At 45.0% G+C, this 61,937-nt stretch overlaps 1 protein-coding gene and 1 long non-coding RNA gene across 4 annotated transcripts; both read right to left on the minus strand.

Moving 5' to 3' along the window:
* Positions 1–3,741: 3,741 nt before the first annotated feature.
* On the minus strand, positions 3,742–49,272 carry LOC139059936 (transcriptional regulator ATRX homolog). 3 transcript variants are annotated; one of them, XM_070538565.1, is made up of 8 exons: positions 49,120–49,272; positions 48,972–49,050; positions 44,002–44,657; positions 41,915–42,283; positions 14,754–14,884; positions 8,491–8,532; positions 6,820–6,940; positions 3,742–3,880 (listed from the first exon to the last, which is right to left on the minus strand). In XM_070538565.1, exons 2-8 carry the CDS (start codon positions 48,975–48,977, stop codon positions 3,868–3,870), a joined length of 1,338 nt encoding a protein of 445 aa, XP_070394666.1. In that variant the 5' UTR covers positions 48,978–49,050; positions 49,120–49,272; the 3' UTR covers positions 3,742–3,867. The 3 variants fall into 3 exon arrangements, with proteins under 3 accessions (XP_070394666.1, XP_070394664.1, XP_070394665.1); XM_070538563.1 differs by lacking the exons at positions 3,742–3,880; positions 6,820–6,940; positions 8,491–8,532; positions 14,754–14,884 and adding exons at positions 26,151–26,292; positions 29,427–29,547; positions 31,097–31,138; positions 37,087–37,256; XM_070538564.1 differs by lacking the exons at positions 3,742–3,880; positions 6,820–6,940; positions 8,491–8,532; positions 14,754–14,884 and adding exons at positions 26,151–26,292; positions 29,427–29,547; positions 31,097–31,138; positions 37,087–37,217 and having other exon boundaries at positions 49,120–49,271.
* Positions 49,273–57,507: 8,235 nt separating this feature from the next.
* Positions 57,508–60,631, minus strand: LOC139060530 (uncharacterized). The gene is made up of 3 exons (XR_011514900.1): positions 60,202–60,631; positions 58,583–58,792; positions 57,508–57,748 (listed from the first exon to the last, which is right to left on the minus strand). It is a non-coding gene; the product is annotated as an uncharacterized lncRNA (long non-coding RNA).
* Between the last annotated feature and the right edge of the window lie 1,306 nt (positions 60,632–61,937).

Consider the following 61,937-nt stretch of genomic DNA (forward strand, 5'->3'; position numbering starts at 1 on the left):
CGCAAATGAGGAATTTAACTCACTCTTGGCAGAGGTCGACAAAAGGTTTCTGCCTGAGAAGATACAAGACGGTTTGACACGATAAACAGCAAATATCAAGCACTTTGGAAGCAAAAAATTCAGCTAGACATGCCGCATCCACGCTTCACAAGGAAATGATTGCTTCTATGATGAAAAAGCGGCAGTGCAAGTTTTCACTGCTTAGTAAGTGAGCTCACACTTGATAGAAGTTTACAAAGTGAAACTTGACGCTTGAAGACGTTTTTCCAAGACCGACAACAAATATTTAAAAAATCATGGCAGCAGAAAATTCTGTACGAAGTGCAGCAGCCATACTTCACTTCAAGAATATCTGCATGCAGTACCGTTCTCAGATTTTCCTTCCTTTCTCCAGCTACAGCCTTCAAGTCATGGTTAGTTGGGTGCAGTCCAAGCTCCAACTTGCGACTAGCTTTATTAATGCAATGCTCACATGTGCTCTTTGCGAGGAGCAGGAACATAGCGCCTGAGCGCATCTGAGAAAATAATAAGCTCCTCCTCAAGCGAAAAAGTTTGATGTGGCTGCTGCGATGCCGTGCTGTGTTTCCTCCTGCACCTAAAATTAGAAAACCTGCTTCTTTTGCAAACGAATTCACTCCGCAAGACGCCTCCAACCAAACAGCCATATGCTGTGGAAGAAGAGCAGACGTTTTAATGGAGCTGCGTAGCTGCAGTGTGCTTGTGTCAGTTCTCTCTAATGAACAACGAAGTAATGGGCAGCAGCAGTTCTCGACCACATAGCATTCTCCTCGCCTTCCATGTAACGACACTAGTATAAACAGAGTCCTGGTTGTGATCTTCAAGCGTTTAAATATAGAGCCACCGTGTGGTAATTGCGAAAGCCTAGTTCAATGTCTAGTAACCGTGTGGATAGCCAGGTGGTTCACGTGAAGTGTGACAAATTGGGGAGTATTTGGAAGCGCTCCCTGGAGGTGCCTAGTTACCTGGGTGTTTGGGATGGGTGGCAGCACGAGCAAAATCGGTGTCCACGGCTTCTCTCCGTCGTAACGATAACTTTTAGGCACTGTAGTAATCTGCAACCACTAATGTTCTTTTGCTCGAGCAAAAAATGAGAGAACATTTCCGAAGACGACCACAAACAGACTCGTGGTAGACGAGCAAAAGCAATTGTCACTCCCAGAAGCCATTCTTGCGTGTGAATAGAAGGAAGCAGCGAACGGTTGATACAACTACGCCACGTTCGCAAGTGACGTAACTGAGCTGCCTTCATAGATTTGTAGCTGTCATTGATGTGACCACACCAACAGTCTCCAGCAGAAATACAGCGATAAATACGCCGCACTTCCACTGTAAAATGGCCGTAATAGCACATGACGCGTACTGTGTGAATGTAAATGTGAGTGCACAATCGTATGTCCATCGTTAATGTTGAATGAACTTGATGCCAGTGCAGGGGTCATAATAAAAGCGCCCGCGGCTTGCCAAGATTGCGCGTGCTTTATCCCCCAACGGCTTACTCTCAACGGTTCCTCTGCATTTGTTTAAGTCCAGCAGTGCACTAATGAAATACTGACGAAATCTGTTGTTGCTGCGCAAATCTTGACACGCCTCCGTATACCTCAATCCGCATTAAGCGACTCTTGCTATTTGAAGTCTGTGCCAGATATAACTTGCACCCACCTGAACGAAGATTTCAAGTTCATCAAAATAGATGAAAGCAGCGCGCGCCATCTGCCTTGTTTTGTGGTACCGTTATAGACTGCCCTTTCGTTCACTACATACTACTTGGTAGACAGCCCTGTCCCCTGGGAGAGTCCTCGTGTCCTCATTTGACTCCGCATTATCAAGTGCGCTAAGATTTTTCTATTGCAGACTTCTTGCCTTCTAGTTCTTCTTGTCAGTTCGGGAACTTACCCCAGTAGCACATGGCCATTCTGGGAACTGGCCAGGAATGTTCACGTACATATTACTGCATGTTCGTTGCATATACCCAGTGGTACATGTCCGCTGGTGCACTTCTATAGTCGGCAAGAAGCCAGCAGCCAGCAACCGCAGAGGGGGGAAAGGGCTTCGTTTTAAAAATCTCGAAAAAATAATAGCGCTGAATTTAAGTGTAGCTTTCTTGTAACCATTAAAATGGCATAAGTCACTTTATAGTACGGATAAGAGTGTAAATCTCTGTTAGTTTAGAGGCATCCAACCAGGTTTCATGAGAAGTTCGACATCATGGGTTGCATAACTGCCGTTAGTTTCTTTTTTTTTTCTTTTGCATCAGGAGGCCTTTCACTCTTTGATACTCAGCACATCTACTTCTGCGAGATGTTTCAATCGGTTTAATGATATAACGAGTCCTGAATAAGATGACGATATCAGTAATCAAATGATTTTTCTAAATATAACGTGCGGCCTGATTTGCCCCAAAGCACTTTTATTCCAATGTTTTCAAATGTTTTCCAAGGTTTCAAATGTTTGTGGCGTGTTTTGAGAAAACTCATACAAATTTGGAGTGCGTAAACGCGCTCAGTCATACTGGCTGACTGAAAGGGCTGCGCTGCTATGCCCGTGCGGTTCGACGTAGGGAGCGACACATGAAACTAAAAAGTAGCAGACCTGCGCAGCGTGCATCGGGAGTAGCTTCGCTTTGCATGCTCTTCACTCATAGCCCAAATGCTTTACATGAGATCGCTCGTCAGGGCAGCCGTTCGGAAAGCATGTGGCAGAACACGATACTTGCGCCACTGTGCCCGGGAAAGTACACGATGCCGCAATAAATACACGGAAGAAACGATTTTCCTGTGCTAGTCGCTTCGGGATGCTACATATGACCACCACTCAAAGCACGGCGAATAGAGCAGTTTTCTTTAAGGATTAAGTTAATAGGGAGATAAACCTGCGAAGCGATATCTTGTCAGCGTTATGCACTTGTGAACTATTTTCACGTCCATGTAGCGCTCACGTTTGCTAAAGGCGTGCGACCTACATATAGTTTGATATTCCGATTTGAACACGGGAAGATGCTTCACAATAGGATATCGGTGTGTACTCCTGTTAAAAAGAAACCTTGATTTGTGGGAATAATCTCACATGTTCTTGGTCAACAGATCAATATGAATGATATAAAACGCATGTTCGTCACTTTATTGAACGAACGACATACGCATGTTATATTGACGAACTATTTCATATACAGGATGTTTTTGGCAAAATATAATAGGGGATATACTTTTATCAATTCATCGTAACGATGACTCCTTGCCCTCGCACCGGCATTTGAGCTCTATACTGCAATGGAAAAAAATGAATGCTTATTTACAGTAATTAAACAAAGGTATATAATTGCATTAAATAACCGCAGACACTTATAGTAACGTCTGAAGTGTCCAGTACTTTCCAAACGTGCGGTGTCGTGCTGGTTAATATGATGTAGCCGCTTGTGTTGCCAACAATTGTGGGTACATTACGGCGCAAGTGAGATCAAAAATACGAGTGGTGGCTCACCTGTATCATTACCCTATTATCCTAGGTACGGTCGTATGGAATGCCCGCGTTGAAGTTTGATAATTTAGCACCAATCAATGCAGAAGAGACAATGAGTCGTGTAAGGATGTTTTTTCAAAGCACAATAATAAGAACGGCTGTTTGTACTATATACTCTCGCCAAAATTCTTTCAGCAGTTGCAGCACTGCAATGGCGCCTGTGTACTGCACCGATAGCGATTTCCTCATGAAACTCGCCACATGAAAAAAAAAAAGTTTTTATTACTTGTGGTATTACATACAAGCTCTTTTGACATAAATGTCTCTGAAGTTTTGGAGCAACACGAGGCATACAAGCTTTCCGAATGAACACCCTCGTAGCAGCCGTCGTCACTTGATGTTCCTACAAAAAAAAAATGACAAGAAAACATGCGCAGTGAGTGATTGATACACTCTGTAGAAAAGTTTACAAATAGCGCACCCACGTCTCCTTGCGCACCCAAAGTCAAAGCCTTTGCTTGCGTGATTTCGGGCTACTTTTGCGTTCTCTTGTGCGTCCAGAGGCGTAACGTCTCCTGGGTGCAGAAAGCCTACGGACCCGTATTGCATAATGTTGTCGATGAATGAATTTTGCGACCCACCATGCCATTTGTTTAGAAGGCTTGCAGTCGGTGTCCAAACTTTAAGGTACGCGGGATCTAAATAAAAAAAGAATAGTTTAAACCTGAATATATTTCTCCAGCCTGAGCACCCAGCCTCAATTTCGCAGCTTTCTTTTTTATTCTTAGAGCCGGATTCTCATGACCGCAGAGATTATCGATACGCCCAGAGGATGTGAACATGATGTACCTCAGTGCTGCTTAACTAATCCCGGCGCGCACAGAAACGCCGTACCGTAGACGAGCTGGTAGCGGCGCGATTTGCCGCATATTTGTCACGTGATGGTAGTCTGCAGGCTGAATCATTACTCCATGGTTGCAGCTAGTGATGCTCATCCAGCTTTACTAAAGTGCAGATTTTGTACCTGGCAAATCAGTTCGGTGGACGCCCTCCAGGTAGACAATGGATCATGAAAGGAAGAAAATTTTAATTCACGTGACTGTAGCGCGAATCCTAAAAAAAATAAACCCACACGATTTCTTTTTCGAAACGAGAATTTCGCGCCTCAAGAAAAATGTGCTTTGTTCTGGGGAATGAACCCGGAACCAACGCTTCTCCGGGATGGTCGCTCTACCGTCTGAGCTAACAAGGAGACTACCAGGTTGCAGTGCGAGGCCGACATATTCGACAACTGGATGCTTTGTAGATTCGTGCTTCAATCGGTTGTACCACAAGCGTTTTCCCCATTCATGGAACCTTTCTCCCACTTGCGGCCTTCTGCACAACCGATTTGACATATTCAGTGTCCGTTTGGTTCAAGTTGTTGAATAATTGGGTATCGCGCTGCAGTTTGCTAGCCTCCGGGTCAGCTAAGATGGTAAAGCGACTACCCAAGGAATGCATGCGTCCCGGGATTGATCCCCGGACCAGGAGGAATTTCCTCCAACAGAAAATCTTTCTTACTGAAAAAAAAAATACCACATGTGTTTCCCATGTGGCTTCGCGCTACTGTCCGTTGCGTGATAATTTTTCCCATTCAGAGTTTGTACCTGTACGCGACTGCATATTGCTCTACAGTTTTTCTGGCTGTGAACTAAAAAGCTGTGTGAAATTAGGCTTTTACGCGGTACCCGTGTCCTAGTATCTTTTGATGATGACTGTTCTACAAGGGTCTGCTTTTCGTGATTTATAGAGCAGGACATTCTAGGAAGATAATCGCGTAGATTCTCCACTTTAGAAGAGATGCACCACAGTAACTGTAGTAAAATACCTAATTGGAACAGACTGCTTTAAAAACATTCTGTTCTCTAATAATAGTTTTTTTTTCTTCAAACGTCTTTACATCTCCATTTGATAGGCAAAGCCTTGCGGCAGAAAAAGGGGGCTCTATGGGGCAGGGTGATGGGCACCGGTGCTCTCTTCTTTCTCGAGGTGGTTTGGTCCCAAGGTCGGCTCTGCAAAGAGGCGGTCAGGCCCTTCCTCTTCTCTAAAAAATATTCGTCTATCTGGCGTTGGATTCCTGAGCTAACACTGTGTTGGACTGCAATCACATATTTTGCATGTTTTCTTTTTCTTTTTTTAACGCTAAACTTGCGCACAACCTAGAGAGACTGTGGATTTTACTTTGGCATGGCCGTAACCCTTTAGTTTTATTTTGAGTTCATTGAAGAAAGTTCGCTGTTAATACGCAGAAAGTTTGTCATCTCAATGAAGTTAGCCATCTATTTTTCCCTACCACATACAATGGGACAAGCAGTCCCTGGCATCATATTATAAATCTGTTGGCGTTTACCTTACAACAGGCCTCCCCTGATTTGATCACATTACTGCTGCTTGCATGAAAACCTCAAAAACATTAGGGTATTTACGCCACAACCTCTGTATTGTCCCTCTAATGTTCGCAAATTATCCTAAATTTCGTCCGCCGACAACGTGAATGTGCCTGATCTGTTTGGTCCCCTTACGCTCATTATCAAATTAACATGCTTGAAGCACTTCCGAACTGAGTCGCTCGTTACATTTCAAGGAAGTATGCCAATCAGTCAAGTGTGACTCAGCTTAAACTCGACCATTCCCTTCAATCATTAGTCAATCGCCGTCAACTGTCTCTCACATGTGCCTATTTCACAAGTACGTCTGCAGTAATAATATATTCTCGTTGCACCTTGCACATCACGCAGGGCGCATAATGACCTCAGCTTCACGTGCTTCTTTGGTAACACGAACGCTTTTAGCATATCCGCACTTCCACAAGCCATCCGCATTTGGAATGACCTTGCCGATGATATCGCCTCTGATCATAACCTCAGTACGTTTCGCCATAAGCGTGAGGTACATTTTTTTTTTTTTGCGGTAGCCCTGTAACACAATTTGGTTAAGCTTTTGCTTTGTTAGTTTTGCGACGTTTTCCGTGTTCGTCTTCACTTGCAGTCAAACGCTCTATTAGTGCTTATTTCGCACACGTATTATGTTGAGTTGAGTTTTCTTTTTTTCACAGGCATTGAAACCATCTTTTACATTTTGCAATTTACTTTGTTGCATTCCGTTGTCTTGTTCCCTTTTTTTTGTAACCCTGTTCCGTACGTGTTTGCTTCTACTTTCATTGAATTAACCCCCCTACTCAATTTCCATGCCCTGTAAGAAATTTTTAAATAAATCAATCAGTAAACAAACCAAATAGCTTTTACGTGACGTCATTGGAACACAATTGCGAACTAAGCGCCATTGTAGCGCCAGGCTCACCAGTATGCCTCTGCTGGTTGTTTGAAGCGGCGTAGCGCACCTATGTATCCCTTGTGCGGACGTGGATGTCTGCGAACACTGTGGCGACGTGCTCGAAAGGCTGGTTCAACCGCGCCGGATCCTGTGGTAAGTGGACAAGTGTAGGTTATCCACTGCGACACACTGTAAGCGAATAGTTGCCCGTAGAAATATGCCTTAGAATAATTCGTCTGCAGCATTATTTCTGATGATCGTCTTCACTCTGATGATCGCGTTCACTTGCTTGACCCTTGGACACTGAATTGCTTCGTATATGGAAACCGGTGTCTATGGTTCTCGCCGAATGCATCTAAGTGTTGATTCGCTCTAAAGAATAAGCACCTGTAGTGATTACGGCAAACGTAATTTTTCGTAGATCTCCCAGTGAGTGAATTACATATCGCTCGACATAGTGTCGCTGCTCAAACTCGTAGCTCTGGGATAATATACCATTCCAATTCCATTCTCTATTGCTAACAGTCAGCGCATTAGAAGAACGATCTAGCTTTGTAGGATATTTCTCGTTCGCGAACGGAGGATGATGACGAAATGAAATCGATAGAAATATTCGTCACTACATGCATGCCCCCTGCCGTAGTGGTTGTAGATTTGTATGGGCGAGAAATATAACAAAACGAAACCACAGATATTATCATAAATCGTCAAGAAAACTCAACGAACAGACTGAGAGGAGCACCAAGATATTGAGTGATACATAATTACTAAATAAATAATTATTTACCAATGTACTTTAATTACGCCCTCAAAGTTATTATGCATGTGGTTGAATTGCTTTAAACTCAACACTCCTTTAAACTGAATATTGAAAAATCAAATTCTAAAGGAAAAGCAATTATCGGCAGCAAGCGATAGCCGAACAAGTAACCTCCTATTATTGCCGCGTGAACTGCTCTGCACATTCAAGTGCAGATTGGTTTTCTTTCTCTATCAATTTAGTAAGTGCCGCTCCCACCAATGTCAGCCCATGCGTAATATCCATAAAATTGCACGCCTCCTGTAGAAGCTGACGGCTTCAATCTACTCGCGACCCACAAGTTGAAGCTGTTTCGCATACAACGTGTATATTGTGTGTCACGTGTTGAATGCTGTAAGCCGCGCACTCCTCATACATTTGTACCGTGTGCTTCCAATGAGTTTGTGATTATGTCGCGGCCCGCCAGTTAATCAGTACTGGATGCGATTGTTCTGAAGAGGTTAATTCTTTAAGAGGCAGTGGTAGAGCCTCCGAATAAGACAACACTGCTTGCTATTTGTGTGCCGTTGTGTATTTCGCTGCCTTTTACTCTGAAATTAGACAGTGAGAAATTGGGGAGAGCATGAAACGAAATACACAGAACTGAAGAAAAAAAAATACATGTGACAAATAGAGCCAAACAAACGTAGTCAGACTAAAAATAATTTTGTTCCCAAAGAGGTCCTTAGTTGAGTTGTAAGACTGGCTGGTTCACATGAGTGGTCGCTGCGTTCTGTTTTGGAAAATTATTAATTGCGATAATGCGTAAACGTGCTTATCTGGTTTGCTTGTAAAGTGAAGAGTACTCTGTATATTATGTTGTATAGGCTGCGCAATAGCACTCAGAGGGACATCGTGTTCACTTGGATTCGAATACAAAACGTGCTACGCTGGATTACCGGAGCCATATGCTTCATGGTGTAGCGTTGTGGCTGGCGCACCTGCAAGAAAAAAAGAAGGAAAGAAAGGTTCCTAAGTTACAGCAAGAGAATTTAATTGTTCAAAATAGGGTATACTTAAAACCACGAATGAAGTACTACGTGAAAACTTGAACACTATGACTTTATAGTAGCTGCTAAACAGAGACAAAGTTAAGCACGAATTTTGTCAATCAGAAACCCCTATTTTTAACCACTTATATTGTTGTCCTAGTACATGGCCGCGGAGGCGATTGAAATCATGTGGCTAAAAAAAATCCTTTATGTAATTTGCCAAGAAACAATGGTGACAGGCAGAAAACAGTCAGTCGCAACCAGCCTGTTCGAAATACTTCCTTTAGAATACTTCCTTTAGTTCTAAAAAGAGTATTTGTGTTTTGCTTGTATGAAAAGTATTTGTTAAGAGCATTATTTCACGTTAAAGCGTGCAGTAAAAAAAAAGTCAAACTACAGTCGAGAGTTTGGCGGATTACTATTTAGCTAAGGGATACACAAAGAAGGAAAATGAAAAGTTGCTAACATAATGTATTAAAGAAAAATGAAAGAACATTTATATTATTTTTCTTATTCTCGCCAGCGCTTGTGTAGCTCAATATAATTTCAATATAGCTTGATAAAAGTAGCTGACCAGGCCTTGAAAATTTCCGCAGCAACCTGGCAGCAACAACAGAATCAAATCATGGGGCAGCACGAACGGCTTTTCCTTTGGAGTAACTGTGGCGATGTTGCTCTATATTGCTCTAAGTACATTAGGTTGCAAGAAACCTGTGACTGTGTGGATCTAAGTGCAGACAAAGCCAAAATATTAGTCTGGGTGCTTTTTTCTTTCTTTACAAGTGGTATTCTTGTTATGCAGAAAAGGTCAGTTACAAAGCCTGTGCCGTGTGCAATGCCTCCGTAAGCTAAAATATGCACAATAAAAAGAAAGGATGGTGGTGACACAACACTGAAGTTTCTTCACCGCGTTTCCGTGACTTCATGAATTTTTATAGCGCTTGCTCTGCACTAATAAGTTCTTCATAAGAAAATACCGGTGATATTGCATTTTCAGGTTACAAGACTCATGATAAAATATTTTAAGATTATTAATCGAAAGAAGTCGCGATTTCGCTCGAAAGGCGAAGCATCGATTGTAATAACAAATCGTATAAGTAAGCATAGTAGTTTGATGGCAAGCATAAACTTGTAAACACTCTCTTACCAAGTAAAGTAACAAGCTTTGTGTCAGCGCGCACAGGCAAACATGCACACATCACACTCGATGACCGCGAGCACACGCTGTCAAAACGCCGGAGTGAGGAAGCGTTGCAGTGGCAGCTGGCGAAGTCACCTACGTGCTGTCTATCGCTCCAACGCAATACTGAGCAGTGAGAATACAGTATACGCAAAGCTACGAACCGTCAGCCCACCTGTACTCTGCCCTCAACCCACCTAGACTCTGCCCCCGAAGCAGATTGCTTTCAAGATAAAGCCGGCGCGGGAGCGCGCGACCGCGCCATACGGAGTTGCTGCTAAAGCACTGCGCAGCGAAGCACTGCGGTGCTGAAGCACACAAGTTGCTGCCCCCCCCACACCTCCTCTCCCCCTGGTTCTTTGCGCGCGACGGAAGACGGCGCGCTTCCTCCCGGCTGCCCTCCCTTGCGCACGCGAGTTGGAGCCATGATCGTCAGCTCACTCTCGCAAGCTTTCACTCGCACATACAGCATACGGTGCGCGGCGACGGTGTTACCGCCCTTGGACTTAATGCGGAAGATCGCGGCGACGGAACACACGGAAGATCATGTGCTTGGAGTGTGTTACTCTTTTATTGCTATCGCAATGAAAGAAAAAGACATATGTACCTATTTACGCTTATATTTAAGTGCTTTTGTATATATTTTGTGCAGTTCATAACAGTCATTTAACCATCACGAGGTCTACTCGCCTTAGTCAAATAAAGTTTCTACACAATTTCTAAACTTGCTTACGCAATGAAATAATTATTTTGGCTGTGACATATTTGTTTTTCGAACCAACGTGTCCGCGGCATCCGCTTTCCTGATGATAGACAGAATGTCAGCCGGTTCATGGCCGGCGTGTCACCGCGACAATGAATTGCTGGCACCTTCCTACCGTAGAGCTGCAGTATCTGATTCGTCCTAGTTCCTTGTAATGGTTGTAATCATGTTTGCTGAAACGGTGCATTAGGGCGCGGTTTCGTCCATTACTTCTTTAGTAGTTCCTGTCATCTACAGGTAATCGTTTGACACGTCTCAGAAGAGATGCACTGTTACAACTATTTTCCGTGTAGTTGTTGAATTGCAACAAACGGCGCGACGGGGCTGGCAACGTACTTATATTACATACGATATATTTGTTGCACGGGTATTCGAATGCTGAAAATTCAATCGAATAAGAATAATCGAGCAAGACAGCCACCGATTATGGAATTGGTTATTGGCTATTTTGCCAATTGCAAATAATGTTAACATGAAGTTTAAGCGCAGTTCATTCGGTAAAAAGAAAATAAGCAAGAAAAGTCGGGCTTGCAGAAGCATATTTGATGCGTGCGTGTAATAGAAGTTACAACCAGAGGTCAGGAAAAAATAAGGTAAATTAAACGCAACCCCTTTCAAGTAAAAGGCGAACCACTATAATGACATGGAAACGAGGGAGTCACCGCAAAGCAAGTCACCGCAATACACGTGTAATGCGTGAGTGCTGTCGTGTGGTATTGTGTTCTTTGAAGGAGAGAAGTGTGATGCTACAGCACGGCCCGTTGTACAGAATGAACGAAAACACGGACCGACTGGCCGAATCATCAATCAAAACAAATTTCTATGTAGGCGGCCTAAATGAGAGTCACGCCTAATTGAATTACTCAAAATTATTGAGCGGAAGCAACGTACCCTGTGCGTCCCCTCGGGGGGAACTGGTGCCTCTGCGTCATAACTGCGGAACTTTTCTGAAGCAGAGTAATTCAGGACATTCAGAACATTCATTACTTGCAAAAAAAATTGGTGGAAATAGAACGAGAGTAGTGCATCAGAAATTCATATAATGTTGCAGAAAGCCCGTGCAAACGCGTATGTAAAAGAACGAACTGTGTTCATGTGAGTGCGGCGTTTTCGGGAAGGCCATGAAAAGCCCAAGGACGATGCAAAACCAGGACGTCCCTCAACTACGTTCGAAGACGAAAACATCGGCCATGTGCATTCTGTTGTGCTCAGTGAACATTGTATTAACTTCATAATTGTACCAGAAGCAACTGGTTTGTGAAAGCTGTTCGTTCACCAAACTTTCACTAAAGCTACGAAAATTAAAAAGGGTGTTTGCACCAAGATGGAGCCGAAACTATAAACACCTGAGACAAATGTGTGAGGAGCCGGATGTTGCATTGACTAAAAAACTTGAGAAGGCCGCAATGAATTCTTGAAGTAGGTCGTAATTGGTGATGAACGCTGGATTTTCGAATATGACATCGAACTGAAGTCGCACAGAAGGAATTGGAGAAAATCTGCTAAATCGCTGCTAAAACGCTTAACAGAAGAGGACTTCTAGGAGCGCTTCCAACAAATGAAGAAGAGGTGAAACAAGTAAGTGTACTAACAAGCGTACTAGATTAGTTACTAACATGAAGATATTTGAAGATGACCACATACATGTGTTTGAAAGTTAGCAAAATTATTTTTTAACGTTCTGCACGAACTTTGGAGACAGGCCTGATACATTTATCTAAGACGCGGCTCACATGTAACGGCCGCTTAAAAGCCAACTGCAACGAAATTTCACTCGTGCTAAATTGACTATAAATGCCGTGCGTATACTTTGAAAGTAATCTTGGCAAATCCGCCGGGCTAGTAATTGCCTAATTTTGTTACTGCCGCTATTAAATAGAGCCCATGTAGACGAAGCGTGCACCTGGCAGCAAATCGGTAGCGATGCGGATATGGCGGATAATGAAGAGGCGTACGCAACTGTTGATCTCTCAATTGCGACGCCTAGGCAGCCAGGCGCATTGCTCGTTCATCATTTGCAAGTTTGCGGGCGTCTCTCTCGGCGTGCGTTCGCCTGTTGCGCTCGTGGTTTGAGCTATTGCAAAAATACCGATGCGTTTCTTGGGCGTCGGGTGCTCGAACACGTACTGGAACACGAGCAATAGATGTGCAATGCACAACGCTGAATAGAGGAAGGCCGAACGCACGTTACCAGTCCCAGCTTTCACAGGGAAACCGTGCATAGCGGCACAGCAGGCAATTGCGACGCGGACCAGCCAGCGCGTACAAAGCATGTCGACTACTGCAGCTCACGCAGCTGCAGAAGCTACATTTAAACAGCACAGTCACTCACCATCGAGATCTGCTTGGCAAACGCTTTCTCGCTGTTGACTGAAGGTACTATGTGCCGCGATTGCGCACGAAAACAAAGGTAACGTTCAAAGGACGATATTGTCAAGCCATCATTTCCGGTAGTGCATCATCTTCAAGATCTTTCTTGCGTCTCTACATCGGACGTGTAGATGTAGACGAACGAAATCCTTTCAGCCACAGCGCCAGAAACGAGCAGGAACGGCATGCTGCATTTGTCACGAAGGAGCACGCGAAGCGGTGGCCATGGTGTGATGCGGCTGCAAGCCATGCGAGAATGCAATGCCGCCAGAGCGAAGTACGCGAAGCTTCGTCATGGCCGTAGTCGGGCCTGTCTGGCCGTGCGTTTACGCACACTAAGCACCAAGCCCCTCCAGCCAGGCCGTGCCAAGCCTCAGCTACTCCTTTACTACAGATGGCGGTAGTTGTGCAATCGGTCGACGAGTCCGCCGCTTACAGCGTGCTATCCAGACGCCGGTGAAGTCGGATACGCCATGCCGCGGACGCTGACGCAGCTAAAATTTTACCCTGCGCTTTAAACGTGACCTACAGTAGCGCGGCGATCACTTGTTGCCGCAGCGCTAGCGGACAAGTGCGCGGCGGGCGAGCGAGTGCAACACGCTCGCTTCAGTGAATCCGAACAGCATGCTGCTGGTCAGCCAAGCTAGCGCGCGATGCACCCTGTTCCAGCTGCTCCGGCATGCGACAGGAGATGTTATATTCCCGCGCCAGCCTCACTATAGACTCTGGAGCATCCAATTTTCGCAAATATAACGTAACTAAGCCACGGTTAGATCGCCGTTCGCGTTAAACTGTACCACATCGTTTAGCGTGGTCACCCCAATGCACTCTTGGAGCCGAGGCAAAACGCATGGAGACCCTGCTGTTGAACGTAGACACAACCAGATATGGAAAACCGGCCGGCCTCGGGCAATACTTCGCATTAAAAGAACGTCGCAGGCGCGCTACGGCGTTATGACTGTGCACGGAGCAACTAAGTAAGTATACCATCTCCGTGGCTAGCAGACAGGTGGGACCTGTTCCCTGATACACCGGAACAGAACGCAAGTAAGGAAAGCCATAGATTCCTCTGGAAGATGCCTTGGGAAAGCGGAAAGCGCAGGCACTGCTTTTACACATTCTTGACTGTACATCACATCAGTCGGGCGATACTTGTGGTGTTTTTTACGGTTTCGGTAAAAAAAATATGTATTTTTGAGAGCTCGTTCTGACGCATTGACCTGTATTTCAGGCATAGAAGTTTGCACAAAGGCTGCTGCATGTCTGAATTAATTGAAACTAAGCTTTTTTGCGTGGTCGAAAATGTCGTTACATATGGCCTTTCGTCTATTAGTCTAGGCCCACGTTGGAACCGTCACTCAAGCACGGCGAAATTGCTGAGCGCTTGAGTTAAAAGGGGTGCGACGACGGTGCGTCTTCTTTCAAGCAATCACCCCTCCCGTATATATACTTATATTAATATATATATATATATCTCTCTCTCTCTCTCTCTCTCTCTCTCTCTCTATATATATATATATATATATATATATATATATATATATATATATATATATATATATATATATATATATATATATATATATATATATATATATATATATATATATTCTTGTAAACCCCGATGAAGATCCGTCCACTGGTCGAAACTATTGAAATTAAATACATGTTCTGCTTACCTTGTAGCATGGTTCAAGTTCTATACGTTTAAAAGGTAGCCGGTAGAATTTGTTTGCCTGGATGTATATATATGTGTACAGATAAATAATAAAGCTGTTGTGTTAACGCGACCGCTTTTAATTGTCAATATTCGCTTGAAATGTCTCGACGCGAGAGACCTTCACACGGTACTCTTACTTGTTCCTGACGATGTGCTGGCCGTGGCGACGATGAAGACAATGATCACGATGACGATGATGCCGACGACGGCAGCGAATATGAGCAGCGCCATGGTGTTAGTTTCGTCCTCGCTCGACAAGGTCTTCTTGCTGCAACAATCGCATACCCGGCCTATATGGACATGGACGCTGCAGCACGTTAACGGGTAAAGACTGGTTAATAAAGGTCGCCGCACCTGTGCGACATGTGCGCCACATATCAAAGAAACAATGATTTGGATGGTAATTGGATTTATTTGAGAGCGCCTTTTTTCTTCTTTTTTTTTAGTTTGGAGTGCTGACATAGAAAACCCAGCTACATGTGATTATAAAACGCGAATCGCGCGCGCACTCTGAGTGATCACTCGGTGTTGCTCAATTTGTTGCTAGTACAGTTACATACCCTACACATAGCGGTGGCCACCGGCCAGTTCGTAGTCACTGTCATTCACAAAATATCAGGCTTAGGAACACTTTCGGCTCATGCCGTAATTGTATTCATCAAAACGAAAGCCAAATGGCAGTTATCGCTTCGCCACCTTGGGCTCTGACTCTAAAACAAACGATATGGCACCCAGATGCTTAATCAACAAAATCAGCACCGTGTGCTTGTGTGCTTTAAAAAGTATGACATTTCACAACACAATGAAGAGGCAAAGGCCGACTTGAAGAAAGGGCTGTACTTCGGAATGGCATGATCATGTCAGCGCGGCCTCCCGTGTTGATCTGAAGAAAATGTCGTCCAGCAAGTACGCCAAAATGTAAGCGCGTCATGACGCAGACATGCTAGGATTACTCATTGCTAGGATTACTCGCAGACATGCTAGGATTACTCAAAAGGAAGGTTTTGAAACAACTTTAGTTGACATTACAGCTATTAAATTCTATCGCAAAGGGTGATTTGGTCATTTCTTGCTTTTATTTATTCTAAAATTCTAAACAAAACTTTCTGGTGATCGATATTATTGTGGAACACCAAGGTGGCAACAAATGCGGAGTACGACCGTATTTTTCGGCAGAAACAATCGCTGTGGCACATCTGGGTGTTTTCAAGGGTGATAAATCCGTTACAACAGAGAAAAGTTTTGTAGAGACTACCGAAGATGATCGTCAACTAAGCGAATGTAGTCGTGTTTCTAATTCCGCTGAAGTAACGGTTAACATCCCTGAATCACTGAAAGTTATTGAAAGTACCAACAAGACTTCAAAAGATGCTGTTTTTGATGCTTTACCGACGTTTCAATCTTTGCATGCGTGTCTTCATACAAGCAGATACACATTTTTGCCGAGGCATGTCTTTTTTCTTCTTTCTCGTCTTGGTGACTGAATTTTCGAGGAAGTACTACAGGCGTGTTAGAATAAATGTTTTGCGAAATTCGCACGCTGGTCAATTTTCTGTTATTATTAAATATTTTCGGTTGCCAGTTATATTTTCTTTATTAAAAAAATCACCGCCCAAGCAGCCCAGGCCGATGGTTAACCAGCGAAGCTGAAGCGTCTGGCCTCGGTGTGTATCACTGTTTTATTCCCGACGGTTCGTTAAACGATGGCTTTGGAGGCTGCCGCATCTTCGGTACGGAATTGCTGCTTGTGCTCGGCTGCACAAGCTTGTTCTGGTACCAGGACTGCAACATCGGCACGGCGTAGACGAGCTCGTTCCGGACTCTGCTTGCGGCTTTGCTAATCGAAAGCTGCCTGCTCCACAGGAGTGCGTTTGACGCGTGGCCTACCCGTGTCGGAGCCGGAGAGAAACTGCTGCGTGCGCGCTTAGCGACGACGGAGCAGCAACGACGTCACTACTGTCGAAACGAATCGCACGCCTCTCTCTCTCTCTCTCTCTCTCTTTCGTGCATGTGCTTGCTTCGGCGGAGTTTGCGGTGCGCAGGCGACAGATGGACGGATGAATCGGCTAGCCACATACAGCTTCGCTGTAATCCTTAAATTGAATTTTATTGATTTATTTGCTTTTGTTTAGTTTGCTGAAAAATGCGACGCAGTGCTGCCATCGACAACAGTATCGAAACCTTCAGACATCACAAAGATCTCGCGTGAGAGCACGTGCGTCTCAAACCGCTAGATGGCGTTCGGCCTCGATCACATGGCCGCACAATTTCATCCTCGGCGTCGACGAATGCACCCCGAATTCGTCGCGCGCTCGTTGCCGTCGCTGGCCTTCGACCAGCGCCACCTGAAAGACAACGCGTCTCGTGACTCGGCTGCGTGAGAGTACGTGACCTGCGTGACCTCAGCTCAACTCCGTTCAGCAGCATCCACTGTCCACGAAAACGGCCGAAAGAGCAAAAAAGGAAAGCTATTCCTATTAAAAAGCAGGGATCTTATGAGGCTTCCCTTAAGTACTTACTGCTCCGTGATTTCCGCGGAGGAAGAAAATAAACTCCACACTGATTTGGCTATCTGAGGCTTCGAAGGTGCGTAGAGAATTGTAGCACCATTTCTGCTTTGACGAGGAGTTCTGGCTGGTGCTGGAACTTCGGGTTGTTTGACCTTGTTTGACCAGGTCAGTTGTGGAACCGAGGCCACAGGCTCAGGAACGAGCCGACGAAGCACGAAGAAAGAAGCAATATACTGATCCGCTGTTTAGATGCTCTATTTACGAGGGCGAAGAGCTGGCGAAAGACTGCTAGTCTCAGCGCGCCTAGGTGCGGTCACGGAAGCCTCGGGCACGTCAATAGGAGCGTCGGCCAATTGACGTCAACCACTCCTCACGTGATGATCGCAAGACTACTAGTTCGTTAATTCTACCAAGGACAAAGTGACGTCATCTTGTAGCGCCAGTGAAGCCGACTCCCAGCAAGAAGCGCAGTTTCGCAAGGTTTTGTGGAGGAGCGTTGTTCTGAGGTGCAGAATTTGCAGGGTCCCCTGACTATCTCTCACGCTTTCAATGGCCACTTCCATAGCCTCTTCTCTCCACCGACACCTCATTCAGTCCAAATTTCTCCCTCATCTTCCTCTAACATCAATACATCTCGTCAAGGTGTACTTAACATGTTCCGCACGCTAAAAGTAAAATATTCTAATCGTGCAGATTGCATTCCCAACCCCTTGCTTCAGCGTTACGCTCAACCTCCAAGTAAATTTTGTGGGGTTGTTTTTCACGCTCCTTTTAATTTAGCAGTGCTCTCACATGATTGGAAATTAGCACATGTTGTTCTTATATTGAGAACAGGTGATCCGCATTCAGTCATGAATTATTCTTCAATATCCGTCATACCCTCTTCTTGTAAACGAATTGAACACGCTGTAGCTGACTGCATTAGTGGCTTCTTAAAGGAGCATGACATTTTATCACCTTTCTAACAGGGCTTGAGAAAGCGTTTCTCGTGGTCAGCCAATTAGGCAAAGCAATTCAATCTTTTGCTTCTATTGTTCACAAATCTGGCCAAGTATAAATAAGATTTTTGCATTTTCGAAGGGATTTCCATGTAGTTAGGACCGATAACCTTCAACCTTGAATTCCTTGGTCTTCCTAGCTTCCTGATATTCTGGGATCTTCCTTACTTAACGGACCGCAACAAGTTCGTAGTAAATGATGGGCAGCCGTCTGATCCTCATCCAGTGACCTATGGCGTTCCTGAAGGCAGCGTGCTTCGCCCAGAACTTTTTCTTGCATCATTTTAATTGCACAGTTGACGTAATAGATGCGTAAAGGTTGACATAATTGAGCAACAGAGGGGGATGAAAGTCAACTGCGATAAATCAATGGTTCCACGTATAACTAAGGAAAGAACACCTCTGAAATTGTCTTAATCTACTGGCCCAAACCACCTGACTGAAGTCAACGAATACAAGTATCTCAAAATTACAATTATTAAATGCCTAAACTGGCATAGCCATCATATTAACACCGCCTCTTGTGCTTTTAGAAAAATAGGCCTCCTACGCCATCAGCTTATAGTTGCATCCCCTGAAGTGAAGTCATTAACCTATACAACTGTTGTTTGACTCAAACTGGAATATTCTACCGTTATTTGTGTTTCCGTCACTATAGTTAATTCTTTTGAGAGGACACAGAAGGGCGCGATGCGCATTATAATTTTTTCTAATGCAGCCGAGAAGTGTCTGTAGCCGAGTTATCGTACTCTAATGAATTTCACACCTTTGAAGCGAGGCGAAAAATGCTGCAACTGAAATTCATATACTCCCTGATAAACCAAAAACGTTCTACATTGTAGCCCACACCTCACTCTTTCTGCATCCAGGAAAACCCGTCATTCCCACCCTCTCACTCTCTCTCCTTACACTGCCAGGAGAAATCGTCTTAAATTTTCATTTCTCCCCAGAACAATTGAAAAATGAAATGTCATACCTTTTCATTATCTTAAATATGCAGGCAGCCTCTCTTGAAACTCGCGTTCTCTGTAGTTAATGATACGCGTAACTTTGCTGTTTTGCCGTTTTTTATTTGTTTTCCTGAGGTTTCATTTTTTTCCTGCATTATTATGTTAGCGTTCTAGCTTTTTGTATCGCATATTTATTAGTGCACCTTGCCCCACCTGTTTGGGCCGCAATGCATATAGTACGGTGGAAAAAAACATCTAAAAATCAAGAGAGAAAGAATAGGCTGCAACTTAAGCATCCGAAGCTGATTTAATGCGATTAGGAAGTCTCTAAGTTAGTCCGCTAAATTAAAACTCTACCTTATTTCATATTGCTCTGACTTGTACCAACCTTAATCCACCTTAATCCCTCTTGTTATAATCTGCGTCAACACTAATCCACCTAAATCCACTCTAATGCACCTCAATCCATTTCGGGAGTGGGCCACGGCGTTCGTCCTACACCGACTCTGCTCAGCGTAACTTTTTAGCAGTGCGAGCCGCAGTCAGACACCACTCGGTCGCGCGGGTTTTCTTGCCGTCCGACGTTAACGCTGGACGTTCGCCGAATTTTCCACTTGGCGGGGCATACAGGGCTTTCGCCTTAAAAGCAAAAAGGACCCACTTGGAGGCCACTCGACTTCGGTATAGCCAATGCCTGCCGCGGGCCGGCCAGAAAGCCTCCGGGGACCGGGTCCGGCTCGTAGGTTGTAGTTTAAAGACTTATGGTTTAGAGTGCTTAGGTTTTGTTCCGGGCTTTTAGCTTCTGTGAAGAAACTGTATGCGGTCCATGGATTGGAAAGTAACTAGTATGGTGAAACGGTAAAACGATAAAAAGCTGAGCCACGTGTTTGTTTTAGAAGGGCTCAGCCAGCGGCTCCTAGATGGCAAGACTGCGCTCTGCTTTGCGGCATCGTGCTACTCGCACCGAAATTTCCGTTTCGAAGCCCGGCTCGATGAGCGCGGTGAGGTCAAAATCACCGCAGCTTAAACCGGAGCCGCCCCATTAGATTTTATGGTAGTCGGACAAGGTAGCATGACGTCACGGATCGAAGTGCAACGGCCTTGTGCCATCTAGGCTCAGCACCGCAATCGTACTGCGTCCAAGCATTCAGCTCGTCAGCACGCCCAACAGTGGCTAAATAGGATTCTCAAGGCTCTCAAGGCGTATTATTTCTAACGGATAACAGGCTGCGTAAATCTGTCGAGGGATAAGTCCATAAATAAATTATACAATCGAACGTTGATTCATGTCCCCATGACAACTGGTGGAGGGTTTGGGAAGAAAGCTGTGAACTGTTGTTCAGCTGGGCTCCAATCCTTGGACCAAGAAAAACCTAATGATTACTAGGCAGCACACGTGAACTTTAGGAGAGAGGAAGAATAAAATCATACAAGGCAAGCGCGTACACTTTATAAAAAATGATGAAGAAAGAAACATTCATGCGAGAATTAATAAAATGGCTCAGCATAAGAAATATATGCATGGCAGATGACACGAGTGCCCAAGCAATATAACCAGCACTGAAAATAGTGCAATACACAAAATTTTGCGAAATGGGGGTAAAAAACCGTATCAAATAACTAACATCTAGCAGTAATTAACGTCAGCGCGAAAAAAAAATATTCAAGCTTAGGAGATGGGCGACTATAAGCATTTTAATTTCGCGCCAGGTACATGGGAATATTACATATTTTACATAAGAATGGAATGGTATTCCCTTTGGATTCGTATGCGTTTTGAAAATGTGCTGTTTGTAGCTGTCGAAGTTCTGTTCGAAAGCAATTTCCCGTATTTATCATCGTATTGAGCATCGTGTTGATTATAGAAATTCCGCATCATCCCGTATTGACCATTGAATGAAGGTTGGGGCACCTCTGTGTAAAAGCAATGCATACCTCGAAGCCTTCATTCCGAAAGCACGTTAACACTTTAATCGCCTTCCGGCCTCCGTTGTCGCTATCGCAGATCATGATGTGTTCAAGTCGGCTACCTGTGATCATGTGCTGCCTCATTAGTCATTCTTTTTTTTTTCTTTTGCTATTGCCACTCCTCTCTGTAATGCCTGTACGGCCTTGAAAGCAAATAAATGAAATGAGAGAAAACAATTGTTGCAGTTTACCGGGTAAAAGAATGATGCAAGTGAAGACCCTTACAAATAATTCTGCTGCTGAACAACCAATGTTGCGCACACGAACCATTTGCTATGGAAACGCATAAATGTGATCACTTCTGGAGGATCGTCTGTTCTCGGTAAATAAACATGTCTCACCTTAGGCACCGACAAATTTGCTGATTGAATTGAGGCGGAGCAATTTATTGTTTGGCATGCGCAAGCTTCTTTGGATTCCTCTAGAGAGTGCGTGGTGGTGTATTATTACGAGCAGCGGGCTACTACGTGAATCTGATGACGCGTTGTTCCTCTGTTTAATTACGGTTGTGGCATGGTGCACCATGTACTATCAGCGTCAAATCAAAGTTGAACACACCCGCCGTGGTTGCTCAGTGGCTATGGTGTTGGGCTGCTGAGCACGAGGTCGCGGGATCGAATCCCGGCCACGGCGGCCGCATTTCGATGGAGGCGAAAGCGAAAACACCGGTGTGCTTAGATTTAGGTGCACGTTAAAGAACCCCAGGTGGTCAAAAATTTCCGGAGTCCTCCACTACGGCGTGCCTCATAATCAGAAAGTGGTTTTGGCACGTAAAACCCCAAATATTATTATATTATTAAAGTTGAACAGCGGAGCGCGTGGCCCAAGCATAAGTGAAGATATAGTGCGCACCGTCCAGTCATCACCATTGACAGGCGCGCACATCCAGTTCGGCCGCTCTGCACGATCCCCCTCTAGTGAGATAATTTCGCTTCAGTTCTGGTTCGTACATTTGAAAGGGAGAAAATAAAAAAAATAAAAATGAAGCTAAAATATTGCAGTTTACGGCGAGTCTTGTCGCACAGATGGCCGCCAGTGCTGTCGGCGCGAACAGCGGTGCCCGTGGGTGCAGTTTGCACCGTCATCGCCCGCGCCTTGCGGGCGAATCTACCTTGTGATGACGGTGCAAACTGCACCCACGCGCACCGCTCTTCGCGCCGACAGCAGTTGCGGTTCTGTGTCCTGTGCTTCTCATTCTGTTCTTATTATGCGTTTGTAATCTTTATAAAATATTGTTTCCAATAACACGTGCATTGTCCAACAGTCTGTGGGTAGTGCGATTGAGAAATTATTGCTGAAAAAATTGCTCTATTTTTGTTTCACTAGGGAGACGGCCAAAGCGTCGCTCTATTCTCCTTGTACAGGAGAACAATTTGTACGCAAATGAGGAATTTAACTCACTCTTTACAGAGGTCGACAAAAGGTTTCTGCCTGAGAAGATAGAAGACGGTTTGACACGATAAACAGCAAATATCAAGCACTTTGGAAGCGAAAAATTCAGCTAGACATGCCGCATCCACGCTTCACAAGGAAACGATTGCTTATATGATGAAAAAGCGGCAGTGCAAATTCGAACTGCTTAGTAAGTGAGCTCACACTTGGTAGAAGTTTACAAAGTGAAACTTGACGCTTGAAGACGTTTTGCAAAGACCGACAACAAATATTTAAAAAATCATGGCAGCAGAAAATTCTGTACGAAGTGCAGCAGCCATACTTCACTTCAAGAATATCTGCATGCACTACCGTTCTCAGATTTTCCTTCCTTTCTCCAGCTACAGCCTTCAAGTCATGGTTAGTTGGGAGCAGTCCAAGCTCAGACTTGCGACTGGCTTCATTAATGCAGTGCTCACATGTGCTCTTTGCGAGGAGCAGGAACATAGCGCCTGAGCGCATTTGAGAAAATAATAAGCTCCTCCTCAAGCGAAAAAGTTTGATGTGGCTGCTGCGATGCCATGCTGTGTTTCCCCCTGCACCTAAAATAAGAAAACCTGCTTCTTTTGCAAACGAATTCACTCCGCAAGACGCCTCCAACCAAACAGCCATATGCTGTGGAAGAAGAGCAGACGTTTTAATGGAGCTGCGTAGCTGCAGTGTGCTTGTGTCAGTTCTCACTAATGAACAACGAAGTAATGGGCAGCAGCAGTTCTCGACCACATAGCATTCTCCTCGCCTTCCATGTGACGATACTAGTATAAACAGAGTCCTGGTTGTGATCTTTCAAGGGTTTAAATGTAGAGCCACCGTGCGGTAATTGCGAAAGCCTAGTTCAATGTCTAGTAACCGTGTAGATAGCTAGGCGGTTCACGTGAAGTGTGACAAATTGGGGAGCATTTGGAAGTGCTCCCTGGAGGTGCGTAGTTACCTGGGTGTTTGGGATGGGTGGCAGGACGAGTGAAATTGGTGTGCACGGCTTCTCTCCGTCGTAAGGATAAGTTTTAGGCACTGTAATAATCTGCAACCAGTAATGTTCTTTTGGTCGAGCAAAAAATGAGAGAATATTTCCGAAGACGACCACAAACAGACTCGTGGTAGACGAGCAAAGGCAATTGTCACTGCCAGAAGCCATTCTTGCGTGTCAATAGAAGGAAGCAGCGAACGGATGATACAACTACGCCACGTTCGCAAGTGACGTAACTGAGCTGCCTTCATAGATTTGTAGCTGTCATTGATGTGACCACACCAACAGTCTCCAGCAGAAATACAGCGATAAATACGCCGCACTTCCACTGTAAAATGGCCGTAATATCACACGACGCGTACTGTGTGAATGAAAAATGTGAGTGCACAATCGTTTGTCCATCGTTAATGTTGAGTTAACTTGATGCCAGTGCAGGGGTCATAATAAAAGCGCCCGCGGCTTTCCAACATTGCGCGTGCTTTATCCTTCAACGGCTTACTCTGAACGGTTCCTTGGCATTTTTTTAAGTCCAAAAGTGCACTAATGAAATACTGGCGAAATCCATTGTTGCTGCGCAAATCCTGACACGCCTCCGTATACCTCAATCTGCATTGAGCGACTGTTGCTATTTGAAGCCCGCGACAGTACATGCATGCACTCTGGCATCATCCACCTGCACGGAGATTTCAAGTCCATCAAAATAGATGAAAGCAGCGTGCGCCGTCTGCCTTGTTTTGTGGTACCGTTATTGAGTGCCCTTTCGTTCACTACATGCTACTTGGTAGACAGCCTACTCCCCTGGGAATTTCCTCGCGCCCTCATTTGACTGCGCCTTATCAGGTGCGCTAACATTTTTCTATAGTCGACTTCTTGCCTTCTAGTTCTTCTTGTCAGTTCGGGGACTTACCCCAGTAGCACATGGCCATTCTGGGAACTGGCCAAGTAGTTCACATACATCGTGCTGCATGTCCGTTGCTTATACCAGTGGTACATGTCCGCTGGTGTACTTCTACAGTCGGCAAGAAGCCAGCAGCCAGCAACCGCAGAGGGGGGAAAGGGCTTCGTTTTAAAAATCTCGAAAAAATAATAGCGCTGAATTTAAATGTAGCTTTCCTGTAACCATTAAAATGGCATAAGTCACTTTAGTACGGATAAGAGTGTAAATCACTACTAGTTTAGAGGCATCCAATCAGGTTTCATGAGAAGTTCGACATCATGGGTTGCATACCTGCCATTAGTTTCTTTTTTTTTTCTTTTGCATCAGGAGGCCCTTCACTCTTTGATACTCAGCACATCTGCGTCTGCGAAATGTTTCAATCGGTTTAATGATATAACGAGTCTTGAATAAGATGACGATATCAGTAATCGAATGATTTTTCTAAATATTACGTGCAGCCTGATTTGCCCCAAAGCACTTTTATTCCAATGTTTTCAAATGTTTTCCAATGTTTCAAATGTTTGTTGCGTGTTTTGAGAAAACACATACAAATTTGGAGTGCGTAAATGCACTCAGTCATACTTGGTGACTGAAAGGGCTGCGCTGCTATGCCCGTGCGATACGACGCATAGAGCGACACATGAAACTAAAAAGTAGCAGACCTGCGTAGCAGGCATCAGTAGCAGCTTCGCTTTGCGTGCTCTTCACTCATAGACCAAATACTTTACATGAAATTGCCCGTCAGGGCAGCCGTTCGGAAAGCACGTGGTGCAACACGATACTTGCGCCGCTATGCCCGGGAAACTACGCGATGCCGCAATAAACACACGGAAGACACGGTTTTCCTGTGCTTGTCGCTTCGGGATGCCACACATGGCGACCACTCAAAGCACGGCGAATAAAGCAGTTTTCTTTAAGGATTAACGTAATAGCAAGATAAACCTGCGAAGCGATGCGTTGTCAGCGTTATGCACTTGTGAACTATTTTCACGTCCATGTAGCGATCACATTTGCTAAAGACGTGCGACTTACATATAGTTAGATATTCCGATTTGAACGCGGGAAGATGCTTCACAATGGGGTATCGGTCTCTAATCCTGGTAAAAAGAAACCTCGAATTGTGGGAATAATCTCACGTGTTCTTGGTCAACAGATCAACATGAATTATACAAAACGCATGTTCGTATATATACAAAACGCATATTGACGAACTATTTCATATACGAGATGTTTTCGGCAAAATATAGTAGGGGGATGTACTTTTATCAATCCATCGTAACGATGACTCCTTGCCCTCACACCGGCATTTGAGCTTTATACTGCAAAGGAAAAAAATGAATGCTTAGTTACAGCAGTTAAATAAAGATATATGATTGCATTAAATAACCGCAGGCACAATAGTAACGTTTGAAGAGACCAGTACCGTCCAAACCTGCGGTGTTGTGCAGGTTAATGAGGTAGCGGCTTGTGTTGCCAATAATTGTGGCTACATTACGGCGCACGTGAGATCAAAAATACGAGTCGTGGCTCACCTGTATCATTACCCTATTATCCTAGATACGGTCGTATGGAATGCCCGCGTTGAAGTTTGATAATCTAGCACTAATCAACGTAGAAGTGACGATGAATCGTGTTAGGATATTTATTCAAAGCACAATAATAAACACGCCTGTTTGTACTATGTACTCTCGCCAAAATTCTTTCAGCAGTTACGCCACTGCAGTGGTGCCTGTGGACTGCACCGATAGCGATTTCCTCATGAAACTTGCCGCATGAAAAAAAAAGAAGTTTTTATTCCATGTGGAATTACATTCATACTCCTTTGACATAAATGTCTCTGAAGTTTTGGAGCAACACGAGGCATACAAGGTTTCCGAATGATCACCCATGTAGCAGCCGTCGTCACTTGATGTTCCTACAAAAAAAAAATTACCGACGATTACGTTACTTCCTAATGCGAAATTTGAGCGCAGCAAATAAGCTGTTTCACCTTTTCGATAGATTGAGGCAAAGAAATCGAGCAACACATGTATGCGCTATCACAGAATTTTTTTTTTTATTTTTCACACGTATTCCTTTAACAAAGACTCCACTAGCAGTTCTTGACAGTCATGAAGGAAGCTTTGTGGTCGGAGAAATAGACTGATATATGTTCGACTTGGTACACCAATGCTTGATTCTCAAAGACGAGATCTATACAAGTGCCTCGCGAGGTTGTCACAGCCGTGGGACGCGTTACGAGCGAGAGGAACGGGATGTTCTCCCGCATAAGTGTTAGGAAATTGCTGTTTGTCTTTATGTCAACATTAAAGTCCCCCACTACTAACATCGGTGTGGATCGATGGACGGTTAATGCGAGTTGCAGGAAGTGCACGACGTCTTTCGTGAGTGCGGTAGGGGCGAAGTAGGCAGCTACTACCAGCAAGCCGTTGGGCAACTTTGCGGCGCACAGTTCGCCAACTTCAAAGTTCGAGCCGGCGCTTTGACAACCGGAGACTCGCAGGAAGGGGTGGGAGGGGGGCGGCGTGTACACCCAGCGGCAAACGATGGGGGCAGAAGCGCGTGCAGCAAGCGGACAACACGATAAAGGGAGGAGGGAAGAGATAGCAGCGACTGACTGATGCCGCTGACGCCGATAGTGAGTCAACCCCAGCTGCGGAGTTGGTTTCAGGGACAACGCCGCCGATGCCGACACAAACAATATGATACCCTCGCTTCCGCAGCGCTAAGAACCAGGGGGGGGGGGGGGGGGGCCCTTTCCTCCTCTTTCTGCATGGCGGCGACGGTGTTCTATGCAGTCACGTTATCTTGACTCTCTAGCGGCGTCAGCGGCATCCAGCGGTATCAGTCTGTCGCTGCTAGCGCTGGGGGGATGAAAGGGGGGCGGAGCTGGTTACGAGGCCGACGACAACGCCGACGCGAAACCCAGGAACGGACGCCAAAGAGCTGCGCTCTAAAAAAAAAGGAACATGCGCAGTGAGTGATTGATACACTCTGTAGAAAAGTTTACAAATAGCGCACCCAGATCTCCTTGCGCACCCAAAGTCAAAACCTTTGCTTGCGTGATTTCGTGATCCTTTTGCGTTCTTTTGTAAGTCCAGAGGCGTAACGTCGCCTGGGTGCATAAAGCCTATAGGGATCCGTATTACACAATGTCGTCGATGAATGAATTTTGCGGCACACCATGCCATTTATTTAGAAGGCTTACAATCGGCGTCAAAACTTTAAGGTACGCGGGATCTAAATAAAAAAAGAAAAGTCGAAACCTGAATGTATTTTTCCAGCCTGAGTACGCAGCCTCAATTTCGTGGCTTTTTTTTTTTTTAACCTTGGAGCCGGATTCTCATGACCACAGATACCGTCGATACGCCCAGAGGATGTGAACATGATGTACCTCAGTGCTGCTTAATTAATGCCGGCACGCACAGAAACGCCCTAGACGAGCTGGTAGCGGCGCAATTAGCCGCATATTTGTCATGTCACGGTAGTCTGCAGACTGAATCCCTACTGCATGGTTGCAGCTAGTCATGTGCATCCAGCCTTACTAAAGTGCAGATTTGGTACGTTGCAAATAAGTTCGGTGGACGCCCTCCAGGTAGACAACGGATCGTGAAAGGAAGAAAATTTTCATTCACGTGACTGTAGCGCGAATCCTGTAGAAAAAGCCTGACTGTAGAAAAGGGGGGCTCTATGGGGCAGGGGGATGGGCACCGGTGCTCTCTTCTTCCTCGAGGTGGATTGTTCCCTAGTTCGGCTCTGCAAAGAGGAGGTCAGGCCCTTCCTTTTCCCTAAAAAATATACGATTACCTGGCTTTGGATTCCTGATCTATAGTGTGTTGGACTACAATCTGACATTTTGCACGTTTTCTTTTTTCTTTTTTTAACGCTAAACTTGCGCACAACCTAGAGAGACTGTAGATTTTACTTTGCCATGGCTGTAATTCTTTAGTTTTATTTTGAGTTCATTGAAGGAAGTTCGCCGTTAATACGTAGAAAGTTTGTCACCTCAGGGAAGTTAGCCATCTATTTTTCCCTACCACATACAAAGGGACAAGCTGTCCATGGCATCATCTTATAAATCTGTTGGCGTTTACCTTACAACAGGCCTCCCCTGATTTGATCACATCACTGCTGCTTGCATAAAAACCTCAAAAACATTACGGTATTTACGCCGCAACCTCTGTCACTGCCCCTCTAATGTTCGCAAATTATCCTAAATTTCGTCCACCGACAACGTGAATGTGCCTGATCTGTTTGGTCCCCTTCCGCTCATTATCAGATTAACATGCTTGAAGCAGTTCCGAACTGAGTCGCTCGTTACATTTCAAGGAAGTATGCCAGTCAGTCAAGTGTGACTCAGCTTAAACTCGACCATTCCCTTCAATCATTAGTCAATCGCCGTCAACTGTCTCTCACATGTGCCTATTTCACAAGTACGTCTGCAGTAATAATATATTCTCGTTGCCCCTTGCACATCACGCAGGGCGCATAATGACCTCAGCTTCACGTGCTTCTTTGGTAACACGAACGCTTTTAGCATATCCGCACTTCCACAAGCCATCCGCATTTGGAATGACCTTGCCGATGATATCGCCTCTGATCATAACCTCAGTACGTTTCGCCATAAGCGTGAGGTACATTTTTTTTTTTTTTTTGCGGTAGCCCTGTAACACAATTTAGTTAAGTTTTTGTTTTGTTAGTTTTGCGACGCTTTCCGTGTTTGTCTTCACTTGCAGTCAAACTGCTCTATTAGTGCTTATTTCGCAAACGTATTATGTTGGGTTGCGTTTTCTTTTTTTCACAGGCATTAAAACCATCTTTTATATTTTGCAATTTACTTTGTTGCATTCCGTTGTCTTGTTCCCTTTTTTTTGTAACCCTGTTCCGTACGTGTTTGCTTCTACTTTCATTGAATTACCCCCCTTACGCAACGTCCATGCCCTGCGAGAAATTTTTAAATAAATCAATCAATAAACAAACCAAAGAGCTTTTACGTGACGTCATTGGAACACAATTGCGAACTAAGCGCCATTGTAGCGCCAGGCTCACCAGTATGCCTCTGCTGGTTGTTTGAAGCGGCGTAGCGCACCTATGTATCCCTTGTGGGGACGTGGATGTCTGCGAACACTGTGGCGACGTCCTCGAAAGGCTGGTTCAACCGCGCCGGATCCTGTGGTAAGTGGGCAAGTGTAGGTTATCCACTGCGACACACTGTAAGCGAATAGTTGCCCGTAGAAATATGCCTTAGAATAATTCGTCTGCAGCATTATTTCTGATGATCGTCTTCACTCTGATGATCGCGTTCACTTGCTTGACCCTTGGACACTGAATTGCTTCGTATATGGAAACCGGTGTCTATGGTTCTCGCCGAATGCATCTAAGTGTTGATTCGCTCTAAAGAATAAGCACCAGTAGTGATTACGGCAAACGTAAGTTTTCGTAGATCTCCCAGTGAGTGAATTACATATCGCTCGAAATAGTGTCGCTGCTCAAACTCGTAGCTCTGGGATAATATACCATTCCAATTCCATCCTCTTTTGCTAACAGTCAGCGCATTAGACGAACGATCTAACTTTGTAGGATATTTCTCGTTCGCTAACGGAGGATGATAACGAAATGAAATCGATAGCAATATTCATCACTACATGCATGCTCCCTGCCGTAGAGGTTGTATATTTGTATGGGCGACAAATATAACAAAAAGAAACCGCATATACTGTCATAAATCGTCAAGAAAACTCAACGAACAGACTAAGAGAAGCACGAAGATATTGAGTGATGCATAATTACCAAATAATTAATTAATTATTAATGCACTTTAATTACGCCCTCAAGGTTATTATGCATGCGGCTGAATTGCTTTAAACTGAACACTCATTTAAACTGAATATTGAAAAATCAAATTCTAAAGGAAAAGCAATTATCGGCAGCAAGCGATAGCCGAGCAAGTAACCTCCTATTATTACCGCGTGAACTGCTCTGCACATTCAAGTGCAGATTGGTTTTCTTTCTCTACCGATTTAGTAAGTGCCACTCAAGCCTATGTCAGCCCATGCGTAATATCCATAAAATTGCACGCCTCCTGTAGAACCTGACGGCTTCAATCTACTCGCGACCCACAAGTTGAAGCTGTTTCGCATACAACGTGTATATTGTGTGTCACGTGTTGAATGCTGTAAGCCGCGCACTCCTCCTACATTTGTACTGTGTGCTTCCAATCAGTTTGTAATTATGTCGCGGCCCGCCAGTTAATCATTACTGGATGCGATTGTTCTGAAGAGGTTAATTCTTTAAGAGGCAGTGCTAGAGCCTCCGAATAAGACAACACTGTTTGCTATTTGTGTGTCGTTGTGTATTTCGCTGCCTTTTACTCTGAAATTAGACAGTGAGAAATTGGGGAGAGCATGAAACGAAATACACAGAACTGAAGAAAAAAAATACATGTGACAAATAGAGCCAAACAAACGTAGTCAGACTAAAAATAATTTTGTTCCCAAAGAGGTCCTTAGTTGACTTGTAAGATTGGCTGGTTCACACGAGTGGTCACTGCGTTCTGTTTTGGAAAATTATTAATTGCGATAATGCGTGAACGTGCTTATCTGGTTTGCTTGTGAAGTGAGGAGTACTCTGTATATTACGTTGTATAGGCTGCGCAATAGCACTCAGAGGGACATCGTGTTCACTTGGATTCGAATACAAAACGTGCTACGCTGGATTACCGGAGCCATATGCTTCATGGTGTAGCGTTGTGGCTGGCGCACCTGCAAGAAAAAAAGAAGGGAAAGAAAGGTTCCTAAGTTACAGCAAGAGAATTTAATTGTGCAAAATAGGGTATACTTAAAACCACGAATGAAGTACTACGTGAAAACGTGAACACTATGTCTTTATAGTAGCTGCTAAACAGAGACAAAGTTAAGCACGAATTTTGTCAATCAGAAACCCCTATTTTTAACCACGTATATTGTTGTCCTAGTACATGGCCGCGGAGGCGATTGAAATCATGTGGCTAAAAAAAATCCTCTATGTAATTTGCCAAGAAACAATGGTGACAGGCAGAAAACAGTCAGTCGTAACCAGCCTGTTCGAAATACTTCCTTTAGAATACTTCGTTTTGTTCTAAAAAGAGTATTTGTGTTTTGCTTGTATGAAAAGTATTTGTTAAGAGCATTATTTCACGTTAAAGCGTGCAGTAAAAGAAAAGTCAAACTACAGTCGAGAGTTTGGCGGATTACTATTTAGCTAAGGGATACACAAAGAAGGAAAATGAAAAGTTGCTAACATAATGTATTAAAGAAAAATGAAAGAACATTTATATTATTTTTCTTATTCTCGCCAGCGCTTGTGTAGCTCAATATAATTTCAATATAGCTTGATAAAAGTAGCTGACCAGGCTTTGAAAATTTACGCAGCAACCTGGCAGCAACAACAGAATCAAATCATGGGGCAGCACGAACGGCTTTTCGTTTGGAGTAACTGTGGCGATGTTGCTTTATATTGCTCTAAAGAAGTACATTAGGTTGCAAGAAACCTGTGACTGTGTGGATTTAAATGCAGACAAAGCCAACATATTAGGCTGGGTGCTTTTTTTTTTTTACAAGTGGTATTCTTGTTATGCAGAAAAGGTCAGTTACAAAGCCTGTGCGGTGTGCAATGCCTCCGTAAGCTAAAATATGCACAATAAAACGAAAGGATGGTGGTAACACAGCACTGAAGTTTCTTCACCGCGTTTCCATGACTTCATGAATTTTTATAGCGCTTGCTCTGCACTAATAAGTTCTTCATAGGAAAATACCGGTGACATTGCATTTTCAGCTTACAAGACTCATGATAAAATATTTTAAGATTATAAAGCGAAAGAAGTCGCGATTTCGCTCGAAAGGCGAAGCAGCGATTGTAATAACAAATCCTATAAGCATAGCAGTTTTGTGGGCAGCATAAACTTGTAAACACTCTCTTACTAAGTAACAAGCATGGTGTCAGCGCGCACAGGCAAACATGCACCCATCACGCTCGATGACCGCGAACACACGCTGTCCAAACGCTGGAGTGAGGAAGCGCTGCAGTAGTAGCTGGCGAAGTGACCTACGTGCTATCTATCGCTCCAACGAAATACTGAGCGGTGGGAACACAGTATACGCAAAGCTACGAACCGTCAGCCCTCCTGTACTCTGCCCCCAACCCACCCACACTCTGTCCCCGAAGCAGATCGCTTTCAAGATAAAGCCCGCGCGCGAGCCCGCGACCGCGCCATACGGAGTTGCTGCTGAAGCACTGCGCAGCGAAGCACTGAAGTTGCTGCCCCCCCCCCCACACCTCCCCCCCCCCCCGTTTTTTGCGCGCGACGGAAGACGGCACGCTTCCTCTCGGCTGCCCTCCCTTGCGCACGCGAGATGGAGCCATGATCGTCAGCTCACTCTCGCAAGCTTTCACTCGCACATACAGCATACGGTGTGCGGCGATGGTGTTACCGCCCTTGGACTTTATGCGGAAGATCGCGGCGACGGAACACACGAAAGTTCATGTGCTTGGAGTGTCTTATTCTTTTATTGCTATCGCAACAAAAGAAAGACAAGTCTACCTATTTACGCTTATATTTAAATTTTTTTGTATATATTTTGTGCAGTTGACAACTGTCATTCAACCATCACGAGGTCTACTTGCCTTAGTTAAATAAAGATTCTTCACAATTTCTAAACTTGCTTACGCAATGAAATAATAATTTTGGCTGTGACATATTTGTTTTTCGAACAAACGCGTCCGGTGCATCCGCTTTCCTGATGAGAGACAGAATGTCAGCCGGTTCATGGCCGGTGTGTCACCGCGACAATGAATTGCTGGCACCTTCCTACCGTAGAGTTGCAGTATCTGATTCGTCCTAGTTCCTTGTAATGGTTCTAGTCATGTTTCCTGAAACGGTGCATTATGGCGCGGTTTCGTCCATTACTTCTTTAGTAGTTCCTGTCATCTACAAGTAATCGTTTGACACGTCTCAGAAGAGATGCTCTGTTACAACTATTTTCCGTGTAGGTGTTGAATTGCAACCAATGGCGCGACGGGGCTGGCAATGTACTTATATTACACATGATATACTTGTTGCATGGGTATTCGGATGCTGGAAATTCAATTCAATAAGAATAGTCGAGCAAGGCAGCAACCGATTATGGAATTGGTTATTGATTAGTTTGCCAATTGCAAATAACGTTAACATGAAGTTTAAGCGCAGTTCATTCGGTAAAAAGAAAATAAGGAAGAAAAGTTAGGCTTGTAGAAATATATTTGATGTGTGCGTGTAATAGTACCACCAGAGGTCAGAAGTCAGAAATTTACAACCAGAGGTCAGAAAAAAATAAGGTAAATTAAACACAAATGGTTTCAAGTAAAAGGTGAACCACGATAATGACATGGAAACAAGTTAACAGCAAGTCATCGCAAAGCAAGTCACCGCAATACACGTGCAATGCGTGAGTGCTGTCGTGTGGTATTGTGTTCTTTCAAGCAGAGAAGCGTGATGCTGTAGCATGGCCCATTGTAATAAATGAACGAAAACACGGACCGACTGGCTGAATCATAAATCAAAACAAATTTATATGTAGGCTCCCTAAATGAGAGTCACGCCTAATTGAATTACTCAAAATTATTGAGCGAAAGCTACGTGCCCTGTGCGTCCCCTCGGGAACTGGTGCCTCTGCGTCACAAATGCGGAACTTTTCTCAAGTAGAATAATTCGGCACATTCAGAACATTCATTATTTGCAAAAAAATGGTGGAAATAGAACGAGAGTGGTGCATGAGAAATTCATATAATGTTGCAGAATGCCCGTGCAAACGCGTATGTAAAAGAACGAACTGTGTTCATGTGAGTGCGGCCATGAAAAGCCATGAAAACCACAAGGAAGGCCATGAAAACCACAAGGACGATGCAAAACTAGGACGCCCCTCAACTACGTGCGAAGACGAAAACATCGGCCATGTGCATTCTGTTGTGCTCAGTGAACATTGTATTAACTTCAGAATTGTACCAGAAGCAATTGGTTTGTGAAGGCTATTCGTTCACCAAACTTTCACTAAAACTACGAAAATTAAAAAGGGTGTTTGAACCAAGATGGAGCCGAAACTATAAACTCCTGAGACAAATGTGTGACGAGCCGAATGTTGCATTGACTAAAAAACTTGAGAAGGCCGCAATGAATTTTTGAAGTAGGTCGTAATTGCTGATAAAACCTGAATTTTCGAATACGACATCGAACTGAAGTCGCACAGCAGGAATTGGAAAAAATCACTGCTAAATCGCTGCTAAAACGCTTAACAGAAGAGGACTTCTAGGAGCGCTTCCAACAAATGAAGAAGAAGCGAAACAAGTGTGCTAACAAGTATACTAGATTAGTTACTAACATGAAGATGTTTGAAGATGACCACATAAATGTGTTTGAATGTTAGCAAAATTATTTTTTAACGTTCTGCAAGAACTTTTGAGACAGGCCTGACACATTTAACTAAGACGCGGCTCACGTGTAACGGGCACTTAAAAGCCAACTGCAACGAAATTTCACTCGCGCTAAATTGACTATAAATGCCATGCGCATAGTCTGAAAGTAATCTTGGCAAAGCCTCAGGGCTAGTAATTGGCTAATTTTGTTACTGCCGCTATTAAATAGAGCCCCTGTAGACGAAGCGTGCACCTGTCGGCAAATCGGTAGCCATGCGGATATGGCGGATATTGAGGAGCCGTACGCAACTGTTGATCGCTCAATTGCGACGCCTAGGCAGCCAGGCACATTGCTCGTTCATCATTTGCAAGTTTGCGGGCGTCTCTTTCGGCGTGCGTTTTCCTGTTGCGCTCGTGGTTTGAGCTATTGCGAAAATGCTGATGCGTTGCTTGGGCGTCGGCTGCTCGAACGCGTACTGGAACACGAGCAATAGATGTGCAATGCACAACGCTGAGTAGAGGAAGGCCGAACGCACGTTATCAGTCCCAGCTTTCACAGGGAAACCGCGCATCGCGGCACAGCAGGCAATTGCGACGCGGACCAGCCAGCTCGTACAAAGCATGTCGACTACTGCAGCTCACGCAGCTGCAGAAGCTACATTTAAACAGCACAGTCCCTTACCATCGAGATCTGCTTGGCAAACGTTTTCTCGTTGTTGACTGTATATAGGTACTGCGTGCAGCGATTGCACACATAAACTAAGGTAACGTTCAAAGGGCGATATTATCAAGCCATCCTTTCCGGTAGTGCATCATCTTCAAGATATTTCTTGCGTCTCGGACGCGTCGATGTAGATGAACGAAATCCTTTCTGCCACAGCGCCAGAAACGAGCAGGAACCGCATGCTGCATTTGTCACGAAGGAGCACGCGAAGCGGTGGCCATGGTGTGATGCGGCTGCAAGCCATGCGAGAATGCAATGCTGCCAGAGCGAAGTAGGCGAAGCTTCGTCACGGCCGTAGTCCGGCCTGTCTGACCGCGAGTTTACGCACACTTAGCACCAAGCCCCTCCAGCCAGGCCGTGCCAAGCCTCAGCTACCCTTTACTACAGATGGCGGTGGTTGTCTAATCGGTCGACGAGTCCGCCGCTTCCAGCGTGCTATCCAGATGCCGGTGAAGTCGGATACGCCATGCCGCGGACGCTAACGCAGCTAAAATTTTACCCTGCGCTTTAAACGTGGCCCACAGTAGCGCCGCGATCACTTGTTGCCGCAGTGCTAGCGCACAAGTGCGCGGCGGGCGTACGAGCGTAACACGCTCGCTTCAGTGAATCCGAACAGCATGCTGCTGGTCAGCCAAGCTAGCGCGCGATGCACCCTGTTCCAGCTGCTCCGGCATGCGACAGGAGATGTTATATTCCCGCGCCAGCCTCACTATAGACTCTAGAGCGTCCAATTTTCACAAATTTAACGTAACTAAGCCGCGGTTGGATCGCCGTTCGCGTTAAGCCGTACCAAACCGTTTAGCGTGGTCACCCCAATGCGCTCTTGGAGCCGAGGCAAAACGCATGGAGACCCTGCTGTTGAACGTAGACAACCAGATATGGAAAACCGGCCGGCCTCGGGCAATACTTCGCATTAAAAGAACGTCGCAGGCGCGCAACGGCGTTATGACTGCGCACGAAGCAACTAACCAAGTATACCATCTCTGTGGCTAGCAGACAGGCGGGACCTGTTCGCTGATACACCGGAACAGAACATAAGTAAGGAAAGCCACAGATTCCTCTGGATGAGGCCTTGGGAAAGCAGAAAGCGCAGGCGCTGCTTTTACGCATTCTTCACTGTACGTCACAACCGCCGGGCGATAATGGTGGCGTTTTTACCGGTTTCGGTAAAAAAAAAAAAGAGTTTTGCGAGCTCGTTCTGACGCATTGACCTGTATTTCAGGCGTAGAAGTTTGCACAGAGGCTGCTGCATGTCTGAATTAATTGAAACTAAGCTTTTTTGCGCGGTCGAAAATGTCGTTGCAGTTAGCCTTTCGTGTATTAGTCTAGGCCCACGTTGGAACCATCACTCAAGCACGTCGAAATTGCTGAGCGCTTGAGTTAAAAGGAGTGCGACGGCGTTCTATACGTTTGAAAGGTAGCCGGAAGAATTTGTTTTCCTGTATGCATACATATGCATACAGATAAATAATAAAACTGTTCTATTGACGGGACCGCCCTTAATTGTGAATATTCGCTTGAAATGTCTCGACGCGAGAGGCCTCCACACGGTACTCTTACTTGTTCCCGACGATGTGCTGGCCGTGGCGACGATGAAGACAATGATCACGATGACGATGATGCCGATGACGGCAGCGAATATGAGCAGCGCCATGGTGTTAGTTTCGTCCTCGCTCGACAAGGTCTTCTTGCTGCAACAATCGCATACCCGGCCTATATGGACATGGACGCTGCAGCACGTTAACGGGTAAAGACTGGTTAATAAAGGTCGCCGCACCTGTGCGACATGTGCGCCACATATCAAAGAAACAATGATTTGGATGGTAATTGGATTTATTTGAGAGCGCCTTTTTTCTTCTTTTTTTTTTAGTTTGGAGTGCTGACATAGAAAACCCAGCTACATGTGATTATAAAACGCGAATCGCGCGCGCACTCTGAGTGATCACTCGGTGTTGCTCAATTTGTTGCTAGTACAGTTACATACCCTACACATAGCGGTGGCCACCGGCCAGTTCGTAGTCACTGTCATTCACAAAATATCAGGCTTAGGAACACTTTCGGCTCATGCCGTAATTGTATTCATCAAAACGAAAGCCAAATGGCAGTTATCGCTTCGCCACCTTGGGCTCTGACTCTAAAACAAACGATATGGCACCCAGATGCTTAATCAACAAAATCAGCACCGTGTGCTTGTGTGCTTTAAAAAGTATGACATTTCACAACACAATGAAGAGGCAAAGGCCGACTTGAAGAAAGGGCTGTACTTCGGAATGGCATGATCATGTCAGCGCGGCCTCCCGTGTTGATCTGAAGAAAATGTCGTCCAGCAAGTACGCCAAAATGTAAGCGCGTCATGACGCAGACATGCTAGGATTACTCATTAATAACACTATTTGGGTGCAAAGAAACCACGTAACATGTGGTTATTATTTTCCTCTCATTGCCCTAAGCGCATGTATGGTCGCCATAGAACTGTTCACAATGGAACAGAATGAAAAAAAAAATCCCAGTTCTCGTCCGAAAGAGAAAGCAGGCATTGCGATAGCAAAATATTAGACAGCTATACGCAATGAGGTTAGTAGTTTTATCAGCTGTGTAATCTGCTGCAAACATCCGCCTAATAACTAAATTAATGAGCGTGGTGCCAAGCGCGCACATGGCAAACACGAACACATCTCACTCAAGGACCGCGAACACACGCTGTCAGAATGCTGGCGCTATGACGAGTGGCACTTCCGGTGAGCGAATTACCCTTCATGCTTCCTCTAGCTTCAACGCGAACAGGGTGCTCTAGAGCACAGCGCACGCGAAGCCAACAGCTACCAGTCTGCTAGTCTTCGAACCCATAACGGATCATCTCCAGGATAGGACGCGTGCGGCCGCGCTCAGCTGCCCTAAATCCCCTCGATACACGTTTTCGCCGACCAGGTTAAGTACCGCCAATCTCCCCTCCTCCTCCACGCTCCTTCCTCGCTCACTTCTTCTGGCGTCAAGCGGAACTTGCGTAGTCCCAGCTTCTCATTTAGGCGGAGGCGACGTCACTTGCGCATAGAGGTGCGAGCGTGGAGCAAGCGAAAATTCGGGAACCAAAAATTCTGGAAGCGGTACGATCGGAAACGGAAAACCCGGAAGCGGAAAATGTGGAAGCGGAACTGGTATGGGCGACGAACCAGGGAACAGCGGCGCACAGCAAAGGTTGGCCCTACTTAGCAAAAGCGGCGTTGATGCGTGGATGGAGGGGTTTTAAGCTGCTCCACACACGGCTGCGGTCGGAGAGTAGCGGAGACACACGTTACTTTGTCCCCCTTCCCGCCCCCTTCCCTCCACGACTCACATTGCTGCTGAAACATGGAAAAATTTGGGGCTACAATAAATGCAAGGCGGCGTGAGGAACTTGGAGCGGGAGTAACCGTGCCGGCCCCAAAGTTCTCAAAAACAGTTTTTTTTTTAAATAAGAGATGTTGTCGGGGCTCGGAGTTACCCAAAAGTCAATGGGTCAATTGCGATTGAGGACCCACGGTAAGAGCACAAATTAGGCAGTGCAGGGTGACATTGCTTGCACTTGTTTTGATGTCGGGGAAGGGCAAAACAAAACTGGTTTGCAAGAAAGTGTGAGGAATATGCATGCACGGCTGCACATGGCCGGCTTTTACGGCTTTATGTCTAATCTGAACCCGCAAATGGCATTATCTAATTATCTAAATATCCGAAAATATCTAAACCGCAAATCGATAAAGCTATTTGCAGTTTTAGATGCGAATGGACGGCTAAAGTGCACAAATATCTGTACCTCCAAAGCGTAAATTCGGAATGGACGAAAAAATAAATAATGTTGGCGACCAAATACATGAGAATTGACATACACTTGTAACTGGAAGTGTAAATATACAAGAGGTAGTTATCAAAAAGAGAATAAAATAAGATGACAAGGTAATTTCGACTGATATGAATGAAACAGAAAAGGAAGCCATCATGGAGATATACAAATATGGCAAGAAGGAAATCACTAGGGAAAAAGTTATGCAGATTCCACGCGCCGTGGGAATCGATGTGAGCGAAACTTAATGAGGTGGATGCTTTGACTGAGGATAATTAGAGGTGATGTTGACGACTAAAGTTTAATTTCTTCAATGTTTTGTCTAACACGAGAGGGGTGAGTTGATTTTAAGCATGACCCGCCGTGGTTGCTCAGTGGCTATGGTGTTAGGCTGCTGAGCACGAGGTCGCGGGATCGAATCCCGGCCACGGCGGCCGCATTTCGATGGGGGCGAAATGCGAAAACACCCGTGTACTTAGATTTAGGTGCACGTTAAAGAACCCCAGGTGGTCAAAGTTTCCGGAGTCCCCCACTACGGCGTGCCTCATAATCAGAAAGTGGTTTTGGCACGTAAAACCCCATATATTATTATTTTAAGAATTACCTTGCGTGCACCACTGCTGTTTGTTTGCGTAGTACATAGAGCACACAGGAAGAGGTGTTTTCTTCAGGCGTTGTTGTTTGCCATATTTTATAATCTACGAGAGGATTGACCGTAGTCATTGCCTCATATGGCACATCGCATTGTAGCAGAAGCATTAAACCTGAATTGGATAATGCGGCTGTACATGCCAAAACCACAATCAGATTATGAGGCACGCCGAAGTGGAGGACTCCGAATTAATTTTCACACCGTTATGTTCTTTAACGAGTCTCAATATCTTAGTGCACGTGCGTTCTTTATTTCGCCCGCATCGAAATGCGGCTGCCGCGATTGGGATCAAACCACGACCTCTAACAATGCCATAGCCACAATGCTAACGCGGTGGGCACAGAAGCGTTGATTTGACTTTCGACCGCTTCCGTAGTGTCGCCTGGACCCTGCGGGATGCTTTAATTATTGCGGTTCTGCTTCTGCACGTCCTGCATAGTTTGTGCTCTTGACATATTTGCATGGTGTTTATTTTTCAGAAATAGCAGCAACGTCCTGTACCGTACCTTGAACTTAAGCTTATACAATTTCCGCACAACCGCCATCCTATAGTAGTAAGGTTTCCTTGCCGTGGTCACGTCACCTCCCCACTCTCTCTTGTATGGGAACTGCCTCCTCTGATCCATCCTTCCTACAGTTCTATCTATGTCCTTTCTGCACTCACATGAGGGAGGCGCTGCAGTTTCTTCAATGTTTCCGAGGGGAGTCACGGATAATTACAGCTGTCAAGAGGCTAATGTAGCGAGGGCCAGGAAGCTCCCTATGCACATTCGACACGGGGGTGAAAACGAGTTTCCAGCGTCGCCTTTCCTCTTTGACCAGCTCCTGTAATATATGCACACACTATGAACTCCCCCCTCCTCCCCCAACGCGGTGTGCTTGGCAGCAGCAGCAGCAGTGGGAAAAGCGTCACGTTTTGGGTGAGTTGGTTGTGCATGGTTCTTATTAAACTTTTGCGCGCACAAAGGCAGGACGTCGAACGAAGAAGGATCATGCGCATGTTGTGTGTCCCTTCTTCGTTCGACATCCTGTCTTTGTGTGTGCAAAGGTTTAAGAAGAAGCAGTGGGAAAGTCGAAGAAAGAGGCAGGAAAGCTTCGCTTTACATCTGTAAGATAGCACAAAAGACTGTGCCGCGCTACTTCAAGCCCAAAGCTGGCTCTCTTATGACAAAAACATACCGGAGCAAGTATTCGCAACGGAATGCGGCGTATGTCTACTGCAGCACAATCCAGCAAACGACTTACCACGCCGTAATAGAATGCGAAGATATTCTACGAGCAAGAACTGTAGGGCAACCTCTACCTTCCAGAAATGGTGGGAATCAAAGCACATGGAAGCGTCAAATGGCCAGCACTCCACATATGCACGCTACGTTTAGTGCATTGACGCAAAAATAAATCAGGGAAGGGATTCATAGAACCGCAGTCATTGTAGGCATGGGGAACTTAAAAAGATACGTTTTTATGAAGAAAGAAAAGCTAAAGAAAAGATAGGAAAATGATAGAGTAGGATAGTCGTAGTATAATCTGAGTAGATCAAGTGGGTTAGGTCACTATTTGCCACCGCCCCGTTTCCAAGGAGATGCCACTAAAAACCTTCATCATCACCATTATCATCAACTGCGGTACGTGGCTCCGGCAGCCCGGTATTCTGTAAAAGGCATGACGTTTAGGGACAAGCTAGACCTTTCGACTGGTACAGACGTACAATGCAATCTTTCTCATTCATAGGGAACAGCGAGTGGCCACGCTGAATCGGCACACCGATACTCCAGCAATGCGGAATTATGCTTTTTGTTGTTTTTAGTGTCACGGCCATAATATTTAAAGCTCTCGAATAGGTTCCCCAAACCACCGATGGGTGGGTGAGGGCCTGAAGCAGCTAGAAGATTGATGACTGACTGACTTAGGACACTCACGGCTCTACGGCAGAGTGTGACGTCACCACGCTTGACGGCCGTTCGCGTCCTTCGGGCATGGCTTCCGAAGGAGAGGGCTGCCCCGCTTCCTGTTTAGCGTGTCTTACTCGTGATTCTGACGACGACGCCGCCTGGATTGACTGCAACGCTGCTTCGACCATCGCTTCGTCCACGATAGCTCCAGAACCTGCGATGGCGTCTGGTGCCGGGCGACCCGTACCTGCTTCGGCCTGCTGGCCCTGTTCGTCGACAGCTGGGTTGGAAGCGGCATTACGGGAGGAGCCTTCAGCAGCATCAATGCTCTTTTTCTTCTTCTTCTTGGGCTGCTGCTGTTGAGGGTCGGTAAATGGAAAGCCGGCACCGAAAATCCTGAGCAGAGCGAAGAACAAAACAAGAAAACCGAGCACTTCGATGTACTTCACTAGCCCTCATACCTCAATAGCTATATGCGTTCCATCACATATCGCACCCAAGCTGTACGCTGTGGTTCAACGACGCTGCACGGAGTTTCATTATGCGGCGCGTTCGGAGCGCTTACTCTATCATAGAGCGGTCTCTATTTCATGCTCATCTCTCTAGCTTTGCCTGCTGTTGTTATCACATGAAAACTTAGCCCAACAACGGCATACTCATCTCTCTAGCTTTGCCTGCTGTTGTTATCACATGACAACTTAGCCTAGCAACGGCACTATTACAGCGCCTTCCTTCAGGAAACATGTATATTTTTCATTAAATATGGTCGCAATCAATCAACGAAACGAATTTTTCTTGACCAAACAGGTGTTGATATTAGCATACGTGAGATGCCATGGCCACATACAATAGAGAATACAAAAGGAATATGTCAAGAAAGAAAGCAACACTTTTTTTTTTTTCATTTCGGGACAGAATAGCCTTACAGAATACCTGCTTGCTGAGTGTCGGCAGACCCGTGATGGTGCCTCAGCGGCTGTGGAGTTCTGCTGCTACACGCAAGGTGCCTCGAGTGGCCAGTCGCGCGGCAACTTTGCGCGCATTTGCGGGCTCGTTTCACGTTCGGTAAAACGCTTTTGTGTAGCACGGGTTGAGCAACAGAAAGCTGTATCGGTATTTGTATGTCGCTCTACAATTTTCTCATTGGCACTTTTCAGCTAATTATAATATTCGAGAAGTTGAATAATTATTTGTGACTAATTATCTAACTAGGCGGAGTGAAAAAAAAATAGTTTGAGTATCTGAAAGCGACGGCCAATAACGTTACCTTTGTTCTGTCCAGCTACATGGCATTCGCATATTTTTAAAGTCTGGCTAAAGTTAGCTGGGAAACCTTGTATATGTATTATATATGACATGTATCGGCATCTATGAAGTATACTCTCATAAGTTCGAATGTGAATGTTAATTTTTAATGCTTGTAATATATTGCTTGAAAGAATTGTGTGTATATGCTTTATAAAAGAGAGAATTCCCAAGGCTTTGTATTTGTAAACAGTGCACTAGATTTGCCAGCAGCCCTTGCTAATGTTTCATTTATCTTGATTAGTCAGTTCTAGTTGTTACGAATAGCGTGCGCTCACTAAGTGTTTTCACATTATTGACTCGAGGCCTGTTCAATTGTTCTTAAGAACGGTTGCCAGTGAATGGTGTTCTTGAACATATCAGTTCCGAGGGTATCCGAATACTGGCAAACAGCAGTTCTATATGAACAGGAAGCTTCATTATTTCTGTCAGATATCCCGTATTCACAGAAAGCTCTCATGCTGGAATTATTCCTAAGAGCAAATTCTAGCCAGTGCTGAATAGACATTATATTAGAGGAGGAGGCGGAGGCAATGGCAATGGCAAATATGAACGAGAAGCTTTGTGAACTCGGTCCTATGTTCGCAAAAGATCTTGTATACGCGGACGTCCATGATTCACCGTCGTATCGCTAGCCAGCCCATCATCAGGAGAACCGCAATATCGAGTGGTAGTCTCTCCAACACAAGCCGCTGAGCCAGGACACCTGCCTAGGAAAATGTTTTCGTCAATGCAAGCGATTGCCACGCAGTTGTCATTTCGCATCCCTCAGGTAAACTGGAACCGCAAGCAGAGAGAGCGAGACTCACTGATCTATTCCTGCACCTAACGGCGGCAATTTCATGCCAGGCGGCATCGGGATCACCAGCACGTCTTGACCATCCGGACCGGAAACGAGGCCCGCCATGGCGGGTGGTATCACGGCCGGCATCCCCGGGGCACTCTGCCTGCCGCCTTCTCCCTGGGAGCTCTTCGACTTGGCCGACTTGGTCGATCGCTTGCTCCTGTTCTTCTTCGGCACAGACATCATCTCCTGTATCATGGGAAGCATGGGTACCTGCTGCTGTATGACTGGAAGCGCTCCCCCTGCGCTAGACAGTGCGTTCGGGCCGGTTACGCCACTCTGCATCCCGATGCCCGGAGGTCCCTGAGCCCCGGTGAAGATGTTGATTCGGGTGCTGACACCCGCGGTCGCTTTCTTCTTGTACTTTGCCCGGTCCGTGTCGCTCTCGTCTCCGTCCGAGCTCGTGGAGCTCTCAGCTACCCTCTGCTTCTTCTTTTTCTTCTTCTTCCTTTTCTCCTTCCCGGACTTCCTGGTGCCCTCGTCGTCATCTTCCTCCTCGGTGCCCAAGTCGGCCTCGCCTTTCCCGCCCGTTATGTTCCGCTTGGACGACACGTTCACGGCGATCTTACAACCGGGGTCTGGTTCTCTCTTCACGGACACGTCGTTCGGCATCGCGTTTGTCTGGGGGAAGGAAGAAAAAAAAAAGTTCAGCCGACAAGACGATTCGCGCTACGAAGTACACTGCACTGCGTAATATGTTGTGTACAAACTTGCCACAGCGTACAAACTTACTTAATTTACTTCGCAACGAACAGCTTTAGCAACAAAATGCATAGCGTTTTTGTTTTTTGAAAACAGCGCAAGTGCGGGTTATAAAGTCTACAAGTCACCGGGAGGTCATTAGTAGTACAGATAAACCATTTCAAGGAAGAAAACTTCTGACAGGGCACCACAAAGCTCCCACTTCAAACTAAGATACTTACCTACCCATCTAGCTTATGATAAAAAGGAATGAAAATCACTTCCACGTATTAGGTTTGTAAACAGGGATAAGGTGCTTCAGAAAGGCTGGCCAACGTTTCGATAGGAGGACCTATCTTCGTCAAAGCGTTTGACGAAGGTAGGTCTTCCTATCGAAACGCTGGCCAGCCTTTCTGAGGCACCTTATCCCTGTTTACAAACTTTATATCACCATGTGCTATTCCATCTGTCAGCCGCTTTCTTGATTTTGGACTTCCACGTATTAGAATACGGTCGTCATATACGCGTTGGCTTCTAGAAGTGGTGCTAGCCTTTGGATGTCCACTAAGCAAACTATTTCAGTATAGTGCTTGGTTTAAGTTTCACAGTTGTACCATGTATCGTAAAAAGAATCAATAAAATGTGATTGGTGCTCTTTTTGATTAACTACTTCGACATTCTTCCTCAAGCCAATAATTAGGCCTCACGGTTAAACCTACCTGAATAAGCAGAACAACGCTGTTTCTCAAAGGCAATATAAAATTTTAAGTGTTTTTAATTAAATGAATCAAGACAGTTAATTACGCTCGTGTGATTAACTTTACCGGCACACCTGCGTAATAATTGGTTGCGAAAATCGATGCTCCCAGGGTATAGTCCCTACTTGTTCGGATTTCTATTTTAGCTATTGACAAAATTGTATGATTGTATTCCAGCAATAAGGTAACTTCAATCACGTCCTGAAAAAAATATGTTTCCGCGGCAGTATACAATTATTACGGACTTGTCAGCTTTGCAGCATTACGTTGAGTCACCGGAAGAAGTACACAAGGCTCCTATTGATCAAACGTATCTGACTGTGCCTTCCATGTCTGAATGAAGATACCGAAATCCGTATTCACCATGGAACAGGGGGGAAAACGAAGAAAGATAAACTTGCGCTATAATCGCTTGTAAGAGTAAATATCAGCCAATTCTCACGCCCCACATATTATCAATGAACGCGACATGTCACTGGCAAACAGCCCTAGTGAACGAAAAGTTTATAAACTGAGTCCGATGGTTTCCGCTTCATTACCATCGTAATCACAGGCCTCTTTTGGTGGGTCCGACAAAATACCCTTCGCAAAGGTGTTTCACCCTAGCAAATCAGACTGTTGCTCTGCCGAACGTGGTTGCATTAAAGTATCTATAGCTTCCCACAAACACCTCAGGGGCGCTTCATACGAACCTCTCAATGACGCTTGATATTTGTATGGGCATCTTAGCAAGCATGTGCGTAAAATGCACGTAAAGCTGTACATTTATTTCACGTGTTCTCATAATTAACACGCATTTTCTGGCAACTCGCATGCATGCATATCCACGTTGATACCGATAATCAATTAATCTATCCAATTATTGCCACGCTTTGAAGATCGACAGGTGTTCCAATGGCGCACAGCTGTATTGTAGCGAACGAAGTGCCGTTGCATTGCGGCTAGAAAATCACGTTAGTTGTGTTTAGTAGCGAACGCACGTTCGCCATGAAGTCGTGTTTCGGCCATGCAAACAACCAGCATGCTTGCCACGCTGCGTGTCGTCGACGCACCGACAGTGGCCCTCAGCAAAAAAATTTGCCTAAATGCGTTCGAGCAGATTTGGACTTGATTCGCGTGTAGAAAACATAGATTTACTTCATTCACGGCATCAAAAACACGCTTCCGCAAAAAGCGGTGCTGAGTGCTTAAATATAAGTGTTATTTCCACACTGAAGATTGAGGTTTTGTGCTCAGCACAATCTTATGCGACTGTTGGTTGTATAACGTGTTTGATTTTAGCTCGGCGAAACCTTTTCGCGACCACCTGTGACAGATAGCGTGGTTGAACCTTTCCACAAGCACTCACAAAAGACGCAATAATTACATGCATTTGAAATCAGAACGTTGAGGAAGTTACTACAAAGATTAACAAACAATATTTTTCTTCCACTTTAGGGCTCATATTGAAATAGTTTTGAGAAAGTAGCGGAGAGATGAAGTCATGTATGCTTAAGGCTTACTCCCACTCGGCCGACACGACACCGATTTCGGTCTGCCGGCTGTCGGCCACAGCGTTTTTCACCTTAGTGTCGGCGCCACGGTCACACTGCGCCGACGCCAAGCTCTCCGCCTACTGTCGGCAGATCGTCGGCGTCGGTACAGTATGAAGTAGTAGCTGAGCGCGAATAAAACCACGCACACAAGGAAGACAGACAAGGACAAGCTACTACTACTTCAAATATGGACGACCAACTAGCCCAACAGGCAACTCTTCTAGGGTACAGTATGACAGAGGAGCCAACACGAAGGGAAAAACGCCGTTGCCGACAGTAGGCAGACCGAAATCGGTGTAGTGTCGGCCGAGTGGGAGTAAGCCTTTAGCAGTGATTGCGGGACTAGCAACCCTTCCAGCCTTAAAGTGTGCTGTGAAATGCATTGGCGTTCCAGCTAACAGATGCCCAAAAGCACTCGTGACGTAGTTTGGAAATGAGTTTGACTGGAATGGCGAGACATTTTTTTAGTAAATTCTGGGAAGGAATATATCGAAAGTCATCATCTATTTGCTAAGTAAACACCACTTCACACTGCTCGGTACTGCTCCGCTTCAAGTAAACAGGTAAAACATGTGCCCTTAAGTAAATATTTAGAAAGTTCATTGGTGAATACGTAGTTGTTCTCTGCCAGAAAATTGAGATTTCTTGCACGAGAAACGTCCGCCTCTTCGTTTAATCCTTTGGAACAACATTTATTGCTCTATGCGCCCATTGCAACTTTATAAATTTCATTATAAAAAAAAACAGGAAAGATGGAGCATATTTACGAGCATTTCTTGAGGTATTGTGGAATGATAGTGGCATCTTCGCGGCAAGTTTTCTTCAAATTTTCTCACATTTAGACTCAGCAGAGTGAATAACGAGCCGCCTAGTTGGTAGGACGCCGCAAGAACCGAGCAAAAGCATCACGAACATCTCTCGCAAAAGACAAAACGAATACAGAGTTTCCAGAAGCATTGCATATTATATCTAGCCAAGGCAATTTTGCTAACCCACCGTCCCTGTATTCAACAGATGCTAAAGTGGCATCTGGCACCAAAAAAGGAAAACTGCTAAAAAAAAAGAAGGCATACATATGAGCACTGATACAATTGTGCGGCTTTGTTTAACCTATCTTTCTTCGATTTCTCGAAACGCTGACGCTGCCCCCCCCCCCCTCTTTTCATCTTCTATTTTTATCCCCTGCGGTGAGTCTCGTCGGAAAAATAAGCAGCTGCTTATCTGCGCTCACTGCATCATTTTATGCTCCTTCGTATTCTGCGCGTCTGCTGACAATTCTTCGCGCAGTTTTCGCAATATTCTCGCATTTCCTTTTTTATTCCGACTAGATTTTCTATTGACGAGAAGCAGAAAGTGAGTGCCAGCAATCTAACAATCGTTCAATCGTTCTCATTCATAACCATGCGCATGTGGTAGAGGTTTATGCACGTGGCTCCACAATATATTGACCTGCAGAAGAGTTTTTTAAGCGTAACCAGAGAGACTTCAACGCGAACATTAAACAGTTAGCTCGAACCACCAGCTACCTGCAACCACTTGCAGGATCAATGTCCACTTGTCGCGCAGATGTATTTATGCTCCTTTGGGTACTTTAACGATTGGCGCTAGGATAACTCTACGGTAATTACGGAATATCGGCAGCACTCAGCTGCCTTCAAGAAGTTTGAGAGTTCAAGCTACCTCATTCCATCGGAAGCGCAGAGGCATACCAAGGCTCCGCTCTGTGCATGGCTTATAGTTTGTGCTCGGGGTGATATTTTATTCTGTTGATAACTAGGTCGCTTGTGAGAAAAATCTAGGACATTTATCTCCTTCAACATTGCATGGCAGGATGCATTAAAAAATTCGAACCATTGCGCTAACGTTGCGTTAAATGGGCACCGATATGTATACAGGCTGTGAGACATCCTTGAGGTTCCACGAACTCAACCCTTAGTGCAGAAATAGCGTTGCAAGCTTACCGTCATTGCTCCGAATAGAGAGAAAACCAGTACTCGCTCTTCGCGTCCGGCTGGAGAAACGTGTGTCGCAAAGCACCAACTGGAACAGTAGACCGCGAAAAAAAAATTAAATATAGTATTACTCAAAAAACGCTCGCGCTTGCCTTGCCTTCAGCGTATCTCCTGCCTCCAATCCGGCGCTCACGTTTTCGTCAACTTCGTCGTCAAGATATGTCCACAAGATCACACAAAAATCGGTTGACGAACACTTTGATTTTATCACGTTAAGGACTTATAGGTTTTCAATTTCTCTGTAAGTACACTTTAAACGTGAATACCGAAAGTTGAAGTTGAAAGTCTAAGGAAATAAAACCCTTTCCTTGCAGCCAGATAGACACAGAAGAGGACTGCACCTTGCATCGATATTGTTGTTGTTGTGGTTGTTGTTGTTGCCCTGAGTGGCCGGGGCACATACCCACAATGGGGGATTGGCCATGAATTGAGTGGTTGAATCAGGTGCAAAAAATTATAATAATAATAATAAGCGAGAGAACAATTTGAACATTGCAGATGTTACTCTAACCTTTTGATCCAAGAGATTGAAACTCTGAATACAAAATTTTAAGCCTCCTTTTCTTTCACGAAAATTGAATCTGAATTGTTTTGTATTTATATATTTACTGGTTTGATTTATTGTTACTGCAATCACCATAACAGGGGTTTTAGCAGGGTGGGTCACAAAGAAAAGAAAATAGAACATAATGGCACACAGAAACACGCAGTGGCTAGAAAATCAATATAAAACCGACACATTATTGCAAAAATAACAGTACTACAAAGAGAGAAAGAGGACGTAAAATCAAGCTGAAAAAACTGTACGCTATATTTCAGTCATCCAAAGAGAAAAGATAGGACAGGATAGGGATAGCTTTAATAAAGTGCCGGCAAACGACGGTTTAACGCGTCGTGACGCTGGCCAAGCGTCGACCCGGGGTTATACCCTACTCTGCACTAGCCCAGTTTGGCCAGTTTGTAGTGGGTCATGAGGCTTGTGCTTTTCGAGCGCACCCCGGGCCTGCTGGACGGCCCATAGTTGTGATCCCTGGTCTGCAAACTGCAGTGCACCTTGAAGTTCGGGCGCGTAAGTCCTGGAGGTAGCTGCCGTCGGGAACCTGGCACAGTGCCACATCATGTGCCATTGGTCCGCCGGACCCGCTGCACAAACACCGCACAGCCCACTCGGATAGGGCTCTGGGTGAAGCACATGCAGCATTGCGGGGGCGAGGAGTGACGCGGTCTGTATTTGCCGAAAAGGTGTTTCTGTTAGGTCCTGTTTCTGATGTGTCGATTAACCAGACGAAAAAGAAATCAATTTACCTCCTCCCTATTGAGTGCCGGTTGGGGAGGCGGCATTGTCCGTCGAGCTAAGCGGTAACACTTGGTTACTTCGGCATAACTAATAAATCTGTCCTTGGTTTCGAACCACCACACGGAACGGTCACTCTCGGGGGCGCGGAAGGTAAGCGCTCGCGCCGCCGAACGGGCCGTCTCGTTGTGGTTCGGTGAGGATGCACACTCGCCGGCGTGCGCAGGGAACCACTTGATACGGACGGTGCTGCCGCGGTCTTGAAATTGGAGCTTGCCGATGATGGCGGCCGCCGGCGCGCATATTCGCCCCTTGGCAAAATTGCGCACGGCATTCCTCGAGTCGCTGAGCACGGTGCGACACTCGGCCTCGGTGATCGCCAGAGCAATGACAACCTCCTCAGCGTCTGTGGCGTTCGTGCACCGCACGCTCGCTGCCGTTGTCTTGGTGCCGGTAGCCGCCGCAACGACCACTGCCGCGAAGCATTCCCGCTTGTATTCCGCGGCGTCCACGTACTGGGCGTGCGGGTCTTGGGCGTGTTGTTCGGTGAGAGTCTTGGCCCACGCTTGCCGCCGTTCTTGGTTGTACTCTGGGTGTATGTTCTTCGAGATGGAGTCCACGTAAATGTGGGCCCGCGCCTCATCTGTGATCTCGCACGGTTGCCGGCTGGGAGCTTGGGTGTTGTAACCCAGGGACGTCAGTATACTGCGGCCCATCTTGGTGGTAGAGAGGCGCTCGAATTGCGCGGTGAGCTTCGCATCGGCTATTTCTTCTAGGTTGTTATGGACGCCGAGCTGCACGAGCCGAGCCGTACTCGTGGGCTCCAATAAACACAGCGCCGTCTTGTAAGCCCGCCTGATCAGCGTGTTGATCTTGGTCCAGCCTTGTCCAGTCGTTCGTGATCAGTCACACTGACTACGTTGCGGCCTACCTCAACTGGCACGTCACTGAAAGGAAAAAGATAAAAACACAGATAATGAAAGTGCTTGGACAACGGTGTTACTAAGAATATTTCGGTCCCTGACTGTTCGCTGGCAAAAAAAAAAAGAAGAATGCCTAAAGCAGTCATTAAAAGAGCGAAGAGGTGTTTCTGTTAGGTCCTGTTTCTGATGTGTCGATTAACCAGACGTAAAAGAAATCAATTTACCAATGTCAACTTTATACTGCCCTTTAATTAACTGATATAAATGTTTTAGTTTCTTTCGGAGAAAGCGGTTAGGTTAGCATATGTAAAAGTTCAGTCACTGAGCTGCGTCTGAAATTGGCGTAAATCAACTGCATGGTTCTTTGCACTCTCTTCATTGAATCCCAGCCACGGCAGCAGCATTTCTATGGGGGTTAAATGCGAAAACATACGTGTACATAGATTTAGGTGCACGTTAAAGAACCCCAGGTGGTCGAAATTTCCGGAGCCCCCCACTACAGCGTACCTCATAATCGGAAAGTGGTTTTGGCACGTCAAACACCATAATTAATTAAAACCTCGCCTTACGGTTACATAGTGCCGCGTTCAGGAGGAATTCTCACTGGGATGTGCTATTAGCATTTGCTCACTGGTGGTAGCAACGGACGGAACGGCTCTACAGTGATCGCTATCATTTGCCTTTGCAGTTACTGCGTCAGAACACGTTACTGTCTTCATAATCACCGCCTGCCTGCTGCAGCAGATTTTTTAGACATAGTCAAGTCATTCTCTCATACAAATGTTATACGTTCGCCAAATAGAATAACAAGAATAAGGGAAACTCTGATTGATTTGTGTATATTTAGTCATAGTGAAACGGATGTTATTTCTGGTATTGTTGCAATCGATTTGAGTAACCACTTGCCTATGTTTAATATCTTTCTTATTTCAAAAAACAAAGAATGCGCCGCTTGCAATATCCCAGTTCGTTATCAAAAATTTGATCAAATATGTCTATCTGCTTTTCACTTGATGATGGAGCGTGTTGACTGGTTAGGTGTTTATAAGGAAGACAACTCAAGCGTTCCATGCAATATATTTATTGAGAAAGTGAAGGGTCGCTGTGAAGAAGCTTTTACTTTGCGGTATGCAACAGGAACACATGAAGAATAAAGGAAACCGTGGGCAATAAAAGAATTATTTCAGAGAATGAAAGCCCGTGATATCATGTACCATCAGTTTATTAATTCAAAAGATATAACTCTTCTAAAAGAATATATGAAAATTCGAAACAAGTGAAACTCTGATCTCAAGAAAGCTCAATCTGAATATTACAAGAATATGTTTATCGCTATTTCTGACGACCCTCCTCCCCTTCCCCCCATATACTTTCTTTTTGAAATCAGTACGATTGTTATTGGTCAACAACAGAATAGCGTTCCTACTACATTAATTACTGATTGTGTAGAATATAGTGAAGAAACATTTTGGATAAATTTAATTCGTAATTTTTCATCTTCTGGCTCATATTCGTATACCAGCACTCAACTAGATGCAGAGAAATATATATTAACTTTCAGTACAAATTCTGTTTTCTGTCTCCTCGCAGTAAGCTAGAGATAATCTCTTTTCTCAAGAAGCCAAATAACAATACTGATGTCGGTAATGATGATAGTAAAGATACTCAAAATATTTTCGTTGCTCACATTTTATCATCATCTTTTCAACCTATTTGTAACAGCGGATTATCAACAGGCATTTTTCCAGTTATAAAAAGAGCGAAGATGGTGGTCTTTCATAAAGGTGGCCCTACCAATGATCTCTACAATTGGCCTTTTCCAAAGGGGTCCTCTGCGCATGCGCGGCGAGTGCTACGCGCAGTACGACGTGAACGATACAGCGTCGAGCTCATACATGAACGCATTCGAACTAGGCTTCCGGGTCCCGCTGCCATTTGCACCATACCTATTTTGTAGGTCTTATCGCTACGAGTAGGTGGCACGGCGCAGTGCTTGTGTTGGCCTTGTACTATTCCCACTGCCTGTGCATAAATCGGGACGTCACAGTGGCCTCGCGCAAGTCTCGTCGCTGGCGGGCCCCGACCAACCCGCGTTTCTTGCATGCTGCATATGGGTCGGGCTCGGTCAACCTACCCCATGCAGTCCGGCTGACTCAGCCCGACTCGACGCTCGTTCAGCCCAACCGACTAGAGTTTACATGAACTCGACAAACATATTCCAACCTGACAAGCCGACATGAGCCGTTTTTGCCTGGTTCATGGCCCTGAGTAGCTTCAGTTGCACATCGACTACTGATGTTAGTCCGAATGTAAGCTAGTTTATCTCTGTGCGTACGTGACAAAGCTGCGATGATTGTCGACTGAAGAGGAAAGTAGTGGAGAAAGTAAGGACGCTTTGTTTTGACCCTTGCAGGACAAACATCAACGTTTCCAGACCACCCGGGCAACGTCCCGTCCGTGTTTAGGCACAAACCTGCAAACCGCCGTGATGCTGTTGTGCGTTTTGAAAGGTCGATCAACAGACGAAGTACTCCCAGCCATTCTTTCACACCTTCTCAGCTTCTAAGCGAGTAATGTTTGACACTATTCGGTGATCCACACGTGCGTATAGTTTAAATAAGCAGACTGAAATAAATGGACATTGTCAATGACAAAAGCAGTTACCACTAGCAGGGACGGTGACCATTTCAGATTTACAGCTGTGACTAGTGGTTCGAGGCACAGGTAAATGCAGTATAGGCGCTCGTTGCCGGCGACTGTGTATTCTGTGAGTCCATAATCTTTTGCGACTAAGCAATTCATTTATTTATTTATTCAAAAGAATCTTAGGCCCTATGGCAGGGCATAAAGTAAGGGGGGCATGTTAAACAGTAAAGCTATAAAAAGTATAAATTTCTAACAGGAACAGTGCTATAAAAAGATTACCGTGTTACACAATATTGAAGGCACTAGGAATACAAAGCAATATCTGAAGGCACACGAACACTTGTTACTGTTAACAGAGCATAGGAATACCGTTTATGAGAATGATATACAACATGGCAAAAATGCGCGATAACATACACTAGATTTGTCACTCGTGAACTGTATTAAATGCGAAAAGCATGAGTAACTGAGAGGAGAGCGGAACGTGTCCGGATTAGATGTGGAGGCTATGTTATCAGGGAGGTCATTCCAGAGACGAATGGCACGTGGTAGTGCAGATGAATTAAATGCATTTGTTTTACCGTATATGCGCATGAAACTGAACTGATTATGTAATCTGCGTGAAAAAGAGTGGGGTATTTGTAGTTGTAACCAGGTTCGTTTATTAGTGTAAATATATTTGTGGAATAAGCACAGAAGAGTGATGTTAAGGCGGATATCTAATGGTGGCAACAGTAGGTCTAGTTTAATTTGTGTAATGCTTGAGTTTATACCGCAGTTACGGGATATGAACCGGGCTGCTCTATTTTGTATCATTTCCGTCATATTTATTGCGTAATTTTGATGGGGGGACCAAATTGGGGAGGCGAATTCTAACTGTGGCAAAATGAATGTTTGGAAAGTGAGTTTTCGAATGTTTGGTGGGGTATTTCGCAAGTTGCGTCGTAGATAGCCAAGAGAACGTGATGCTTTGGCGCATGTAGATGTGTGGGGCCCATGAAAAATTCCCTGTAAGAACAACACCAAGGTACTTATATGATGAAGTGTGGGAAAGCATAGTGTTATTAAGATGATACGAATATTTAGAATTTACACATTTTCGGCTGAAGCACATCACCTCGCACTTTGTAAAGTGCGAGGTGATGTGCCATTTGTTACACCAGTTAGCGATAAGGTTAAGATCTGCTTGAAGTTTCAAGTGATCGTCAGTCGTGTGAATAGAACGGTCGATTATGCAGTTATCAGCAAAAAGGCAATAATAAATGATATTGAATTACTTTTATGTAGCTTTCAGACTCAGTTTAATAAACTGCAGGGCTCATGCGTCTAGCGTTTTGTATGAAGACTGCGCTTCTACATTTTGTTGCGCCACAAACTCACCCTACAGTACATGTGTCAGCTCAATATACTAAGCCAGTAACCACACAGAGCAGCCAGCCTTCAGGAAGTAACCCATAAATGGTGCAGTTTCACGGACGATTCACCACACCATAGCGACGGCAGCCCAGCGCTGGAGACCGAGGCAGCACATCAACTTTCAAAAGGGCCTCTACTACACATTCATGTTGAACCTCGGAAAAAGGAAACAAATCCAGGCTAATGAAGTACAGGAGCATTTACAGCTAATCTTGAAAGTGGTGTTGCCATGCATGATGCACGTCAGCTAGACACTGTGTCTAGCCTGAAGCCTCCTTAACTGAAGCAAAACAAAGTAACTTGGCACTAGAGTCGCATTTAAAGGCAGCCCAGCACCACACTGACACCCGGATAATTAGCTACTATGAGCTCAAAGAAACGACACTGTGTCTCTACAACATGAAAACAGAAAAAAAGGCATGCTGTATCACACAAGCATACCGTGCATGGATGTGTTTTAGAACCTCCTTACCTAATCGCACATTAAAATCGACACCTTAAGAATAATGAAAACATAAAAACGCACAACAAAATATCAGTTCTTCATGGTGTCGGTACGCTTGCGGACAGGCATGCCCACGAGAGAGATTCGTAGAACTTTCTCTATCCCAATGTTGGCATTTGATCGCCTTTTCTTGACATGGATTTTCATGCTGCAAAGGCACCTCACAGATATCACTGGCTTTCCGTTACTCTCTGATATGGAGTACAACATTTCACAACACTTCAGATGGTATCCAAACAAACGCCTAATATTAGATACAACAGAAATTCGCACCCAAAAGCCGTCAGGCGTGCATGCCCAGAGACAAACATTTTCTAACTACAAGCATGCAAACACAATGAAGTGCCTAGTGTGAGCCACGCCGGACTGCCTTGTGAATGCTATGTCTGTTCTGTATGCTGTAGGAACAAGTGACAGGGAAATTGTACAACAGTCAGATCTATGTGATTTGTTGGAACCGGGCGATGGTGTGATGGTGGATAAGGGCTTCACTGTTGAATACCTTCGTCTACAATGTGTTTCACTTCATACGCCTCCTTTTCGCATTACTGGCGAAGCTCAAATTAGTGCGAAGGATGTTAAAGAAACCAGGCATATTGCCATTGCGAGAGTATACATAGAGTTATTAGGAAAATAAAGGAGTTCCACATATTTGGCAAACCGTTTCCTATAAACATGCTGGACCTGGCAGACGCAGTTTTTATGACAGGTGCCTACTTGTCAAACTTTAGAGGGAGGCAGTTACATAAGGAAAAGGAGAATATAGAGGATGAAGAAGTTCAACGGGCGCCTCAACATACAATGCTAGCAGTGTGTGCATACTAATGCGCATTGGAACGTGCCAGGGAGGAAGTACTTGCCCTACATTATTGGTCATTGGACCAGAATATTTTTCAGTTAACATCATGACATGCAATCGAATGAATGTGTTTAGATTTTGGATAAAGTGTCAATATATTTACAAAAAAAGATTTTATTTGTATTCATTGCATTCAATCATATCAGTCATTGCCCTGACATGTCGTTCTTGCCCAAAGATGACAATTTTTTGAGGTCTGAAGGGACACATGTATTCCTAAAGATGCGCACAAGGAAAAGACGTGCACTTTTCACTGGTATTCATATATATATTGCACCTACGTTATTGCATGCGAAACTGAATTACTCTTTTAAAGAAACATAAAAAGCTTTGCATTTCGACATTTATTGTTGACTGCAGTGGCAGTCAGGCGCAAACTTTGCTGCATGAAAACAAGCATTCTCAACTGTTCAACTGGAACAGTTGATCGCGCAGTGCGGCCAAACCGGATGTGCGCGCCTGTCAATGGTGAGGACTGGACGACGCGCACTATATCTTCACCTATGCTTGGGCCACGCCCTTACAAAAAATTTTTGTAACATTTTATAAACCGTCTTTAGACAAATGTTACTAGAACCTATCGACATTCTATAAAACGTCTTTAGACACCGTAACAACTTCCTAGTAACCTCCTACCGACTATTGGCCACCGATATTGAATTGAAAGTATAGATATAAAATGTCGATAGAATTCTTACCGACTGCTTATTATCTTATGTCGTTAGAAAGTGGTAGAAAGTACATAAACATTTTAGTCAGAGGTAATTACTTTTGCAATTAGGTAATTAATATTGCAAAAGTAAGCTTTGATTGTCTCTGAATAAAATTTTTATTTGCTTCCTAAAAACTGTGCAATGACTATTTATTAACCACCTTTATATATCCTAACGACTTGCTAGTAACATCCTGTCAACTATCTGTCTTTGGCGAATAGTGATTGCCAAGTGGCTAGGTGTGGCATGCAACAGAAGAAGACGGGTTTCCATTTGTGCTTGAACACATCCATTTAATATCCCCGGGCTAGTAAGGAGGACGAGTTCTCCAGCTGCCCTGGAAGTAGGCTGAAATGTTGCGTTGTGTAGTCTAGAAACGAGAAGAAAAAAGGCAATATATTAGTTTTGCTACAGTGACATTGCAACACACCATGCATCTGTTTCTTAAAAAGGAAGTGCACAAGAGACAAGCTTTCAATCCTGTGAGGTATAAACATCTCCACCTGTTTTGTGCAAAGTCCTAAAAATGCATGAAATGACTGAATTCGTGCATTAATGCTGGGAGCGTGATGGATGTGCGTAACACCAACAGATGCACGACACATAAACTCTATCGTACCAATTGTCATCTACAAACAAAAGCTGTAAATCAACTTCAGTTTAATGAACTTCGATATTCGTATTGTGACTAGTACATGGAAGTTTCATGTGTGAATTATCTTAGGAAAGGCAAGGTGTCAGTCATAACTATGCTGCAGCTTTGCTTGGGCACAGGTACATAGAAGAGTTGATTTTTATGTTGCACTTAAGAACCACGAAATGATACAAGCAACATGTAAGCAGTTGAACAGGCATTACGGACGTTCTACAGCAAGATTACAAAATGCCTTTGTTGTGCAGGCAGACATTGTCAAAGTGAGCTTGTTACTAAACATGTTAGCTTTCCACAAGACAGGATATTATATTATCAGTGCATTCATATGACCAGGGCCTCTATCACAAAAATACATATGCCAACAGTAATGACAATTTTCTAGTTATGGTGGCAAAGCTTGCATTATAATATGCTATTATAATCAGGTTAATAGCTATTTTAGCAGGAAAGAAAGGAGTATACCCTAAGATAGCACTGAAATTGCCATGAAAGGAGTTTTGTTGAAAACTGCACAAAGAATATTAAGATGCTCCTTTGTGACACACATACCTACTATGGTGTTGGCCGTCTTGGTATCCAACGGATCCTTCTGTGGAAGGCATTTGACAGCCGCCCAAAGAAGGACCTCCCTTCAACGTCTTCTATTGAAAAAGGAGCTTTAAGGAGGCCCTCCGCGAAGTGAAAGCTTGAGTTGTTAGCATCCAGGCACAGCCTCTTCAGCAGGCCCTTTTCAACGTATACACCGTCACCGATGTCTACCTGTGAAAGAATACAACAACCAAAGAGTCATTTTATATGCATTTGATCAAGGAATGGTTAGGAAGTAGGGTAAGGTTTGCAAAAATGGAGGTCGCTGCTTCTTGTTGATTCGGTTTAAAGAACAAAGCAGCCTTACGTATACCATACATGCATTGTACTGAGCTGTGTACTTTTACGTAAGACTAGAAAGTATTGGGAACTTCAATGCGAAAGAAAGACATGCATCTGCCTAGAACTAAGCAAATGTGTGCCACCCCTTGACACAGAGTGAGATCTGGTGCTGTTTTAGTGATTAGCAGACATTGAAAGCTTCAAGCCTCATCGAGTATAGGGCCAAGCTGTGCTCGATTAGTGGCGCACAAGTACTCGAGAACTATCAAACAAGATGCAATTGTCTTCAAATACAATTCTGACTTCCCCTTGCAGACATGCACTTTTAAATTTACTGACTGCACTTGGGTGTAAAGATTTTGTCTGACAGAGTGAATAAACAATATACACAAGCAGCATTTTCATAGTTAGCATAGTCTTTAATAGGTACTGATACCTTCAATTTAGAAAGCCCTGTATATTGGGCCTCATCAAACTAATTTCACAAAAGGTTTGTCAAGGTAGAAGCATAGAACTTTAGTCATTAGAAGATAGGTGAAAGTAGTTAATTATTGCAATTATTACTGAAAATTAAATTTCAGACAGCTCATCCCTATGAGAAATGGATGCAAGCAGTTTGTACATGCCACATAAGCATTTAGATATCAAAAATAGGGATTAGAGAAAACCTTCCCTTAGAGGTTCATTATTACAAGCAGCCATGCCCTCGAGAAGACATAACTTCTTTTTCTGTAGGCAGAAAGAGGCTCGAGTATTTTATTGACACATATATGTGCCCATGCATATGTCATCTCTGTTGTAAACCTTTTTTTCATGTACATGCAAGGTGTGTTTATAACATCTCATTGTGCACAAAATTTGCGTAATAATTTAAAGACCGCGATTTTGTAGCGATGGTATTCCTTTGTGCTATTCGTTAGTAGGCTGACCGACGCCCCGGCCCATGCTACGTACTGCAGCTGCCGGCCGTTAGCGGTGGGCGAGAAGAGTGATATAGAATCGAGGGGTAAGTATTGCTACAAAATCGCAGTCTTCAAATTATTACGCACTGCCGAACGAACACAAACTTTCAATGTGTTTTCATAATTGTGTGCCCATTCAGGCATAGCAATCAAGGCGGGTAGCAGAATGCAAGTACGCTGTAACATCAGAGGAAGCTTTCGTGAAATTGCTTGCTAAATGTGCACAGCAACATGGCTAGCATACGATTGGAAAGCGCTTTGCTCTAGCTAGTTACACAACGCTCATTACGTAAATCATAAGCTTCAAGAATGCGCGCAAGCGCCAAACTTGCTTACCTTTCAAGACTTGGCAAACGCTCCTTCGTCTAACAGGTACAGAAGCACCGACGTTTCTCTGGCGCAAGCACTGTAGAACTGCCGATGAACTCCAGCTCCACAAAAGCACAACCTTCAACAGTCTTCCAAACACTACAATTCGAAGCCCCAGTACCAGACTTTTCACGAGAGCGCGGGCAGGCAGCTCGCCAGAACAAAGGCAGCTCGGACGGGGAGCTGTACTAGGGCACTCACTGACGACACTGGTGGATCGCTCGAAACACACGGCGAACTAATGGCGTTACACGAGTCCGGAGGGTTTGGGATGGTCACTGCACACAACAAGGAGCACGTTTTGTCTAGGCACTTCTAAAATTTACCTCAAATACCACCTTACTGCAGGGAGCACTCACGACAACCAACGTGGTATGTCGACCAAACAAATACTACAGTAGCGCCACTCTGCGGTTTTTTAGAAAAATGTATCTTAAATGAAAAAATTGCGTGTTTTTTCCTAATAACATTTGATAGAGTCTTTTAATAAATTTATTTGGTCCAGAAGTGTGTACTTTGTACTTTGTGATACGAAGTTTAAGGAAATGTATATATAATAAAAACTAAGCGGATGTTGCCTTCAAGATTCGCAATTGCTTCAGGTGCATGCAGATTGCAAAAGCGCGGCCTTCGAGATCAGACTGTCACTCAAAGGAAGCCGTAGTAGGAGGCGGAGAAGCATTTAGGCCCCAATCATTGGGTTTACAGTGCCTGGTAGGCTTCCTTATTTATAAAGTGTATACGGGGACTTCAGCCGAACCATGAGCGAGCTATACAGACGCACGCGGTACGATTCGGTGTCCGATCCGACGTGCGGCGCTGCATGATACGGCATGAGCGGCGCGTAAGCTCCGCCCACATCCAACTCCCCAGCTTGAGTTCATATCCACGTCGAGAAACGCAATATAAGCAACTATGCACAACACTGCTTCGCTTTACGTGAAGGCTGTCGATAAAATTATGCCCCTGTGAGTGACAGAACACTTCACGACGGCGCGTTGTCCACTGACGGCTCCGCTAAAGCCAGCGATAGGGCCGGTAGGCATAGCTAGGCGGACGCTGCAGCCGACGGCGCTTGCGATCCAGTCCGAGCTCGTCGAAGAGTGCTTATTTTTGCCAAAACAATGAACACTGTACACTTAGGTCGGCCGTAATTAAATACAATTGGTTTACTCGACGCAGTCGTTGCGAAGGGCAAACTTGCAAGCGAAGCGAGCGGCCTCGCTCAGACGGTCGGTGTGTGATGTCTGCTCTCGAAATGCCCTCGCGTCGCGGCTCCCGATCTCACCAGTAGCTTAGTGCTAGTGTACAAGGCGCTGGTTTGCGTAACAGGCACACGTTCGAGATAATTTTACTGAACTGGTAACTATTTCATGTCAGAAACAAACTGCAGCAGGCAAGGAAAAAGAATAACTGCGAGAAACCGGAAAGCCAGCACCGCCTCCGTGGAGGGAACGTCAGAGAACGTGACATGCCAGCCGCGCTGCCAATGGCTGCGGCCAGACGACGGTGCAGTTGTCGGACACGTCGAACGATGAAAATCTGCCCGGTTTGTCGCACGCCGGACGTCCGATCCGGCGCTTCGGCACGGCAAAACACCTCGATTCGGGTTGCAGTTTCGGCGCGTCAGACGCCGGATCGGACACCAAATCGGACCGTGTGTCTCCCGCTTTAGTTGGCGAACACGAGCCGATCAGCGCGCC

This window comes from Dermacentor albipictus, chromosome 5, assembly GCF_038994185.2.
Source record: "Dermacentor albipictus isolate Rhodes 1998 colony chromosome 5, USDA_Dalb.pri_finalv2, whole genome shotgun sequence".
Classification (NCBI taxonomy): domain Eukaryota; kingdom Metazoa; phylum Arthropoda; class Arachnida; order Ixodida; family Ixodidae; genus Dermacentor; species Dermacentor albipictus.

Coding starts and splice junctions, on each gene's coding strand:
- LOC139059936 (XM_070538563.1), bottom strand. Junction 42,284..44,001: donor TTAGGTGCAGGAATAGATCA/GTGAGTCTCGCT, acceptor CGCTCTGCTCAG/GATTTTCGGTGCCGGCTTTC. Junction 37,257..41,914: donor TCACACTCTGCCGTAGAGCC/GTGAGTGTCCTA, acceptor AACGTGCTGCAG/CGTCCATGTCCATATAGGCC.